The sequence below is a fragment of the Dasypus novemcinctus genome, chromosome 21 (assembly GCF_030445035.2).
Source record: "Dasypus novemcinctus isolate mDasNov1 chromosome 21, mDasNov1.1.hap2, whole genome shotgun sequence".
Taxonomy (NCBI): Eukaryota; Metazoa; Chordata; class Mammalia; order Cingulata; family Dasypodidae; genus Dasypus; species Dasypus novemcinctus.
In genome coordinates this window covers 41,755,744-41,826,506 of record NC_080693.1, presented here as the reverse complement: position 1 = coordinate 41,826,506, position 70,763 = coordinate 41,755,744, and the positions used below count along the sequence as shown (strand labels likewise).

At 47.9% G+C, this 70,763-nt stretch overlaps 1 protein-coding gene and 1 long non-coding RNA gene across 8 annotated transcripts; one reads left to right on the top strand and one right to left on the bottom strand.

Annotated features, from left to right (window-relative positions):
* Positions 1–12,166: 12,166 nt before the first annotated feature.
* On the bottom strand, positions 12,167–62,919 carry HNF1B (HNF1 homeobox B). 7 transcript variants are annotated; one of them, XM_004479993.5, is made up of 9 exons: positions 62,423–62,816; positions 57,663–57,862; positions 52,716–52,980; positions 50,787–51,022; positions 32,165–32,325; positions 27,314–27,449; positions 23,151–23,345; positions 20,373–20,491; positions 12,167–13,122 (listed from the first exon to the last, which is right to left on the bottom strand). In XM_004479993.5, the coding sequence occupies exons 1-9, from the start codon at positions 62,764–62,766 to the stop codon at positions 13,102–13,104; spliced, it is 1,677 nt and encodes a 558-aa protein (XP_004480050.1). In that variant the 5' UTR covers positions 62,767–62,816; the 3' UTR covers positions 12,167–13,101. The 7 variants fall into 7 exon arrangements, with proteins under 7 accessions (XP_004480050.1, XP_071066621.1, XP_023440832.1 ...); XM_004479994.5 differs by having other exon boundaries at positions 12,972–13,122; positions 27,314–27,446; positions 62,423–62,916; XM_004479995.5 differs by having other exon boundaries at positions 12,972–13,122; positions 52,716–52,902; positions 62,423–62,916.
* A 249-nt stretch (positions 62,920–63,168) lies between these two features.
* Positions 63,169–66,584, top strand: LOC101445047 (uncharacterized). Its single transcript, XR_189060.5, has 2 exons — positions 63,169–63,301; positions 63,893–66,584. It is a non-coding gene; the product is annotated as an uncharacterized lncRNA (long non-coding RNA).
* Positions 66,585–70,763: the final 4,179 nt, after the last annotated feature.

Below are 70,763 nucleotides of genomic sequence, written 5' to 3'. Positions count from 1 at the left end.
TTCCCATACAATATTAGCCACGAAAATGTCTTTCACCTAAACCCTCCTATCCACCACATCCAGACGTGCCCATTGCTACTAGATCCTCACCCCACCCCCACCTCTGCTCTGCAGGCTGCCCCTACCTGCCCACTTCCCCCAACCCCTGACATGTCGCAATTGAGAAGGAGCTTGTTTACGATAAGACCTCGAAATCTGGAGTTATAAAACCCGCCCTGGACCGGCCGCGCTATCTCTGTGCTAATGCTTGTGGTGCCTAAAGGAGGCTCACCTGGTGGTGACCCATCCCCACTGACTTGCTGGAGTTGCCCTGCTCCTCCTCTGCAAACACTGGACAATGGGCAAATGGGAGTCACCTGTCTCAACAGGTGTCAGCTGGGCCTCACTTTCATACAGGGTGATGGGGAGGTCACCCTCGGCCCACCCACTCTAGGCATTCCTGTGCTTGTAAAACAGGACCCCCCCCCCCCCACTTACCCCTCCATGTCTTCAGCCACAGAGGCCGAGCCCACCTCAGTGGCCTTAGAAGTCCTCCCCTGGGCTACTGAGTCCACGGTCTAGAGAGCAGGCAGCCCTGCTGCAAGTCTTTTTTTTTTTTTTAATTTTTTATTCATTTTTTAAAAATATTACATTCAAGAAATATGAGGTCCCATTCAACCCCACCGCCCCCACCCCCCTGCTGCAACTCTTTATCCTGAACATGCCTCTGTCGGGATACTTGGACCACATTGCAAATTGGTGTTTTCCACATTAGCCTTTCCTACTAAGCTGTGAGCTCCTTGAGGGAGGATACTGCTTCTTACTCATCACTGAACCCCTCGTGTCCAGCAGACTGCACAGCACATAAATATTTGTTAAATGACTAAGTGAATGCTGTCATATGCATTCCTGCAAATATTCACGGAGGGTCTCTTATGCAGTGACTCTGCTAGGAAGTGGGGCACAAAGATTAATTAGACACCATTCTCACTCTCAGGGGGCTTACCCTGGAGTCAGGGAGACAGAGTGGAGCTTCACTTGCGGGGAGGTGGGAGGAGGGAGCGGGTCCACAGAGAATCTGCTTCGGCAACCAAAGGCCAGCAGTCTTGTCTGCCCCAGGGTAAACTTCCTCCAGATACCCACAGGCTCAGAGAGCCCTTCACCTGCAGTTTCAGGATATGCCACAGTGGAGCTCCCTTGCCAGTGACCGCACATACAGCTGTTCCTACGTGATTTCAGTGTTCTCTTGAAAACATCAATAGAAATGATCTCTAGCGTCTCTTCTAGGAAAGAATGCCTCAACTCCTCGAGGCTGGGAACAAAGGAAAGAAACCCTGCCCCACTGGGCCGGGCCTGGAGCTGCTTGTTAGCTGTGCCCTCGGTGTTTGCTCTGGGCTCCCTGCAGATTTGAGGTCTGAACTGCTCTCGCCCTAAGGAGGACGGAAGGCGGCGATGGAGCGTCTGTCTGGAGCCGAGGTCATCCCCACACACTTTGAGGGCTTCATTTTCGCTGACCACTGTGCTGACCACTGGAAACAGAGAAAATAACCCAGGAGGCGCAGCTCTTCCTCCGAGACAGGGCACACTCACCTCTGAGAGCCTGTGAGAAAGTCAGCGCCGATGACCCGGGGGTCAGAAGCCTCTAGGGCCTAGACCATCGCCTGACCTTCACTGCGTGGAGTGGCAGCTTCCAGGCGAGGACTGTGTGGGGCACAGTTCCTGAGTGACGTTTTCTGCGTGACCCTTTTAAGGCAGTGCTTCTGCACCTTTTCTCCTGAAGTGCTATTCGTGGGAGAGAAGGTGAATTCACGCTTCCCCAGGGATCTGGGGTTTTAGGCTGCAGGAAACAGGAAATTTCTTTAAAGCCCTGTATTTTATTTTAAAAATTCATCTAGAAGGTGAAATGTTTGTTTCTGGAAAAAATAAATAAATCTTGAAAGATTACAAAATTAAAAAGATAATTCGTATACATTTGTATTTCCTACCTATTTGTTTTTATATGAAAAATAGTTATAGTTAAATATATTTAACTTTGAATAAAATAGGTGCTCCAGGAAGATGAGCCGTTGTTTCTGTGACTTTTTTCCCTCCCTGGCTCACTGCCCCATATCCCAGTTTGAGAAGTATGACTTTTAGGATCAAGCCCACACACATGTACCACCTTGCCCTTCGTCCTAAAACACTCTTCTGAACCTGTTCTGTGCGAGCACTCTATGCTCTCCTGTCCACACACTCGTCCTGGTCTGAGCTCCCAAGATCTTCCCTTCACATCTGGGCTTACCCCAGTCTCTCTAGCAGGACTAAGAGATCAGGTGGCCAGGTACTCTAATCCTGAAATGTCTAGGGGCGGCAGCTCTGAATCCCTTTGCAGTCTCTTCCACAGAGAATGGGCAGGACAGTGGCAGCAGTAAGCTTGGGGCCCTGGGACAGGATGGGATTAGGGGACTGAAAATAATGAAAAATTAATATGTATCCTTAATGAAATAATGATCAAAATGGTCCTGGGCTAGAGACTGTCTTTCCAATTTTCTTGGTAGGCTGAAGCCCCATACCCGACCTTGCTTTCCCAGACACAGCTGCTCCATCTTTACAATGAAACTAGTAACCTAGAAAACTACCTGCTTATCTGATGATGTAGAAGTTAGGCAATCTGAAGTCCACAATGGATTTGTTATGGATTCACTGTATCAGTGGTTTCAAATAAGTACAGCCCACACATTCATTCATGTTTACTGAACATCTTTCCAGAGATTCTCACATGCACCAGACACTGCCCGAGGTGCTAGAGATATAGTGGTGAGCAAGATTGATATGCACTCAGCCTCCTTAGAAGTTGCCATCTAGTGTGCAAGACAGAATTAAATAAATGGTCTCCAGGGAAGTGTGAGAAACAAGCTCAGAGAGGGCATCTCCAGGGTCTTCTGCCCCTGCCCCTGAATGTGGGGCCATCAGTTCTGCCCAGTAACATAGCTGGCATGTCCTGGACTAAGTGGATTGCCAGGGGATCATGGTGAATTGTCTACAATACTCCTCACGTGAAGGCAAACCATTCCCCCACCCCAAAAAAGAAACCCATAAAATGAAATTCGCCTCCAAGTCCCCCCCCCCTCCCTTCCCACTGTCCCACACTTAGGTGTGGAAACACGCTCGGGAGGAGAACATCCACCATTTCATTTAATCCTCATACTAGAGCTGTGAAGTTAAGGGCCATGGTTCTCTCTCATTTCACAGCTACAGAACCTGAGAGCTTCAGAGGTGAAGCTGCCGCTGAAGCTCACCCGGCCAGCACGGGACTGAGATAGGGCTTACAAATCAAATAGGGATGATGTAGGGTCCAGAGTGTGACTCTTGATGCTACTAAACTGTGCTGGGACTGGAGGCTTCCAAGTCTGTCTGTCAGGAGACAGACCCCTGCAGTTCCAGACCCTCTGGCTTCTGGCCCCTGCCCCATATCTTTCCTTCCAGGGCTCCCCATGGCAAGTGTAGATTTGATGCCTCAAGGTGGTAAAGACTCTGGACTCTAGAACTCAGCAGTTACAGAGCTGGTGAAACAATGGAGATGTGGGCTTTGGAATGTATTCAAACAACCACAGCTCTGTCCCCTCCTCCCCAAGTCTGACCAATGACCCCTAAACCACTGTTCCTAACAAACCTGGTAGGCTCTGGCAACTGCCTGACAAAGGATTATCCCTCTTTCCCACCCTATGCCTTTGGAGTATCTTAATCTGAGCCAGTACTACCATTTAAAGGAAAATTCAAGTAAGTTTAGAGTGAGTTAGATTGCACAGCTAATCACGTTTAGAGCCACCTTCCTATGACATTACGGCTTCCAGGAAAGTCACTGAAAACTGTGTGAGGTCTGCTAATTCCACTGCAGGTGAGGAATGTGTTTATTCTTCCAAGGGGCAAAGATCCCCCACTCAAAGTGACGCTACCACATTGTGTAACCAGGAACATGGTTGTTGCTGATGTAAACAAATGGCCAGGGGCAGACCTGCCAAGAACCTGGGTCTCCTTTTCCCAGAGGTGTTTCTTATGAATGGTTGTGCCCAGTGAAGCAATTTCCTGCCTTGTAAATTTCTGCCCACCAAACCACATCTCCTATCTATCGCTGCCTGGCTCTGGGTCATAAAACAATTCCTTAGAAACCAATCACAGCCTGATCAGGAGTCCTTGAGTAACAGGAAAATTGCCTTCCACCTGCAGACGTAATGACACTTTGCAAGCTGGTGGCCTCACAGTTTCGGAACGTAAACATCACATGCCCTGCCCCATACCTTATCTCTGCTCATCTGGGATATGGTGCCCACATATTTGATTCTCAGGCCTTAGTTCACTCCATTGACCCATTACCTTGACCCAAGCACCCTGCAAAACATGTTTCACTGTGTCACATCGTGATTCACAAAGCCAGGGCAAGAGTAGTTCAGGCATGGTCCCAGGCCTGCCGAGCATGAGTTGGAGGAATCGTTGAAGACAGACGCAGACGTGGACTGAAACAACACCTGGGACTCATAGAGATAGACCTTCCCTTTGCGTTTTGTGGTCCTTCAGTCTGGAATGTTGCCCACTCCTCTCTGCCTGGTGAACTGTCAGCATTTTTTGCAACAAATTCAAGTGTCTTCCAAGGAAACTTCTCTGATTTCCAGCCAGGCAGAATTTTCTCCATTGTCTTACCACTATACCTTCTAACACCTACGCGCTGTATTGCAATTATGTGCTAACCTGTGGCTATGGACTCCTTCATGGCTTCTTGGAATCCCTAGCTCCTCCCAGAGTGCTTGGCTGAAAACCAGTGTGCAGGAGAGGTTTGTTGAATAAATGAATGAATGGGCACCTACTCTACTATGTTTCTCCTCCCTTCATTTACATGCTTTGCCTGTTGAAAATGTACAAAAAATATACTCAAAGGAATGGAGATCCTGGGTTAGGCCCCATAGCAGATAAAGAGAAGCATAAGAAAGGATCTCTGTCTTTAAGAAATTTGCAATCTGGTCTGTGAATTCTGTGAATGGTAGGAATGTTTGCAGATGGGCTGTAGAGATCAGAAGCAGGGGTAGGTGGAAGTGTTTTATTTTTCCCTCCTTGAGTGCCAGCTCAGAAGCTGGAATGAGTTTGAAAAGTGGCCTGCTTTTTCTTTGGCTCTCTCAATCTTTTCAACTTTCTCTTTTAGGATACTACTGACCTAGCCATAGTGCTAACTAGCCACAGTACTAAGGTAGCCATAAGCTACCATCCAGGACTATTGTTTTTTATCTCTTTTCTTCCTCCTTATTTCCATCTATAAAAACGATAGAAAGGACTTGCTCTTTCCTTTGAATCTTGGGAGGCCTTAGAGCAGGGGTTCTTAACAAGGGGTCCATGAACTTGAACTGATATCCAAAAAAACATTATTCTTGTGGGGATGTGTTGGTGCAGATGTGATATATTTATTAAATAATACTCAGTATAGCGTGGACTTAGTAAGGGATCCGTAGTTTTCACCTGACTGGCAAAGGGGACCGTGGAAGGAAAAAGGTTTCCACCCCTGCCTTAGAGTGGTGGTGATGGTAGTTGATGTGTATTTGGCTTATTTTTCAGACATAACTAGTAAACTCTATGGCATTCATTCATTCATTCAAAAAATATTTACTGAGTGCTTAATAGGTCCCAGTATCAGATGATGGAGACAAAACAACGAACAAAACACAAAGTCCTAGCTTTTGTATAGCTTTCTTTATAGTGAGGAAAGGCATTCTAGAGATGGTAGGGATGTGGCCAATTGTGTTCTTCATTGTTGTATTCCCAGGGGGTCTGGATGCTCATAACTAACATTGACTGAAGCATTTAGTTATGTCCCAGACATAAGTAAATGGCACATAAGTAAATGCTTCAGGGAAACAGATTTGGCTCAATAGATAGAGCGTCCACTTACCATGTGGGAGGCCCAGGGTTCAAACCCAGGGCCTCCTGACCTGTGTGATAAGCTGGCCCATGTGCAGTGCTGATGTGCACAGGGAGTGCCATGCCACACAGGGGTGTCCCTCGTGTAGGGAGGAGCCCCACATGCAAGGAGTGCACCCTGCAAGGAGAGCCGCCCCACACGACAAAAGCGCAGCTGCCCAGGAGTGGCACCACACACATGGAGAGCTGACACAGCAAGATGACGCCACAAAAAGAGACACAGATTTCTGGTGCCGCTGACAAGAATACAAAGGACACAGAAAAATATACAGTGAATGGACACAGAGAGCAGACATTGGTGGGGAGGAGGGAAAGGAAGAGAAATTTTTTTGAAATCTTAAAAAAAAATAAATGCTTCAATCAATGTTCTATACCTTGTATCTCATTTAATTCACTTCTTATGACAACCCCATTTTCAGATAAGGAAACAGTGAGGCTAAGTAATCTTCCCAAGATCACACAGTAAGTGATAGAGCCAGAATTTGAACCCAGATTTGTCTGACTCCCCAGCCCGAGCTCTTAACCACCACGCAATAATGGCAGCAGTAAATGTTTAGTAGATGAATAAATGGAAGGATGAATGGTTAACCATAAGTACAGCGGCAGCTTGTTGTTTTGCCTCCATAATATAAACGTGAGCTACATGTTTAAGTTGTTCAGTTACTTATGATTCAAGCATCTCCAAAGTATGGTTCTTGTTAAAAGTAGATTTTATAAAGGTCAGGAAACAAGTGTATTTCTTGTTACTATTCATGTTTCCTGTTGGGCAAGACAAACTATTTTATAAAAATAATAATGATGAATTATAATTAAAAATGTGGACTTAGGTTTTGTAGAAAAGAAACTGTCACCTTTTCTCTGGCTTTGTGGTAAAGTCTCTGTGTTAGGCTGAATAATGCTCCCCAATGACAGAGTCCTAATCTCTGGAACGTGCAAATGTTACCTTGTAAGGAAAAGAGTCCGTGAAGATATGATTAAGGAAGTTTATCCTAGATAATCTCATGTGCCTAAGCACAGTCACATGTATCCTTACGAGAGGGAGGCAGCAAGAGATTTGACACAGAAGAGGAGAAGGTGATGTGACCACAGAGGCAGAGAATGGAGTGATGCGGCCGCAAGCCAAGGAGTGCCGCCAGCTGCCAGAAGCTAGAGGAGGCAAGGAGCAGATTCTCAGGAGCCTCGGGAAGGAGCACAGTGCAGCTGACACCATGGTGTGGGCCCAGCGATATTGATTTTTTTTTGCCTTCTGGCCTCCAGAATTGTGAGAGAATACATTTCGGGTGTTTTAAGCCACGAGCTTGTGGTCATTTGTTACAGTAGTCATAGGAAACTAATGGCATTTCCCGGAGGAGGAGGCAGCAGGGAGAAGCCCTAAAGTCTTCAATTACCAATAGAGGCGATTCAGAAGTATATGCCCCTGGGTCTTTTTGGTCAGGATACCCAAAAGAAATCCTGGTTTGGAAAGCAAAGAGGTCGCCCCACAAAAAAGGCTTTTTTTGTTTCACTTTTGGCTACCCTCACCAGTCTCTCTCCTTTCTCTGCTTTGTTTTTCTCCCAAGTACTGATTACCACCTGGTATATGGCATATTTGTTTAGTTATTGTTGGCTCTCTCCCAATTGAACATCAGCTCCATGAGAGGAATGACATTTTAAAAAAAAGTGCTTTCCCCCATGCCTAAAAGAGCATGTAACACATAATCAGCACTCAGTTTGTCATATGTATGAATGAATGAACGTCACATTTCTGCTACCTGAAGAGCTCTGCCATTACATTAGGGATAGGCTAATATCAGCCATGACATACTACTGGATGTCTCCTAAGGTGCCACTTAATAAAAATAACTGAGGGAAGCGGATGTGGCTCAAGTGATAGGGCCTCCGCCTACCATATGGGAGGCCCTGGGTTCGATCCCTGGGTCCTCCTGGTGAAAAAGAAGAGAAAACGTGCCTGCATGGCAAGCCAGTGCCTGCGTGAGTCCCCACGTGGTGAGCCAGTGCCCGCATGGCGAGCACAAGTGCCTGCGTGGTGAGCGCAAGTGCTTGTGTGGTGAGCCAATGCCTGCACGAGCGCCCGCATGGTGAGCCAGTGCCCATGCAAGTGAGTCACGCAGCAAGATGAGATGATGACACATCAAAAGGGAGACAAGGGAAGAGTCAGGGTGAAGCACAGCAGAGACCACGAACTGAGGGGGCGCAATTGACAGGGAATCTCTCTCTACATCAAGAGTCTCCAGGATCGAATCCCAGTGAATCCTAGAGGAGAGAAAATGAGAAGAGAAGACAACACAGACAGCAAAAACAGACAGGGCGGGAGGAGGGGAAGGGGCGGGGGGAATAAATAAATAAATCTAAAAAAAAAACCGAGATAGATTCTATGCTTAGATAACGTTTTTCATTTTCTATAACACCAATTTTCATTTTCTACTTTTTTCAGGCCCCAAACCTTGGCATTATCTCCAATGTCTCTTTTTTGCACAGGCCTCATTCAAACCATCAACAAACCCTGCTGCTCTACCTTCAAAACGAGTCCACACCCGATGGCTCTCACACGCTCCACCACCGCCCCCCAGTCTCAGCAGTGTCCTCTCTTGCCCGGATTAGGGCAAGCAGCCTCCTGGCGCTCTCTTGGCAACCTGCGCCCCAAGCTCAGCAGCCAGAGGGATCATTTTAAAGTACAACTCAGATCGTGTTCCTGCTCTGCTTAAAACTCCCTGGTGGCTCCAGGCTCCCGCAGAGGAAAAGCCAAAGTCCCTCCAGCAGCTGGAGGCCAGGCCCCCCGGGGGTTACCGTCGTGGTCCTGTGCCCCGCTCACCTCTCTGACCCCCTCACTGGGCCTCTCACTCACCTAGAGCTACTCTGCCCTGCCAGCTTTTCTGTTCCCGCCTCCGGGTCTTGGCGCTGGTGGTTTCCTCTGCCTGGAACGCTCTCCTCCCAGACATCCCGGGCTGGCTCCTCAGCGAGCTCGGGGCTCTCAAAGGCCACTTTCTCCCTGAGGCCTTCGCGGGTCACCCCAGCATCCCCTTCCCTGCCATATTTTTCATAGGTTTTTCATCTGACACACCCATGGGCCCACACACATCTATCCACATATTTGTTTCTGTCTCTTTCCACCATTAGAAAGTAAGCTCATGGGGCAAGAATTTTTGTCTATTTTGTTCACTGATGTATTCCAATGTCTAGAAGAGTGGTGCTTGGCTCATCAGTAAATATTTCTTCAATAAATGAATGGAAACGATTATTTTGGACTAGGTGTTTTCAAAAGCAAAGGGATACACTGAAAGCCCAGAAAGTTTCCTTATACTGGGATTTTTTGGGTCCTTTTAAAAAACTACTTTCTCTTTTTATCCCTGTCATTAATTGGGAATGAGTTAATAAAATCGATTCATTCAGGGCATAGGAAAGAAACCTGGCTTTTGGAAGTACAATGTATATATCCGATGAGAAAATTAAATGAGAAAATTAAATGAAATGTGGAAATTGCAAAAAAGATCTTGTATTTGTGCCGTACGGCTCTGCTGGTGTAAGTGCACACATACCCACAGATGGAGACCTGCTTTGATGATTCCTACTTTTGACGTATTCCCCTCCTGTTTGCTTTGCTCTTTCTCCCTTAGACGGTATTTCTTCTCTATCTATGGTCATGTCACTTTATTTACGCCAAGGAAAAGTAAATGTTCATCCAGGTGTGTGAAGTCCTGCACATCCCGGAGATTCATTTATAAATAATATGTTGTAAATCTCGACTGACAATCTAGTAGTATTTGCCTGGCAGAAATGACCTCTGCACCTAGAGAGGAGGTGGGGGGTTGCAGTTTCTCATGAATATTCAGTCTGTCTGATGTGGTTGGGATGTGCTCAAAGTATTAAAACCTGAATATGTCATACCCTAACAGCTCAGTCCAATATCGACAGTCTCGTATTTGCAAAGCAAATTTCTATGGCATTTCTTAGAATTAATTCCTAATTCAGAATGGACACATCAGCCCTAATTTTCCTTGGGCAAGAGTTAGCTCCCACCTCTTCCTGACCCATACCCTTTCTTGCTCCCCATCCTTCTCCATGACCTCACCACTCTCTTTGAAGCTGATTTTGGTCCTAGCCTCTCAGCTCATCAGTTTTTTCTTCTTCTTTCCCTAAGGAAGACAAAGGCACTCCCGGGTCCCCTCCCCTCTTATCCTTGGTTCACTGCTTGACTTGCCATATACCTTGGCAATGACCCAAATCATGCTCCTAAGTACCAGTAGTTTTTTTTTTTTTTTAACGAAATCAAATATGGAAATACCAACCTAGAAGACTACATGAGAAAGGCCTGTGATGAGATCATCTAACACTAACATTTACACAGCGCTCACTATATACCAGACACAGTTCTAAGCGTTTAATACATATTAGCTCCTTTACTTTTCAAGCAACCTTATTCAGTAGGTACTATTATTATCCCAACTTTACATAGGAGGACATACTTTACCAAGAAGAGACTGGTAGAGTGGTCAAGTTGAGATTCTAATCAAGGCTTCGAAAAGAATATCAAAGACCTGCCCCCAATTGTGCGCCAAGAGCTCAAATTCCTTGATGGTTCCTATTGTACTCTTATCTACCTGAATTCAGTAGCCAGCACTCCATTACCTGTGTTTTTGGAAGGAATACCCCACGACTGTTTAGCACAGAAATGTTCAGTAAATTTTTAAGGTGGTTTTCATTACTGATTTCATTTCCTGTGTTAAACTTTTAAAATGAATCTGCCTTCCCCAGACCTCACCCTAGAGGATGACGACAGGTTGATATAAATGGAACCATCTGTCTGTCGGCCTGGGCTCAAGGTGCAGAGACCCTGGAAAATTTTGCTCCAGAGGTCCTGGAAGAAGGTATAGGGGTTTTAGTTGCAAATGAATCTGCAGAGTGGGTAATCTCCACTGGGTCCACACTCAGTGAGCCCCCTAGGTCCTCCTAGGGGCCAGTGGAGGTAGGTTGCAGTTTGATTTCCAAGCAGAAAGGTGCTAGCTTCTGCAGAGGACTCTCAGTAGCAGTGTGACTTTCCTACACCCTTACTTCAAATAGGGCTTGGTTGACACCCTAGAGACTGATTCTAGTCCTCCCTCCCCTCCACTACACCTGTGCCCAGATGACCTCTTGGATCAATATGATCTTTCAGGTTCTCAGGTAAAAGATCTAAAATCTACCAAATGCAGATACTTGCTGTTCTAGAAACAAAGTGGGCCCAGATAAAGGGCTGCCTCCTTCTTCCTGCAACTTACAGTTCTTATGGCAGCTGGGCCAATCCATCAGGACATCTTGATTAATGAAAGGAAATCTTTGTCCCTCTTGACACATGGTGCTTGTGTTGCCCCCAGTCCTCAATGGAACCATGAGATTTCTCTTGGCCACATCAGCCCAAATTTCATTATCCCAGGGAGCCAGGAACCAATGGAGGTCAGCATTTCGATATCCATTCATCCCTGCCCTTGGTACACAGTAGGGATCCAGTAAATCTGCCCAGCTCGTTGAGAATCGCATCTTTCACTACAATGGGATTGTGACAAAATCTGTTGCTTGGGGTGTGGTCAACAAGATTCCCTGGCTAACACTTTCCCTGGGAAATTGCTCTGTCCAGAAGTGGAAAACATAGACCAGAGAGTCTGTGCTGTGCAAAAGAAGAGACAGCAACCCTGAATTATCTCTGGCAAAGCCCCCTGCTGGTATTCTCCAGGCCTTTGGCTGCTGCGCTTCACCCTTTGGATCTTCACATTCCAACCAGAGAGCGGATGGTGGGCAGGAGGCAACATCCCCCAGAGCTCCTTTTCTTAATGACTAACAGCCCTCCAGAAGGAAGGGAGGGTGGAGGAAAGGCTTCAAATGAGTTTGAACAGTTACCCACAGGGTTCCCATTCGTCCTGCTTTTTATCTGTTCTTATAACCACAAGTGACCAGAACTTGGCCCTATTGCTTTACTCCTGTGAGTTTTTAGGGGGAAAAATTAAATAAAAAGAGTGTTGGCTCTTGCTCTGGCTGCTCCTCGAGGGACTTGTGGAGTCCAAGGGAATAAGCCCTTCCTTACCTTGATTAGTAGCAAAACCAAGACAAAGACACTGTGAACAGGACAGCAAGTGAAGGCCATCGCTTCTTTCCATCTCCAGACTCGTATCCTAGCAGAGTAAGTGGAAAATTCCAAAGAGACCAGGGGCCAGGGGTTCTTGGTGGACCCATGGCAGGAGAGGTGTCAGAGACAGAAATAGGAGACTCTGGGCAGTGATAAAATAAATTGTTTTAATGGGAGACTTTCTGAAAGGGAAATTTTTCTTTTGCTCAAAACAGCCAGCTTTCCTGCCCCAGGGTTTCTTGGGGGTGCACTGGCTGAAACCCTAACTGCACAGGAAGCAAGGGTACCACTCTGACCCTGTGTTCAAGCCAGGGATCTGGAGGTATGTCTCAACATCGGGAGAGTTGAGTTAGCTGGCAGTCAGTCCAAAACACACAGCCACGCTCTGTGTCCAGGCCTAAGGGAGGGCACAAGGGACTCAGCTTCCGACGGAGGGTATTTCTCCACAGGGGAAGAGAGAGGGGCCAAATCACTTTGAAATTTCAACTCTGACCTTTACAAAGAAAACTAATAAACACTTTAGTATTATATACAGGGCAGAGGGGAGAGGAAATAGAGGGGAAATTGCACTTAATTACAGTAGTTTATAGTTTACACCCATTGGACAAATTTACTTCTTTAAAAGAAATTCTCAAGATCATTTGGGGATGGGGGTGGGGAGAAGGGGTTTGCCGATATTTACAGTGTGTTTGGCTCAGTTCAATAGCACGTGTCCTCCTCTCCTCGCTTCAGTAACAGATTCAAGTTTTCTCATCAGTTTGTTTGATGAAGGAGCATAACATAGACACCACAGCTTTCTTTCTTCCTCGTCCCCAGTTTCTCGTTTCCCACCTCTAGGACAGACGGGACTACTTGACATCTTGGGAGAGGCATCGTGACAATACTGCATGGAAGGAAGGCTGGGCTTCGGGCTGGACCTCCCAAGAACGACTTGTCCCAGGCACCAGCAGGATGTCAGGTGAGCAGGGACCTCTTGCAGGTGCCTGTCAGGTCACTGGGCTTTTCCATGACAGCTGCCGGAGGGTTATGGTGTGGAAAATAGTGTCCCTGTTGCCACGCAAAACGTAAGTGATGTGTGGGCATCACCAAGCTTGGAGAGGACACTGCAGAGAGAGAAGGAAGAGGAGCTCAGCTATGTGCATTTGGCAGGGATATGGGCCATTATTCTGGCTTCTCCAGGAGAGCTAGCACCCCAGTCAACTGGCAAAGAGCTAGAGGCCTGGGGACCTAGTGCATACTTGGTTCTGCAGTGTTGGTCCTGAGGCAGACTCAGAGGACTGAGGGAAGGCCCACGTACTGGAGGCCTCTGAGGTCTCTGAGGCCACACTTCCTGGTGGGCCAGGCACAGAAGACCCCAGAAAGGCAGAAGCAACCCTCTGTGAGGAGCCACATGACCCATCCTGGGCCCTGGGCCTCACTTCTTCAACTGCCATGGAACATCATTGCTCTCCTTTTTCCTCCTGGGGAGTCCCTTTTTGGTTCCCTCTGTCTCCTTCCCTTTTCTTTGGCAGGCATCTAAGGGGAAGGCTCTGCCGTTTGGCCCAGTAGGCTGGTTCACTCAAGGCTCCCCCTCAAACACACACACACACACACACACACCCCTACCACTACTACAGGCCTATAAGGAAATAATATTATCTCATTCCATTATTATCTCATCAATCAGTGCTCCTCAGCATAACCCTCTGTGAAGTTACATTATCCTCATTTTACAGCTTAGGAAAACAAGGCTCAGGAGAGTCTGTGAAGTGTCCAAGGTTTCAAAACTAAGCGGGTCTGGAGCTGGAGATTCAGTCCAGTTCTGGATGACCTCCAAGCACGTGTCCTTTCTCCTGGCTTCGCACTCTTGGTCAGCTTACTCTCTCAGTGCCTCAGTTTCTTCACTTGTAAAATGAGATGAGAGAAGCTACTGCACGGAGGTTGTTGTGGGGATTAGATGCACAGTGCTTGGCGTAATTGTTACTACTAGTATTTTACTGCCCAGTGCTCCACAGTGCATCAGGCTCCTTGAGTCCTCCTAAGAGGGGACTTGAGCTGTGCATTCTTGTGAGAAGGCAGGCTTCTGACCCTTTCAAATTCTTTAGGCCTTGGCAGGGTCCTCTGATACCCTTTGCCTCCTCTTCCTCTCTCCACCCACCCCTTCTCTCAAGTCTCTTTACTTCCCACTGTCAGCCTTTCCCAATTTTCAGATTTCAGGTGGTAGAGAGAGAAAATGGCTTGTGACCTTGCAGGTTTCAATAGAAGCGCAAACAAGAAGGGCAGATAAGGAGACGCCAGTGAGATTCTATGACCTGTCATTAGGGATGGGCTTCCCAGCTATCAAATGTTTGCTCACATAATAAAATGGTGGCAGAGCCCTAAATGTTGTCAAAGGAACTAGAGTTATTTGCTCCCTTCCGAGTCTAAACACAAACATCTGATAAGGGGTACACTGTAGTCCCCCAGAACTGGAGGCCCAGCACACCCAGCTCCACGGAGCCTTTGCCCACAGGATCTTTGAATGACTACGAAGTCCTCCATCTGAAAGACACAGTAGCTGTGGGACTTGCTAAAGATGTCTGAATTCTAAGAGGATTCATTACATAATGGTAATAGCTACCATTTATCCAGGTCCTACTGGGTGCCAGACACCAAGCTCACGCCTTTATACACATCATTGCACTTAATTCCTAGATCAACCCTGTAAGGCAGGCAATCACCATCCATTTATCTAACTAATTTTGGAGTATCTACTATGTGCTTAGCACATTTTATGTGTTGAGGATGCAGTGCTGTAGAAGCCACTGACCATTTTCTCACAGAGCTTATATCCTAATAGGGCTTTTAAGCAATAAACAAGTCAACAAAGGAAAAATATAGCTATAAAATAAAATTCCAGGGAAGAGGTTAGAGTGACTTGGGAGTAAAGGGAATACTTCAGGGAAGGGAATGAGGAGAGGCCTCTTTGAGGTGGTGATGTGTGAGTGGAATGAAATGAAGGAGAAAGCAGGTGAGGATGAGAGCTAAGTGTGTTCCAGGCAGAAGACACCACCGATGAGGAAGCCTGAGGTGGGGATCAGTTCTCGGACAGCAGAGGCAGAGTGAGGGAAGGAGGAGAAGGGGATGAGAATGGAGATGCTGGCAAGATCAGATCACAGAGGGCGTTATAGGTCCTGAATTTTATTTGGGTTGTAATGGGAAGCTATCGGAGGATTTTGACAGGGGAGTGTCATGATTGATTTTCCTTTTTAAGAGATTATTCTGGCTGCTGTGTGGCAAACAGATCACAGTGGAGCAAGACTGGAAGTGGGAAGCAGGGGCCACAGCAGGAGACCAGTAAGAGGTAAGGGTGGTCTGGACAAGGACAGACTGCTGGGGGTGGGGAGAGGTGGCTGATTTAGGATGTATTTTAAAGGACCCCTAGCAGAATTTATTGATGGTCTTAATGTTGAGAGAAACATCAGTGGTTCTTTTAGGTTTCCCACCTGAAAACTGGTACCTTTTTCTCAAATGGAGAGGCTAGAGGAAGAAGTTTTGGTGGGAATGAGATCTCATTAGATAAATTAGGCATGGACATGTCCATGTCAAAGATGCACTGGACTTGTGAATGGGCACTTAGGGAGAGGTCTGTCCTGGAGCCTTCAGTATGCATACTTGATCCAAAGCCATGGGACTGAAGATCACCCAAGAGTGGGGACAGAAGAGCAGAGGCCAAAGAATGAGCCCTGGGGCCCTCCACAGGCACAGGTTGGGTAGATGAGGTGAGCTGAGGAGATTGAGAAGGAGTGGGAACACAGAGTCAGGAATTTGCAATGTCCTAAAATCCAAGTGAGACAAGGAGTGAGTAATCAAAGATCAAGATCGAAAAGTAACCACTGGATTTAGCAACATGGAGATGTTAGAGAGCTGGATAAGAGAGGGTTCTGTGGAGGGATGAGGAAAAAGCCAGTCCAGAGTGGTCTCGAGAGAATCACTGTCTCCACTCACTTCTGTTACATGTGAGAACAACTGTAGCTCTATTAATTGGAAGTATTGATTATAATTCCAGTTTTACAGGTGAGGAAACTGAGGCCTAGAGAGGTTACACGTAACTTGCCCAAGGTCTCACAACAGCAAAGCTTGTTTCCTTAACCACTGTATAAAGCTGGCTCCTTCTACCTTTCGAGTGGGACAAAAAGGGGGAAATAAATGCCCTTTGCCATTTAAAAGTCTTCCAAAGTTCCAGACACACTTAGGGTTGTCAGTAGGGGACGCTGAGTGTGACCCAGCTTCCATATACTGGATGTTTCCTTTGGTCCAACGACCGAGGTAAGTGTTTTCCAAGTTATTATTATCCTTGTTTCACAGGTGAGGAAACTGAGGTTCAGAGAGGCTGAGACACTTCCCTGAGGTCTCACAGGTAGAAAGATGTGGAATCTTGAGCCTGGGTCTGCCTAACTCCAAAGTCAGTGCTCCTAACCATCGCGTACTGCCTCATCACCCAGTGGGAGGGTTGAGAGGGAGGGGGCAGCTGCAGGGGATTTGTGAGAGGCTGTCCACCTTCTTCCTGTCAGCACTCCTGACTAGTGGCTGCTCTGGGAGCCCTCTCTTGACCTCCCTAATAAACAAGGAAGTGAGGCAACATTGGGGGAAGTTGTGGAAACAGGAGTCGGCTCGCAGCCTGCCCACACTTGTTCTAACCAAGGCCACTGCTTGCTGCAGTCTGTGTCTCCAGACTGGCAGGGCTCTGTGCTTTAGGAGTTTGGGCATAGACCCACTTAGATGGCAAGATGCTGACACCCAAGGAGGTGGGGTGGGTGGGTGGAGGGGAGGTGGCATAAACTCTGAGAAGGTCAGATAGAAGTAGCTGCAGAGGACTGGGGGCAAGAAAGTCCCAGCGTGAGGTTCCTGAAAAGTGATCCACAAGGCCCCTGGTCCATGTCTGTCCTGACAATAGAAAGTAATGGGATTAGACAGGTTCAAGTTCAGATCCTGCTTTTAGCCTTATGCCTGCGTAACCTTAGGTTGTTATTATGGTGCTTACAAAGAGTTATCGGAAGATGAGCAGCATTGAAAGGAATGAGTTTAAAATTTGGAGTGAGAAGACAAGATCTGGAGGTTCAACTGCAGAAAATATCATCTGTGACACCTGGGCCAGGACCCTCCCCATCTCAGAAACCTAATTTCCTCCTCTATAAAACAGGCATAAAAATATCTACCTTCAAGATGGGTGGGAGGATTAGCCAGGAAAGGTAAGTTGGAAAAATCCCTGTAGTGCTGCTTGGCAAATGGGTGATTCTCAAAAAGTGCCAGTTCCTCCCTTCCTTCCTTCTTTACTGAACATCTACTACAACCCAGGTATTTGGCTAAGTACAAAGGGTTGGGTGCCTCGAGAGGCCCCTGAACTGTCTGTTCTTTTCCTGGAAGTGGTGAGAGAGAGAATGCGGACCAGGGATCTGGAGCTCGGATATGCCGGCAAGGTGGTCTTAACCTTGAAAAATTTTATTGTCAGAACCTCCTCGACCACAGGTAGACCAAGGGTTGTGTTAAATATTGAAGGAGCGGGTAGAGGAGGTCTCCTGCAGGACCACTGCCAGAAAGGAGGAAGAACTGGGGTACCACTCTGAATATTTTACTATCCACAGGCACTCTGTGCAGCACCTTGACTCTTCTGTAAGGCGTGGAGAGGGTTTTCCTGGTTAACCAGGAGGAAACTGAGTCTCACAGGGCTTAATTCAGTGCTCAAGGTCATAGCACAAGGGCGCAGTACTGGGAGTAGCTCAGGCATGTCTCCTCTTCCAACCATTCTATGATTCCTCTAAAGTAGCATTTCCCAGGATGTAGCCCTTGGAGCTGAGCCTCACCCTGTTGATTGAGCACGTTATCACATGGAAGATTCCGAGAAGCCCTGCCAGGAGGTGTGAAACTTTGTTTAATCCAGCAGTTCTCCCAATATATTGGACCAAGGAATTCTCCTCTCTTCATACTCTATATGCTCCTCATACCTAGCAGTGGTCTTGAAACACTTTGTGGAAAATAATACTTTAAAGCAATGGAAAAGCAGAGCTGTGACTAGATCTCTTCAGGGGCTCACTTCCGACCCTCTGCCTTAGGAACAGTTTCTACAAATTCTCTCTCCCTTGGATCCCTTCTTCTGTCAGGAGGCAGCATCTTTACCCTCATTTTACTTTAGTCTACCCTGCCCATTTCCTCCTTCTCCTTCAGTGTGTAGGAAGAAAGTTTCCTCAGAAGAGTGCAGTATACGGGCTCAGTTTTTGCTGTTGTCCCTGACCATTAAAGACAACAAGAGCAGCGATTACCAAGGATACTTTAAAGATGGGGATTGGCGGACAAATATTGCATTGTGGAAAGAGTCCAGGATTTGGAGTCAAAGACCAAAGTCTGGAGGCTCAGCTCTGGGACTGCTCATCAGTGTGACCTCGGGCTGGTCACTCCCCACTGCTGAGCCTCAGTTGACTTCTCTGTACTTCTTAGAATTTTGCAATAAAGAGAAAATCGATAACGTAATATTCTCGAGAAGTATAAACTCTAGCATGACACATGATATTTTTTGTCCTTATTAAGCATAATCATCATGATCAACATTCCAGAAATGAGTCTATTGCCAGACTCCTGAAAAGTCTGGGGACACGGAGAAAACTTCACTGTGTTCTAGAGGGCTGTTCATGAAGCTTCAGGCTTGGCTGGCCACTCTGTTCAGGGAGGGGAGAAGCCACTCGGGGGGCCAGTGCAGCATCTCAGGGAGCATCTTGAAGTATTTTGATAAAGAGACCATTTCCTGAATTCAGAGGACTTGTTTCAACAAGCAAGCATCAAAGTCAACTTGGGAAAGACAGGAATAATTAATCACAGGCTCGTCTAGGGCTGACTAAGCGGCAGATGGATTGATAAACCTTTCAAAGGAGAAGGTATTCCCAAGGAGGGCTGCTGCGCCTGGCTGCCCCCCTGATTGAGATTTGTGAGCACAGATAAATGTTTTCCCTGCTCACTACAAAGACTGGGAAATGGCACGGGAGTCGGAGGGCAGGGCAATGGGGGTTGTACTTTCATCTTCCCTTGGGTGAGAGAAGAGTGTCAAGGCAGGTCCCACACATCTCTCCCTCTACCCCCAACTCCAGAGCCCACTGCCCAGTCTATGTGTATGTTTTACTATCTAAGATGTGTCAGGTCCTCAATTTGTGCAACCTCACTGAATCCTCAGAACAAGGAGATGTTATGACTTTCATTTCACAGATGAAGGAAAGGAGGCTCAGGGAGGCCCAGGTCACCCAGCCAGTGACTGAACCAGAAATAGAACCCACCTGCTCCACTACAACACAGGACCGGAGGCAGATGGAGGCAAAGGGAAGAACAGAGAACCCCGAGCCTGCAAGAGGACCTGCTCTGACGCTCATGGCAGTGATGAAGTGTGATTTGGAGGGCCCAGCTAGAAGAAAGGCCAAACCCTGCCAAGAGCCTACAACATGAAGTTCAGGGCTGTCGCCTATTTATCTAGCAATCAATAAAGGCCAAACAGTTCCCACACTGCACAGACCCCAGCTACTAAAAGGTCCTATTGTGTTATTCTGGAATTGTCATTAGTGCTCAGATACTTTGTCCTGTTTTCTAACTCTCGGTGTCTCACTGTAGTCCAGTACCCAAGTCGTAGCAGTGGTGAACCTCACCGTTGGTCATCTTTGACACCCCACTGCCTCTTTGTGGAGGTGAGAATTAGTCATCAACTGAAACAGTGATTAAGCCTCTGGGTTCCCCACTGCAGTGAACCAGGAAGTTGATCAGAAGTTTCTTAATGAAAACACCAAGTGAATGCAGCCCCCTGGAAAGGCCAGGCTGTCTCCTGGGGAGTTCCCATAGGTTGGCAGAATTGGATCATTCTCTGGAGCTCACAATGTTTTGGGTCCAGCCTGGGTCATCGAATGGGGTAATCAACTTTAGGACCCTTGACTCACTTTCTCCATTGACTAAGTTGGGTCAATTTGTGGAAAATATTCAGGGATTCCTCGTACAAAGCATGAAAGTCAACAAGGAGGGTCTGACTTCCTGAGCCCTCCTGGCAAATACCTTTTCCAAGGACCATCGACCAATCAATGAGGGAAATAATTGCAATGTCTAAAGGCTCTGCATAACTCAGTCAAACTTTGAATCCTATCAAAGTTCAATAATCCACATTTAGTGTCATGTTGGGGAAGAATGGAGAGCAATAAGCCCCTTTAGGCTCATCTTGTTTGACATGGGACCTCAGGGATTCCTTTAGCAAGTAACAGGAAGCCTCAGAGGGATCACAGTATGACCAAGTGTACACTTGCCATACCCTATGCACATCAGTAGCCTTCATCATAGCCCCCTTTGCCAACTCCCATCCTGCTGGCATTACCTGTTTGCTGGAAGACATGTTGGTGAGTGTACTGATGCTGCTGGTATCTGTTACCACCATCGCAGATGGAAACCGGGAGGTATGGGAATACTGGGGGGGTTCCTGCTTGTGTGTGTACACTGGAGAGACAGAGCGAAGACAAAATCAAGGTGAAGATCACACAGGCGCATGCACAACTCTAGACCCTTCATCCCAAGCCATAGCTTCTGTCTCCCTGGCACAGTAAAGGTAATGGGGCTGGGGGGGCAGTGGTAGTGGGTACGTTTGGCAAGGCTGTATGATATGGTGAAAGGAATGGGCTCCTTAATCAAGTTATTTAACCTCAGTTTCCTAACCTGTAAAATGGGAATGAGATCTGTTGTAAGATTAGAAGAGTCCACATATAAAGTCCTTTGCACCAAATAAATAAACAGCCTTGCCAGTGCCTAGTATGTAGTGGTACTTGGGAACATTCCTTTTCCTCTGCCTTTGAATAAAATGTTAGATACCTGGGCATCAAACAAGGGATCCCTTAGGCAAATGTGGCCCATCTGAAATTTTAAGCCAAAAAGGTTCTAAGTAGCTAGCAAACATGAAGCAGCTAGCCAACACATGCCTACCAATTTTGCCCCGACTCAAATACGAGGTCTCATGCTAGCAGTTACAGAACAATTGGTAAGTATAAAGAGATATAGATATAATTAATTGTATAATTTCCGGGCTGTTCCAGTTTGCACTAAAATGACATGATAGTCTTATGACATCACAGAAATGTGAAGGATGATAGACAAAAGGAACCTAGATTCAATAAGACCTTCAGAAGCATGAGACTCAATTTTTAGTTTTTCCAGTACATATCCAGCAAATCTGGAACCTTTCAGTTATTCATAAAATCCACATAAATTCCAGATCATATGACCACCTAATGACCGCATGTGGCTGCTGGGCCATGAGGGAGGTGAAGGTCACTGCCTGCGCCTCACCTAGCCCTTCCTGTGCAGGGAGGCTATTTATTTCTGGGCCCAGGGCCCCTTAGGCTATCTCCTCACGGCCACCCAGGCCCGCTGGGCCTCAGCGGTCTGCAAGCGGCTGATGACCACTTTTTGACTGTCCCACCCAGGCCTAACCACCAAGGAAGCCTGCCCAGGAGAGGGGATGGGGGCATAGCTAGGCTCTGGGAGGAAGTGGGGCACATGTGGTTGTAGACTCTGCTACAGGCTGTGGCAGATTTTTAGAAGCCACGAAAATGTGATTGGAATGTGAGATGGTGCTCAGAAACCAGCTCCACAGGCCTGGTGGGACTGAGCCCAAAGACAGACAAGGGCTGAATTGGCTTTTCTTCCTCAGATCCATAGCTCTGCCCAAGGTAGCCAGGGAGAAACTCAAACTCCTTCCCTATCCCTGCCTTACAAGTTCCTTAATAATCATTTGCTTTTCCATAACCTTTCATGCTTATAAAGCACAATTCACACCTATTTTTATTTCATCTTCATATGACCCTGTATGTATATTATTTCCATTTTATGGATGAAGAGATTTTGTTTTTAATATTTATTTATTTATTTTATTTCTCTCCCCTTCCCCCCGCCCCGCCCCAGTTTTCTGTTCTCTGTGTCTATTTGCTGCATGTTTTTCTTTGTCCACTTCTGTTGTTATCAGCGGCACAGGAATCTGTGTCTCTTTTTGTTGCGTCATCTTGTTGTGTCAGCTCTCTGTGTGTGCGGCACCATTCCTGGGCAGGCTACACTTTCTTTTGCACTGGGCAGCTCTACTTATGGGGCGCATTCCTTGCGCATGGGGCTCCCCTATGCGGGAGCCACCCCTGTGTAGCACAGCACTCCTTGCGCGCATCAGCACTGCGCGTGGGCCAGCTCCACATGGTCAAGGAGGCCCGGGGTTTGAACTGCAGACCTCCCATGTGGTAGATGGACGCCCTAACCACTGGGCCAAGTCGGCTTCCCTGGATGAAGAGATTGAGGCTCTGAGTGGCTAAGTAACTTGCCAATGGCTATATTACCGTTAAGTGTCAGAGCCAGGATACAATACAGATCTGCCTGACTTCAAGACCAGCATTGCATTTCACAGAACTTTCTGGTATTTCTCTGGGGATGGGCCTAAAGCAGAGGAGGCATCCTTTCCATGATGCTTCCCCAAACGTGGAGATCAGATCTGGCTGGAGGACCCGGGGCCTGGGGCTCAGGATGGGGGGACAAAGATACAGAGACTGGGGATGGACAGGGAATAGGAGGGTTGACAGGTAGACCTAAAAGGCAGGGATAGAAATTGGATGTGGGTAACAGCCTCTGGGACTGGAGGCAGGAACTCTAATCCTCCTGGCCTCGAAGGCGCGTGGGTGGTTTTCAGCCTATGCTCATGGGTTCTTGAGTAAAGATGTTTGGGTTGTGTTCGTTAGGCAATAGCTGCTTGGAATTTTGGACTGAAAGAGATTCTTAGGCCGAGTTGAGGCTCACTGGGGACAGTGCTGTGGCTGATTGGTGATACCTCCATGGGTGCCTGAATGGGACGAACGTGGCACATGTTCTGCACGCACGCTAGCCTGCTGTCTACTGCCAGCTCCCCTTTACATGGGCACTGTCTTCTTCAAACCTTCCCCTTGGGAATCTGGCAGGTAGAGAGGGGGCTAGAAAAGGCACAGCCACACATGTGAGTTATGCTTGAGAAACAGTCTTGGCTGGTAATAGGGAAAAGTGACCGAAGGCAGTTCAGAGCCGGCGGGGAGAAGTCGGACGTGCAGTGCCCTTGGCGCTCCCCTCCCCGCCCAGCCAGCCCGGGCCTTACTGTGGGAGTTCTGCAGCTGAGTCACGGCGGCCATGAAGGGCTGCTGGGCCATGTGGCTGCCCGGGCTCTGCTGCATGAGGGGCTGCTGGTGCGGGCTGTGCAGCTGCTGGGAGAACTGGACGGGCTGCAGGGCAGCCAGGCTGCTGGCCACACTGTTGATGACGGGGACGCTCTGTGCCTGGGAGGTGTTGAGGCCTGTGGCAGCAAGAGAGAAAGATCAGAAATGGCTTCAGGGATGAGGAGAGGCAAAAGGATGGGAACTGTCATAGATGGAGCCTGCTGCTTTGGGCCAGGCACTGGGCTGGGTCTGTTCTGTCAGGAAGTGCATGGGAAGCAACTTTTTAGACCCATTTTACAGACAAGGAAACTAAGGCTTGAAATGAAATGACTTGTCTGAAATCCCAGAGTGATCCCAAAGTCATCCTGTGACCTACCAAACTTTGCCCCCTTGAGGTTACCAGGGCCCTGGGAAAGCTGCCTCTACTTGCCCACTCTATTTCTAAGTCAATGGGAGAGATTTGTCCTAAACTCTCAGGCAGCTAAAGGTGTCCCTTCCAAGATGAGGATTATTGCCCAGATCTGTCTGTCCAGCAGAAGGCAGGGGTGTGTAGGGACCCACACTGTGATCAAAACAACAACAACTACAACCTCCAAAGTCCATTTAGCAGACTGTGCAAAGACCCTGAGGCCAGGTGCTCACTCTCTTGACCGTAGCAGAGATGGAGAGAAGCACTAGAATGCAACCAGCCTCTCTCCTGATGAAATGGGCATACTCTGATCTAGTAGCACAGAGGATGTAGCATCAGAAGGACCAGGCATTAGAAAGAGAGAGTAGTGAGCTCCAGATTGGCCCTGGTCAGTATAGTGGGTACTGCCACCTTTCTGTTCTGGGCCTCTGTCAGGGCCCAAGTGGCTCTGCACTGTCTGCATCCCGAGGCCTCATCAGAACCAGGCCAGCACTTCAAGAACTGGGTCCCCTGGTCCCCATCCTCTCTCTGCTCCCTGGGTGGGACTTTGGGGAAGACAGGTGAGGCAGGGTGGGAGTGGGATCGGGAAGAGTAGGAGGGAGGACAATCCAACCTCTTTCCTGGAGCCAATGCTCCCTTGATTTAGCTTTCTGGGAGGTGGAGGGACAGTAAGGGGTGGAAAGGAAATAAAGGTCTATTTTAGATAAATGTGGAAGGAGAGCCTTCACTGAAGAGGAGAGTGTTGCATAAGCAGATTCGTGGGAAGTCCCCTAGGGAGATAGCCCAAAACCCTCAACAATTGCCTACTCAGAGCTTTAGCTGATAGGGTTATCAGAAACCTAAAAGCTGAGACCCCTGAGCAAAAGTGAAGAGGGAGAATAATCCCCCTTCTGGTTCTCCTGGGCGGGGGCGGGACTAGACCCTCTGATCATCCTCAGAAAGTGCTATCTCCAACTCCACAGGGTACTCAGCTTCTCCCCAAGCCAGTGCCTCACCTGATATGCTGATACTGTTTCCCTTTCCTTCCTCCTTTTTATGATCTCAGGCCCCCAGGAAGAACCCTGGATTTTCCATTTTCCCAGGAGCCCATTGCTACTGCTCCTTTTGAGAAATCTCTACCCGGAAAAGCAAATTATCCTCATCCAGAGTGGATGACATTTGAGGGCACAGTTCGGAAACCTGCCTATGTGTCAACAGGATCACGTAGGGGAGCTCTTTAAGAACTATACATTCCTGGGCCCCACTCAAGGCCTCATGAGCCGGAACCTTTAGAAGTGACGTCCTGGAATCTTATTTTCAACACATTGTGATCCTGATTTGTCTCGGATCCAGGTTTGAAAACTACTGTTGTCATCCTAGCACCCACAGTGTGTGACTCTTTGTCTTTTTAATCTATTTGCCGGGTGCTGGTTCCTGCTTAATGGGCAGGCCATGAAGGAGCACGTCCTTTGTCCAGCAGGTGAGTGGAGAACGGCGAATTGGCTCTGCCAAGTAATTTGCTATCACATTTGCAACGGGCCTCTGCAGTCTCGAGGCCACAGGTACCTGACAGAACATGAGCTGGCTAAATGAGGATGCCTGCAACCAGATTTTCATCCCTCCACTCCAAAGGGTGGGACCCTGTGTCTCGGCAAAGTCTTGTGATCCTCACTCTTCTTCATGCTCTCTTCACCCCAACTACATACACACACACACTAAGGTCAATGTATACTCTGACGTTGCCCATCTATAGTAGGATCCTTGAGAGATGGTAAAGATGCTGGTGAAGGAAATTAGAGGAAAAAAATGGAAAAAGATGGAATAGCCCAGGGGAAATTTTAGTTCAGATAGTGCCTGAAAACATAAATAATTATGTATGTCGACTAAGGCTTCAGGTAGGAGGAAAGAAGATAAGTGAGACAATTTATCTATCATTTTGGTTGTAGAAATAAGGAAGTAGGATATTTTATTCCTGGCCCTTTTTATTCAATCTTCTACAAGACAAGCAAGCTGGTTTCAGGTATCCTATCTCCTTCTCACTCCAAACCTTGGTATTAGCATAATTTGAAATCATATGAAACCCTGGTCTCATACTCCAAGAAAGTCCAGTGGAAAGGCAGTAAATCTAAAATAACTTTTCATTTTGTAAGTCTGCTAATGCCTTCTCCACTCCCATTTTCCCTCTGCAAAAGTAAATGCAGAGCATGTGTCAGTTTCTGAGCAGCCGAGGATAGAGAGCCACACAGACCCATTCAATCAATGTGTATTGAGTGCCTCCTATGGGCCAACCCCTGTTTTATCCTCAAAGGGCACATAAGCCACCTTCGGCAGAAGTGATCAGAGTTCCTACCCTGGCTAGATCTGATTTTGGGAGATGGGAGGGAAGGAAAGGGGAAAGAAAGAAAAAGGAAGAAACAAAACAAAGAGGCTGTCAACATGGGCACAAGGGAGACCAAGGGGACAGCAGGGCATTTCAAGGTTGAAAGAAATGGCCAGTGTGCTCATTGGATCTCTCCTGAGACTCCTCAGGAATACTTCCAAGGATCACAGCAATCATTTCAAGAAACAGTGATCTGGGAAGCGGACTTGGCCCAATGGATAGAACGTCCGCCTACCACATGGGAGGTCCGCGGTTCAAACCCTGGGCCTCCTTGACCTGTGTAGAGCTGGCCCATGTGCAGTGCTGATGCATGCAAGGAGTGCTGTGCCATGCAGGGGTGTCCCCCACGTAGGGGAGCCCCACACGCAAGGAGTGAGCCCCATAAGGAGAGCTGCCCAGGAATGGCGCAGCACACACGGAGAGCTGACACAGTAAGATGACGCAACAAAAAGAAACACAGATTCCAGGTGCTGCTGATAAAGATAGAAGCGGTCACAGAAGAACACACAGTGAATGGACATAGACAACAGACAACTGGGGTAGGGAAGGGGAGATAAATAAATAAAAATAAATCTTAAAAAAAAAAGAAACAATGATCTGTCATTATGAAGCTGAAAATATGCTGAATACTCATCAACACTATAACTCTCTGAGAGGCATCCGCAACCCTTCCCATGCCCTGAGACAGCTCATCTGTGACAGAGCACAGGCTTACTGTGGAATTGGAGCCTTCTGGAGCTGGAAGGGCCTGATCCATCTACCTGTCTCCTTAAAGCTCTCAAGGCTCAGAGATGCTACAGTGGATTGATCTCAAGGTTCCTTCTCAATTGGTCTCCCTTAGGACCATGCAAACTTCTCCATTCAGAAGGAAGCCCATCATGTCTAGCTGCCTCTTCAGGAACACAAAGAATCATCAGCACAACCTCCTGGAAACGCTGTCACATACTTCGGGATAGGAATGAACACTAGTCAGAAGTCTAAGCTTCAATATCATACATACACAGGCTTGATCGGTTTGCAAGCATGTGTGTTGACAGTAATTTGATTACCTCAACTACCCATTTTACAGATGAAGAAGTTGAATCCAAAATAATTTGATCAAGGACACAAAGCTGGTAAGCTGTGACTAGGCTTCAAATCCATTCCAGAGTTTTCTCTTGCTTTAGGCCAAACGATTCAAATATTTTAGGAGAGATAAGAAACTAAAGAAATAAAATCAAATCTACAAATTGCATTTGAGTTTGAAGTTCTACAGTCCTTTTTTTTTTTTTAAATCACATTGACTCACTTCCTGTTCCTCTCTGCCCTCAAGTTTTCTGATCGAGAACAGAACTTACTTTGTGCAATGGCCATGACTCCAGACAGGGGGGTCATGATGAGGTTTTGAGATTGCTGGGGATTGTGGTGGGACAGGCTGTGGATATTCGTCAAGGTGCTGACAGGGGGCAAACCTCCTCCTGAGACTGATATCTGCTGGAGAGAAAACACAGGAGCAGCATGAGCAGATTGGAACTGCAAAGAGCAGTTCCCCAAATGACAAGACAATTTTTTGGCATAGCTACTCAGAGAGCATTTATTGACGCATTCATTTATTCACTCAGTAACAATTATTAAGTACCTACTGTGGGGACAGGGACTATTCTAGGTGCTAAGGAAATAGCAGTAAGTAAAACAGACAATAGACCCTGCCCTCGTGGTGCTTAGATTTGTTGACTGTCATTAAGTTACTAGCCTGCTTCAGAAGTCCTTCTACCATGTGTATTATATGACTCTCACTTGTTTACTTTGGATGTATCCTCTGCCTACTATATTACTGGTAGTAAAGACATGTGATTGCTAAAAATAATAATTGAAGAGATGCTCTGAGATGTGCCAGTGAGAGCAGGTTAGGGACCAGGCAGAAGCACAGGGAAGTGTTTACCAAGTATGACTCTACTAAGCACACTGCGTACATTATCTCACAAACATCACTACCGTCCTAGGAGGCAGACACCACTATCACCCCTATTCCTCCAGTGAGAAAACCAAGGCTCAGTGTAGATATGTCTCTTGCCTAAGAGACTAGTAAACGGTAGAGTTGGTATTCAAACCCAGGTCTATCAGACTCCACAACCCAAGTGCTTACCTGTTATAAGAGGACACCCCTGACCTGCAAGTACTATAGGGGTTAAGGGAGATCCCATAAATCCAGCCGTTTTTGGGTTTCCCTTTTTCCAAATCTTGTCACTATACATTAAAACAAAATTTGTTTTGTCAAGGAGCTGATGGTACAATAAGGCCCCAACCCCTGGGCCCCCAGTTACCCTGTTCTAGTTCACTGTTCTATTTTAAAGAGATTTTAAAAGAAAATTACCTCGTAAGGGGCCACTTCATTGAATTATTTATTCCTAATCGTGTCTTTTCCTCATTGATTCTCTTTATTTTTCTAAGTGTAATTGCATCACAAGCATGTAATGTTAATAGGCCTCTTCCTTGCTAGTCTAGTTCATCTACATGTCCTAGTACATTGGTTGGAACTTTCTGAATAGTATTAAACAATAACAGCAGTCCCTGACGTCCTTGTTTTGATTCTTGATGTTAACAGCAAAACTTTCAATGTTTCCCCATTAATTATAAGGGAGCTATCAGGTTTGGTTTTTTTTTTAATAATAAAGAAGTATTTTACTATTTATGTTTTTCAACTGATTTTAAAAATTTTAATGAAGAAAGGACTGTCCCCCCTCATTCTGAACTGACCCAGACACTCGTGATGGCATCCGGGGCCCCTAGAGGCGCTTTAGGGTTAGGGCATGTTAGCTGTCCCAGGCACTCGGCATGCACCCAGCACACCATTCACACAAGCTAAGACCCTATCTCCTGCCCTGCCCTTCTGGTTAGCCCCATAGCTTCCAAGGTTAATTTGAAAAAGAAAGAAAGAAAAAAAATAGGCTTGTTTGTATTTTTTAAATCAAGAAATGAGTTAGGGGTCACATGACCAAGAAGGAATTCTGACCACATCAAACAAGAGAGAACCAGCCGGACTGCTGGACTTGTTTTTCAAAATGTCAGAGTCATTAGGAAAGAAAAAAAAAAATCAGTAACCTGCCCTGGGATTGAATCCTTTGGGTAATATGGTCCTGTGGAAAAAGTTAAAGAAGTGACAATAATCTCTCTGCCAATTTTGGCTTTGGTTTTGATGGTGACCCTATGAACAATGATAAAAACAATATCTATGTGTACAGTGTTAGGGTTTATAAAGTGCTTTCACTGATTTAGCCTTAATAGATAATGACACAAGCAGGGCAGGAAATATCATTGCCCCTATGTTACAGATTTAAAAAATCGATCCTCAGAAAAGTTGAGAAACCAGCTCTATGTCCCTGGACCAGTAAGGAAAGAAGCCAAATTCAAACCCAGGTCTGCCATGGTTTAAATCCTATACATTTACTATGTTTGGGAGCCAAGTACCCATGGTCTAGTTACTTCCCACTCTAAAATGCAACCATATTTTCTGTTTGCCTCTAGGACTAATAGAAGCCAGGGGGTTGCCAAGGATATTGGTGATGATCCTTACATACTAATAATTGAGAGAGCTTTAAGGCTATAAAAGCTGTCATTTATAGTCCCTTCACTATTCTGCAGGCTCTACATACCTACAACCCATGAGGTTGACATTATCCCTATTTTGCAGACCCAGAAACTGAAGTTCAGAGAAGGTAAGAAATGTGCCCAAGGGGGAGAGATGGGATTAAAAGCAGGATATCTGCCTCCAAGGCCTGGGCTTTTCACCTTTAGGCTATATGTATTAGATACTGCAGAAGGATCTAGTATGTGCTTCTTTTTATTAAATTTTATTACACATCCACACACACACAGACTGCAACCCTAAACCTGACCTGCTTTTTGTCAGTGCATGCCATTTGGGCATGGGGGTGGGGGACAGACAGTGCAACAGAGAGTTCAAATGGATCACCGTTATTTCCAAAACCAATCTCTGGGCGAAGAGTTGAAAGGCATGTCCTACTAAAAGTCAGCACACAGAGGCTGTCATTCCTTTTACAGGGCTTACCCAAATAACAGAGCTACACTCGGTCCTCATCCCAACCCTATGACATAGGCATTAGCATTCCCATTTGACAGATGAGGAAACTGAGGGTCAGTGATTTGTCCATTCTACTGTTGATAAATGACAGAGCCAAGACTTGAACAAAGAACTAAACAGTGCCCTTGCCTTGGTGGTGCCCCCGAATTCCTTTTAAAATATACTTCACTCTTGCCTTGGTGGACCAAGATCTGCAATGGACCTCTTAGAGTTGAACAGAGAACTGACATTTGAATTTGGGCATCCAGGGATGGCCACACAGCATAGGAGCCACGGTGTTAGAGATGAGTGAAAAGGTGGTCCCCACAATCAAGCCTCCAGGAGTTTGCTAATGGGGTGCCCTCTGCCTTGGTCAGTCATCCAGCTAGTAAACATACATCTAGGGCACTGACAGCAGAGCAGGAAGAAAGGAACACATCTGTGGGCTGTGTCGTGTTTGGGGCAGTCCCTGCCTGCGTGAGGCAGCTTGCATCCTAGAAGATGACAGGGGAGCTCAAAGAGAAACCCCAAGGACTGTCAAGCACTAAGAGCTGAGACAGGAAAGATTTTAGCAGCTGAGAAGGCAAGGCTTCCTCCACAAGGCCCCATTCTCCAGGGAAGCCTGGCTAACGCTTAGCCTTAACGGGGCTGGATCTCAGAGTGACTCTTGATAGCAAACCATTCTTTCTAAAGAAAAATCTCTCCTAGGGGATGAGGGAGGGCAAAGGGCCTGTAAAATGCTTCCCACAGAGTGTCCTTTCACTTTGGTTTGCGGAGACCACCTCCACAAGAGCTGTTCAGGTCCTCTGAAACCAGGGCTGGAAGGGCCAGCTCTCCCCTCAGAAACTACACTTTGTTTTTCCTCCAGGCTGCCAGGGACTCGGTCACCTGTGACTCGCCATTCCCGTGTTGCCCACACAGCACACACATCAAGTCTAAGATGGCATCTGTTCCCGCCGCCTCCCCCCTGCGCCCCCACCTGCCTGTTGGGGTCAGACGTCGAGGGAACGTGGGTGGCTCCATCTTCAGCGTGGAGGCCAGGAACCTGAGGCTCCACCCTCCCCAAAACACAGAGCCTGACCCAAAGAAGGAAGTTTTCCATTCCCTACCCTTCTTTGTGCCGTAATGCACCTGTTCTCTCCTAAACCATTCTCCTCTGCGCTTGGGTTGCCGGAGGAGGATTAGGACCTTGAAATTTCAAAATTCAAACAGTCCGTTTTTCAACAGGTCTGCTAAACTCACACCTGGCTGTGGGGGTGTGGTTACAGATATAGAAAACTTGTTTAGAGAGAATAAATTGACATTAACATATAACATCAGCAATACTGCCATTTTCAAATATTTACTATGCCAAACACTGTGCTGAGTAGTTCACATTTATTCCTTCAATGACCCAATTGTTATTACCCTCATTTTATAGACAAGGAAGAGAGACCTGGAGTAGTTCAGTAACATGTCCAAGGCTACACAGCTATTAAGTGCTGGGGCTGGGATCTGAACCCACCTTGTTGTTACGTCAAAGCCGATGTTTCTCACTCACTCATAAGCACTGCCCCGCCCCACCTACCATTTTGTTCTGTGACCTTCACTGACATGGCATCCAGTGTCCTTCAAAATCCCAGTTCAGGAAGCCTCTCCCCGCCTCCTGCCACCCACTAAATCCTGACTTTTTAATGACTCTCCTCGCCAGCACCAAGGAGGTGGTGAAGAGGAAGAGGGGCTTGTTGCAAAGTGGGAAGCTCTCTGGGTTAAAAAAAAAAACCAAACCTGCTTTGGAGGCCTTGGGGTGGGGGTGGGGGGTGACGGGCACATTTTATCAACACAAATGTCATTGGCAGCCCCAAAACAAACAGTGTCCCACCTGGTTTGCTCCTTTATGAGGCATTCAATCAATAAACTGAGAGCAGGGCTCTGTCAGATTTATTGGCTGGGTTCAAACCGAACACCTCTCTTCCCCGCCAAAGGCTGGGTCACCAGCTCTACCTCTCCATTCCAACTCTGGACAGCCCCCATTTTTCCCTGTGGGGCTACAATGGTTCATTGTTTGAGGCAGGCCTTGTGAGAAGTTGTATTTATTTTGCCTCTTATCTTATCAGCTCCAGAGCTACAATGGCCCAGGTGTACTCACCATTTTACCATCAGGTGAGAGGAGATTGTGGCCCGGGTCCAGGCTGGCTGGGGAGACTTGCTGTAAAACCGACTGGCTGGTCACCATGGCACTGTTGCCATGGTGACTGATTGTTGAGGCAGAAGTGACCTCATTGTTTCCCTGCTGGCTGTAGCGCACTCCTGCAAAACAATGCAAACCCAATTGGGAACATTAGTGACACCAGAGCCCTGGAACACTGACTTGGTTCCCCTTGTTTTCAAGGGTGGATAACAGCAAAACAAAATTGCCTTATCCTCCCCCTACCCGCCCACAGGAAATATTGACCATCTTCCTTTAGGGAAAAGGTGGCAGGGCTGCATGGCCTCGATTCTGAGTCAGGAATGTAAGCTCCAAGCAGGCAGGGCATTTGCTTGTTTTGTTTTGTTCATCGCGGCACTTGGTAGCCACTCCATTAATATCTGTTTGAATGAACAAATGAATGAATGCTTGTCGTTGCTTTCGCATGGTTCTTTTAGGGTGTAGGGGCTGAGATTGGCCTTCTCTTCCTGGCTGGGGTATTTCTTTTAATCTTCAAAATGCCTTTTAGAAAAATTTCTCTGGCATCTGTTGGCTCTGTGAGGTGCAAAGTATGAGTAGACCCATTTTACAAAGAAGGAACTCGCCAGTGACCCTTGTAAAAGCCATAGCAAAACGTATCTTTTGGCAGAGCCCAAGAAGCTGGGGGACATGAGCAGAGCAAAAAAGGATGGAGCTCCAGCTGGGAGTCTTTGGCTCTGGAACTCACATTCCTTGCTGGGGTCCCATTTGGCTGACTTCCAGGGCACAGGGAAAGGTGCGTCTGCCAGGAGGTGGTGCAGGCAGCACGCACAGGCGGGGTATGGATGCTTAGTACACCACTGCAGTTTGGTCTGCAAGGGAGGGGAGAACCACAGTCTGTTTACAACCTCACTGCTCTGACCCTCCCACTTGTTCAGGACCAAAACTGAGGTCTGCTCTCAAAAAAAGGGAAAATGATGGAAGTTGAAGAAGGCCAAAGAACACAGGTCAAGTTGTTTACAGAAGCAAAGTCTTGCTTGATGTGCCCATGAAACAGCCAAGGGCAAGGCTGGGGGAGAAATCTCACCCTGACATCAAAGTTTAGAAAGACAATGTTCCCATTTCTTGCTTTGGCTTTGACAACAGAGTTCGGGGGACCCCACTCCTACCTGCAAAGAGAGAGATCAAATGCTCTGTGTGGGGTCACTTGGAGAAGTGGACCAATTATTTGGATGCCCTTCTCCTTTTGCCCAATTTCCCAAGACGAACTGTAACTGTGCCCTCCCCTGCCTCCTGCCCCCTGGGAACCCCACCTTCCAGAGAAGGCCACAATAAACCCCCGCCTACTGCCCCGCCAGGGGCCAGTCAAGCTGCCACAGCCAGCAGCCTCCAATTTTCTAAGATGAAGCTTGTCAAAAAGAGAGACCCAAGCCAGTTTTCCTTGGATCCTGTAAGGCTATTACCTAAGGTTGACATGACCTAGAGATTAAGAGGGCTGGGGAAAAAACAAACAAACCCCAAAGCAGGGTTCTAATCTTCAAGAACAACTTGTTTGACTATGAAGTGGTCTGATGCTTGCTCTGTGAGCTTTTTTCTATTGGTTATTTTCCCATCCTGTGATTCAAGGGGTTGCTAGTGGAGGGGATGTTGACAGTAGGATAGCCCTGGAATTTGGTGGTTATTGGTTTGGGGCACTGCATTTTTTGGGAGCGACAGAAGCCATGAAGTTGAAAGAAAGCAGGGCATCCATGTCTCCAAACCAACACCCCTACCCAGTCCTGTATCTGTCTTCAGCCACTTGGTCTCCTATTTGCTGCCCTCTACTCCAGCCCGTTGGATTAAATTTGCTTCTCTTCTTCACTGACGTTCACCACCAGGTTCCCACAGGCTGCTTCCAACAGCTACAAGTGTTGTTACAAAAAAGAGAGTTGAATCTTCTGAGCTCAGAGGGTGGAACTAGGTCCACTGAAAAGAGGAAGGCAGATTTTTGAATCAATGAAAGGGAAAATTTTCCAATAAGAAGGGGGCAGTGGGAAGACTGTGGGCTCTGGAGCTAGACAAATTCAAGTTCAAATCCCAACTTTGCACTGACTGTGTGATCTGGGTAAAACTACTTCCCCTCTCTATGCCTCCATTTTTTCTTGTAAAATGAAAACAGTACTTCTCTTATAGGGCTATTTTTGGCCCCAAGCATGATGCCAAATAAATGGCAACTATGGGTGAGAATGCTAGAGGGAGGAAGCTGGGTTATGGATGGATCCCAAGACATTTGCCCAAAGATTATAGAATTCTAGACAACGTAGGATGGATTCTAAGTAATGGAAATCCCTTCCTGAAGAGAACAGTTCCCAAAGAACCCTACGCTGGCAGAATCACTGCTGCTTTGAACTGGCAGCAACTTTGGAGAGAGTCCTGGCCTCTGCCCTCTTTTTGAGGAACTGGACTTCACTCTGTTTTTCTTCTGCCTTTCTCTGTCTCCCTGACCAGCTATTTACCTCCCCAAGCTGCTCTGCTCCTGAGAGAGTGGTGATAACGCTGGGAGTCAGGTGTGTTTTCACCTCCCATCCTGTCCCCATCATCGATTCCGTCTCAAGTCAAACAGTCTCTGGAGTTAGCCTATTTAATTTGGCTGACGGGAGAGGGCCAGCCCTCTGACGATCAAATATGGGTCACGGGGAGGCTTCTCCCCTACCACAGGCTACGTAATTATTTATTTAAAAATAATTAACCAAGGATATCCGCAGGAAACAAAAGCCTTCTTTACAAGGGAGCCCGGCAGGAGAAAGTCAAGAACCATTTGTTAGAATCCAGGTGGCATAGCCTGCGGCTGTGGTTTTCAAACTTTTTTCCCCTCCTCCAGCAGAACTTTCAGTATATAAGAAATATAATGGAATATAATGGCAGAGCTGCTCCATTTAAAGCCAGATGGGCCTAGACCTCGGAACATTCCTTTAAAAATGTCTGGCGAAGGGATGAAGTGCTGGCTGGGAATTAGAGGATCCCTGTTTTGATCTCAGCTCTGCCATTGATTTCTAGGGCCATCTCCAGCTTCCTCACTTCTACAAACAAGAGGACTGCTGGTTGCGGGGAGAGAGAGCTGCTGTCACTGTAGGGTGTGGCAGAAGCTAGGCAAAGAGGTTGCGCATCAGCTCCAGGTCACCTGCAGCTTTTCTCACCATTGCTTCTCTGACCAAGAATCTGGCAAACATGCTGGGCTCAGAGCTGCTGCAATCAGCTAGCCCTCTTAAAAGAGGATGGGGTGGGGGGAGTAATGAAAAGGCATCTGCTGACAGCAGGCCCGAAATAGGTGTTCTCATTAGAGGAAGGGGAGGCCAAGTCCTTGTGTATTTCACAAACTTAGAAGAGTGCTTGAATGAGAATGAAAGTGGAGTGCACTCTGGAGCCAAGTGGCCTGGGTGGAAATCCTGCCTCCATCTGCAATAGCTATGTGACCTTGGGAAAGTTACTTAACCTCCCTGAGCTTCAGTTTTCTTACTGTGAACAACAGCCACCCCTTAGGTTGTTGTAAAGACTGAATGGATGTGAAAGCACCCAGCCCTAGCTTGGGACTTCACAGTTGCTCCAGACACATCAGTTCCTCCCACTTTGGGACTGTCTTGGTCTGGAAGACATTATTAGGAAGGTTGAATTCACAATTCTTTAATGAGCACCTACCACATGCCGGACACTGTGTTAAGGATCCTGTGTTCAGAAGTAGTAGCATGGCATCTTCCTTGACCATTGCAAGCACTGAAAATGATTATATGGCTAAGGCTCTGGTTTAATAGTGACTGGCCAAAAGTGCCAGGTTAACATCCACAGAAGGGAGAAAGGACAATGCCAGAAGGTGGGCGGCTGCCCATCTTTATTGACTTCCTGGCTTGGGCCACTAATTCTCCAAGTCCCCATTACTGGTCCTATGAACACAGCAAGTAAACATTTCCAGAAGTAAATGTCTAGATACACCCCTGAGCCCTGGTGAGAAGGTCATCTACACTCACCTGTTCTCAGGTCTCAGCAAATGGACTTTGGGTTATTTCTGAATTCTTGACAGTATATGGGATAGAGATAAATCATTTGGTTTCCATCCAGTAAGACTGGTCCAGAAATGTCAAAGCATGGAAGAAATGAGTTACTCATGGTTTTAAGAAGTCCACATCTCCAGGGCATCCTATGCCGATGCCTGCGATTTCTTGCTAAAACTAAATTTCATCATGTCACTGCCCTGCATGGAAATCTCCGATGGCTCCCCACTATGTTCTAGAAGAGACTCACTCCCTTAGACTGGTAGAATTGGGCCTTTATGACTCTGTTCTACCTTATTTGCACCATTTCCCACTATAGCCCACCCAACGCACCTGCCAGTCCTCAAACAGGCCTCCCATCCTTGCCTCTTTGCCTTTGCTTCCGCTATTCCCTCTGCTTGGAAAGCTCTTCCCCACCTTCACCATTTTATATCTTTTCAGGGAGCTAAATGTCACCTCCTCTGTGAAGCTTCCCTTGATGGAACTGGCAGTTAGGTGCTCCATCCTTCATACTTTACACTCTGTTTAGACTCTGTGACGGCAAGAGCCCCCTGTACTATGATGCCCTGATGATGTGCTTACTACTCTCTCTTCCTCTCAATGGAAGAGATGGCTTTTTATTCACTACTGAGTCTTCAGAGACTGGCAGAGTGCCTGGTACCGTATTTGCTGAATGAAGGCATGAGCCTTCAGCTGCTTTGAGTACCCACGCCCCAGAACGAGGAGCACCCATTCCAACAGAAAGATGACACAGTCAGTTCTGCTGTAACACTTGCATTGAGAATGTGAATCTGCTCTATTTTGATGGCTTTATTAGGAACAACCTGAGCATAACATGAATTTTGCATTTGCTTAAGAGAGATTTCACCCTTGAGAAACAAATGCTAGGTGAGTGCAGAAATCTGCACCCGGCTGAATGGACCCATGAAGGAACGTACTAAACGCATGGGCATGCATACTTGCACACACACAAACACCCCTCACGCACCTGCCCGTTCCCCCCGTTTTGTGTGTTTTATGCACCACCGCCATCCATTTCTGGAGTTACAACTTTCCTTCTGATTTCAGATAGCCATCTGCCCACTACTTCACAATAACTCACAAGCTGCAACTCTTCTGATACCCACAACCACAGGCAAGGGTAAGGACCTTTTCAAGGTAAAGTGCCACGCATTTATGTTTCTTAACCATTTAAAAGGTGTAAAACTGGGAGAAAAGTTTTTTAAAATCAGATTCTCAATTTTTTAATGTGTCACTGACAAAGTTTTTTAGTATATGCCCTTAGCCCCATTTTCTCCATGAACTCTGTGTTTTCTATTGTACAATAAAACATGGTGATTTTTAGACTGCAAATGTCAGGCTGTGGTAGAACTGACCATATACCCATGTTCAAACCCAGGCATGACTACCTCACAAGAAGACCTCAGAGAAGAGCTGTTTAGGGCATCATTACTCGCTGAGACTTTTCAAAATCCCTGTGCTTCAGGGGTTTAGAGCTGTAGTTTATGGAGTCCTGGATAACTAACCCAGTTCCCTAAGATCTCCAAAGACAGCTAAGATCCCAAGTCCACACTTTGAGAGATCAATAGGGCACCCGCCTCCAGGCACTTTAAGCTCTCTGCCCCTCCCTCTTTCTCTTCCTGCCTTAATTCTTGGAGATTCTGAGCCAGTCAACTTCTTGGCATTTTTGGCTGTAAGATGGGCAGACAGATTTCCCTTCCTCAGAAACCAGAATGATGAATGAATAAAATAATGTTAGAGAAGCACTGAGTTCTCCTGGGACAGAAAATGCTGGGTCAACATAAAGGCAATATCTGCCAGAAAGCACGACCAGAATTGCTCCCTCCTTCAGTAAGAAGAGGGAGGGAAGTGGGGGCTCCCGGGCCTGGGCACTGGAGCCTGCGGTGGGGGTGGGGGCCTTCCACTGGGACCTGCGAGCTGCAGCCAGCATCTAGGGGGATGCCTCTCGCCCTTGGCATTCCCAAGCCAACCTCCCATCCCCGATAATGCAGGAATGTTCCTCGGGCTGGTGGCCCTCTGCCAGCGTGAGCGAGCGTCCCAGAGTAAACATTACTCAACTGGCCAGGGCTCTGTCACACACATTCCTCCCCTGTGTTCCTAACCTCATGCAGAGCGCAGCCTGGCCCTGCCCGGCTGAAAACTGGGAGTTTAAACTCACGCTGGAGGGAGGGAGGACAGGAGAAAGCTCTTCCAAAAGGAAACGACCGAGGTCTGTAAATTATGGGAAGACAGAGCCCTCTTTCCTCTGAAGCCAAAAAATAGGGTGGGGAGAGATTAGCGGGGATTAGGCTGCTCTAGACGGCCCAGTCTCGTGTCTTTTTAGCCCCACCCCCTCCTAAAGAAGAGTCATTTTCTTGAGGGCAGAGGCAGAGAGACAAATGATTCAGTCTGGTGAACTTCTGGGAAATTCATTTGGGGTCAAAGAATGTGAAAAATTCCCGGACTTAAAACTGGGAACTCCAAAAAAGAAAGTTTTCAAACGAGCTAGCGTTGCTGCCTCAGTTTCCTCATTGGTAACCCAGAACTACTGCCAGGTCTTATTAATATTTCCCTCCTCTCCGGGGATAAAGATAAATGTTTGCAAAGAGCTCGGGAGATTAAAAAATCTGAAAGCCTGGGAGGAAAAAGCCAATGCAAGATGAAAGCAATTTAAACACTGGGCTGGTTTCAGTTCCAGATCCCTCCCGACCTAAGGTGGCAGAGTTAGGAGCCCAATTCATAAGAGGAGAAACACAGACAGGCTTGCCGGGACGGTAAACATTCTTGACTCAAGGAGTAAAAGTTGAGTGACACTTAAAGGAAGCCCACAAACTGGTTTTCTTATAAGAATCAAAGCAAATGTAACCAAGAAAAGAAAAAAAAAAAGTCTCCCAGGCAGGCATCTTGGCTGAGAACAGAAGCTAGTATGCACCACGTGCCTGGGAAAATTGCACCTTTGGGGAGGTAGAAAAGCAACAGAAACACTCACCCTGCCCTGCCCTCCCCAGAGGATCTCCCCTAGGGCACCACCCCTCGTCCTGACCACAGAGCTGGCTTCTGAGTGCAGGTACTAGGTGGTCTGCAATGAACACTTCATCCTGGAGACTGCTGCTGCAGGCTGAAGAAATCTACCCAGCACTCAGGAACGTGTGAAGACCTCAAATATGCGAGCATTTTACACACGTTGCTTCTCAACGTGGCAGAGATGCCCATTTGACAGAGAGGAAAGCTGAGGTTCAGAGAGGAAGCGGTAGTTTTCATCACCCCTGCCAGGAGTCTCTCAGCAAGCCGGTGGTATTTCTAAGCTGACTCTTCACTCTCCAGCCCATAAGCCCCAAACTGACTCCAGATACGTGAAACCTCCCCATCGTGACCCACTAGTATTTTGAAATGAATTTGTTTGCTTGTTTACTTTTTTCCTTGGCTGGACCCCTCACTAGAATGTAAGCCCCATGAAGGCAGAATCTTGTCTTCTCCGTGTATCCTCAGCACCTTGCACAGAGCCTAGCCTGTGCTAAGCACGCAATGAATGTCTGTGGAGTGAGTACATGCTGAATGAATGACCTACACTTCAGCTCTGACTCAGGTTCCAAACCCCTTTCACCTTTAATCTGTTGCACTGAGCAGTGGAACAGTGCCAGTGGTATACATTCAACCTTAAATCCCAGGTTTTTCTGTGGTTATGGAAGGGCAAGCATTTGTTGAAGGGGAGAATGGGCTCTAAGAGAGAGGGAGAGACAAAAGAGAAAGTAAGATTCAAATAATATCAATGGTCTTGGAAATGGATGGTGGTGATGGTAGCACAACATTGTGAGTGTAATTAATACCACAGAAGTGTACACGTGGTTAAAATGGGAAATTTTGTGTTATATGTGTTACCACAATTAAGTGTGTGTATATATAAATATATATACATATATATATAAAATCAATAGTGAGAGTAGCACAACATTGGAGATGAAATTAATGCCATTGAATTGACATTTAAAATGCAAATTTTAGGTTCTACATGTGCTACCACAATTATACACACACACATAATCAAAGTAGAAGAAACAGTATTGACAGATTGGGCAGAAGGTTTGAGAGGCATGAGATGGATATGCTGGGGATAATATGAGGCAGCAGCCCATCCCTTCCCACACCTGAGACCTTGGATCACCAGACAATGCTTCTTCCTTGTGCAAAAATGGCTAATGGGATGCTTGTGGGGAACCCACCCATTCTCTACTTCTTGAGGCCTAAGCATAACCACCATGACCTCGGGCCCTTTACTGGGGTGGAGTGGGGGCTCCCATTAGCACAGGCTGACCATTTCTAAAGGTTGAAAGGCTGTAGGTAGAAACCCCAAATTCAGACTCACCACTTTAGAAACCGGTTTGGGGACCATTTGGGTTTAATTTGGGGGAAGGAGAAGATCCATTAGTGGGGATTTACTGTGGCAAGGAGTAACTTCAACATCTTTCTCTCCAAAAGAACGAGGGTAAGACTAAGAAGGGTTAACGGTGGACATCATTAGGCCCCAAGCTCTGGGGACAGACAGCACCCTGCTGCAGTCTGGCTCCCGGGGTCTGGTCTTTTCTGAGAGGCGGCCTTTGCGGGCCAGGGTAATGTGGCTGCAACAAAGGCCCCTGAGCTTGGCTGGCGAGGAGAATGATGATGCTCCTAGCAGGTATGGGCAATGGGGAAATGGCTGTAAAGTCATCAGCAGACTGAGCCACTGGGTGTCCACACAAAAGTCAGGTCCTATAAACAGACATCTCTATTGTGACTGAAGGGCTAATAAAATTGCCTTAGAAAAGAGAGGTTTTCCACTGTGGCCTATTCATACGCAGGACCCTACTGGGAGGCGACACTCAGAGAGAAGATCCTTTGGGGCCTGGCAAGAGTCAGAACTGCCTCATAATGGAGGTTTGCCTGGCCAGACCCTAGGCTCTTCATCACCATTGCTGAGGGCAGCTCCATCAGCATCATCATCATCATCATCACCATCATCATCATGACAGCCACTCATCACCCTGCAAGCTCAGGGCTGCTGGGCCCCTGGAGCACTAGGTGCTGGGCACTGAGACCCTGGAAAGTGCATAATTACTGGCCTTCATTCATCTGTGAGAACAGGAGGACCAGTTCAGTGCTCAGGGAACATCCCCAGGAACCAGTGGCTGCCCTAAAGCTAACAGTTTCGCTTCTGTCTCTCTGGATGACTGTGATCTGCAGTATAGCCAAAGCTGACAGTTTCACTTCTGTCTCTCTAGAAGATTGTGATCTGCAGTGTGGCCAATCTCTTTTCTGGACTCTAGTTCATTCAATGGAGAGCCAAGAGGAGGAGTTCTTGTCCTTTTCTTACCTATGAGAATCTGGTAGGAGATCATAAAAGGAACTAAAAAAATTAAACTAGGAGAACATTGAGGAGAAGCAGTAATATGCTCTTTGACAACTTTCTGGTTGCATTTAATGTTGATATTTTTGTGAACTCTATAATTGCATGAAGCAGTGTTAATGGAGGTGAGGCTGGATGACATGGTTTACCAAAAAAGGGATAATATACTTCAAATAATAACAGATATATAATATAAAATGAAACTAATTCCAAGTGCATTTAATGCTAAAACTGAAGAACAAGAGTATAAAATGTTGGGGAAAATGCATTACGCTTTGGGGCAGGAGGCTGTCTATAATAGGTGTCTTCATTCTACAAACATATGGAGGTTCTACTGAGTGCCAGGCATGGGCCATGAGCTGGAAGATAGCGGTGAATTAGTCTAACTCAGGCTTAGGAGATGTTGGCACAGCCCATAGTTGTATCACTTGAAATACAGTAGATAGCAAGTGGGTTTAGAAGCTCAGGGATCTTCTTCACAGTGAGAATAAGGCTAACTTGGTTTCTTTTTCTTTGACAGATGGGGATGCAAACCCTATCTTTTACCTCTGAATCCTGGCAGTAGGATTGTAGAGAAGGAGGAGGGCTGCTCATTTGTTTCCATCTGAAAAATGTCTTAAGATGAATTAAGGCCTAACTTTCTGCCCATCGTGCGATCTTACGCAAGTGGAAGATGTTACTAGGTTTTCCTCCCTCGCTGAGCAAGAACCACCTGGGCTTCTTGGCAACTGAGTCCAACAGGAGCTGACCATAGAGCCACCCTGAAGTGGTAGGCCCAGAGGCATGGGCCTGCAAACTGCCACTCAAAGGCTCGGAAAGTGTTAACCTCCAGCAGTTATAGGTGTCTCCTTTATACCCATTATAAATCTGTTTATTGTGACTGCCCCACCCGATCTGCTGGTGCAGTAAAGCTCTAATGGTCCCTAATAAAGATGGAAGGCTTCTAACAGCACACTGTTCCTAATGTGGGGAAGGAGTGAGCCAGATGATGAGCTTAGCAGCAAACTATCACAATGGCAAATCTCCCACTGCAACTTCAACCACAGGTCCTGGGCCCCCAGACTTGATGCTATACACAATCTCCAAATAATAACAGGTCAGTGCTGAAAGGGCTTGTTCCAACAACCTCATTTGCCACAATCCCCAGGAAGATGATTTGTCCAAGGTCACACAGCTCATTTGTGGCTCAGCTCTTTTGAATTTGGGGATCCTCACCCCAGCTGCCTCGCCTCTCAGCAGTGGGTCAGCAGGATGACCCTTGACCCCTTCAGAACTTTCCTGTGATGTCCAACCCAGGGAGTCAATTGAAACTCCCCCTGGATGACCACCACCCCCATTTAGATTCTAAAGGTGTGGGTGGGTGGAGGAGCTATGTGTATTTTTAATAAGTTCCCCAAGTGACTTGTATATGACCTGGGAAGATTTGAGAACCACAGATCTTGCCATTACATAGGTTTCATTGTTCCTGATGTCCCAAATGCCAAGCAGGGAAACCCTTCCAGGGTGAAAACTGGAAAGCTGCCCCCTCCACAGGGACCCAGGCAGATCCAAAGAATCCTTTCCCTCAGCGCCAGGAGATTCCTGACCCAACCTGGCAACACTGAGCTGGAAGCTAGCCTTTCTTGTCAGGCACTGTGCTTGGCACTGGGTGTGTTTTATCATATCTAAGCCTCACAGTGGTCCTAAGAAGATAGATAGGATGACCCCTTTTCATTGATAAAGACACTGAGGCTCCAAGAGGCTAAGTAACTTGCTTGAGGCCACACCTCCGGACAGTGACTGAACCAGAGCCCACACCTGTTTGGGGTGCCCCCTTGCTACTGAGATAACCCCATCTGCGTCTGATCCTGAGAAGGGACTCCCTGAAATCAGCTCGCCTCTACCTCTGGGGTTGTAGACTTCCCTGGGGGGTGGTGTGGGGGGTTGTCATTAAATGCTGCATTATGTTCCTCTAACTTGTTTGTCCTGAAGACACTTAGGGTCTTGACTTCCAGAAAGTGTTAGGGAGATTAAGTGCTCAAGGGTTGACCGTCAGTGACTGATTGCAGAGAATCACCCCTCCGGGGCCTCTGAGATTTCCCTGGGCTCACAGCTGGGGCTGTCCACTCTCCCTGTCTTACCTTTCTGGTCCTTTGTCAGAAGTTTTGGGGAGCTTCCTTTCCAAGAACAAAGACCATTAAGCTTCTCAGACACACCCCCGCTAATTGGCAGTTGCCCAGGGCTAATTACCAGCAGGCAATACAAGCAAGTTTCCTTTAATTAAAGGAGAACATGCCCTTATTAGGTACAGGAAATTCAAGATCATCTTAAGAACCTGACCTCCTTCTACGTGGTCACCAGCCCCATGCGCTGCCCCCCATCCAAGGCACTTCCCATCTTTCTCTCACCATTTAGCTTATGGTGAGAATGCCTCGTGGCTATCACAGAGCAGTCCTTCTAGGAAGAACGGGAAAATGTACTACAAGAAGCCAGCCTACTGCAAATACCAAGACAAGTGTCTGGAAACAGTCAAATTCTCTAAAACCCAGGATTGAAAGAAAACTCCCGGAGGGACAGAGCAAAAACAGTAAGTCTTCACAAGTCATGGTGATAGCTACCATTAATGAGAGCCTGCTACACCCAAGATGCTTTACATACATTATCTTATTTAATCTTATTAAATCTCATTATCTCAATTCATCCAGCCACCAGGATGAATAGGTGTGTCCACTTTACGAATTGAGAAACTGAGGCTCAAAGATCCCAGAGAGACCTGCCGAGGGTCACACAGCTAACAAATGGCAAGTTGAGATTGAATTCAGGTTCTGACTCCATAGTCCATGATTTTGTTGCTAAAGCTAAACATTATGTGTGGGGAGGCTGGATTCATAAGACCATTTTCTTAGAGCATCTTCAGTACATATTAAATGATGAGTTTGGTGAAGGCCAGGCAAAGGCAAGATGGGAAACAAAGGGAAATTGGTTCCTAATTTTGTAGCTCTAAGGTCCTCACTACTCAAACTGTGGTCTCTGGACCATCATCTTCAGCAGCACCTGGGGACTTGTTAAAGCTGCAGAAACTCAGGCCTCACACCTGCCCTACTACATCAAGCTGCATTCTAATAACATTCCCAGGTGATTAGCAGGCACATCAATGTCTGGGACGCTCGTAGAGCTGGCTCTCAAAACTTGGCTGTACTTTGGGATCACCTGGAAAGTTTAAAAAATTCCCAATGCCTGGCCCCACTCACAGAGATTCTTATTTAATAAGTCTGGGGTCTGTGTGGGCACTGGGATTTTTAAAAAGTTCCCCAACTGCTTCTTAGCTGTGGCAAAGTTTAAGAACCACTATCCTAGAGCAGGGTCAGCACCTTGGTCAGGCGTGCCAGCCCAGCCTGTTTTTGTACGGCTCGTGAGCTAACAATGGCTTTTACACGTTTAAATGGTTGAACAAAAATCAAGAGAGATAGACTATTTCATAATAAATGAACATTAAATGAAATTCAAATTTCAGTCCCCAGAAAGAAAATTTTATTGGCTCACAGCCACGTTTATTTGTTTATATATTATCTCTGGCTGCTCTTGCCCTACAAGGGCAGAGCTGAATAGTTGTGCCTGAGATTGCATGTCCCAAAAAGACTGTGTGTCCCAAAAATATTTACTGTCTTGCCCTGTACTGAAAAAGTTTGCTGACCCTGTTCTAGAGTATTTGTGAACAGCTAGGATGACAATCATGATTAAATGCTTCATTTGACTTTATTTCTGGGCTATGTTCCATACATATATAAGTGTATAAATATATATTTCTTCTTCATGTGCTCCCCTTGAAAAGTGGAGAGGCATAAAGGCCAAATCTCGTGGCTTCCCGTCAAGCCCTTGCACAGCTCTCTGCCTTGCTCTGCAGCTCTGGTGCTTAATTCTCTCCACGTTCCTCTTACTACCCACCAAACCTTCAATGAACAGATCCCAAGGGCACTTCTCTCCATCACCCTGTCACACCCAGGTCGAGGCTATGTTGCTCACAGGCAGCTTCAGTCCCCCTTAGAATCGACTGGAGCAGCAAGGAGTCCTTGAATCCTCTCAGGATCCTTCAGGGGGGATTAGACTTGGCCCAAAGGGCCGCCTCGGTGATATGGGCTCCAGTATCTGCTCAGCCCCTTTGTGCTGCTCCCAGCCCTACTTGTCCGGGGTTTCTTTGTATGCAGACCAGGGTTGGGGCCGCTATCAGGCAAAGGTTGACAGCAGAATGTTCCCAAAGTTAGCTCTCTTAATCTCATTAATATCCTGATTGTTTTACCCAATCTAGTGGCAGCCAAAGGGGTGGTCCCACAAGATAAAATGAACTTCAAATTCAACAGATAAAATGGCAGTCAGATAAAGTCCCTAAGAACTGTAGAGTTCTGTCCACCACAGAACCCCAGGTGAGAAGCAAAACGTTCCCTTCCAACTTTAAAGACGGATCCAGAAACAGCAGACATTTCAAGGTGCGATTTATTTCTCTTCTGAGCTGAAATAATCTGCTGCTTGGGGACAGTTGGGCTTATTTACCATGGGGACCTTTGCTGCTGAGATGAATATTTTTACAACTGCCCTCATAAACCCTCTCCCGTTGTCTGCTGGCCAGGGAGGGGGCGGGCCAGCCAGAGGTGAGCCGAGGTGCCTGCTCTGTCTCAGAAGCCCCATTAAGTTGTTAAGGCATTTAGTGCTCCAGACGGCACAGATTGCAAGGGCAGTTCAAATCCCTGCACAGATGGGGATGGGGGTGTGAAAGAGGGGGCTTTGATTTCTTCCCTGGGCAGGACGGAGAAGTCACCTTGGTCAGGGACAACAGTTGGGGAGGAAGCAGTAAACCAGTCAGTCTGAGAGACCCCCACCGTTACCCTATCTCCTTAGCTATGCTCTTCCAAAGCACCTTTGTCACTGGGAGGGGAGCAGAAGGGACAGTGGGGGATTGTGTGTGTTGGCTCCTATGCTGTCCTGTGTAGAGCAGAAGGAGACAAAGTAACAGCTTAAAACCGTGCTCTGCCACCTGCCAACTACATGAACCTGAGCACAAGTCGCCTTCCTCGACTGTAAGATGGGGCTAACAGAGGTAGTTTCTGCTTCACCAGGATGTTGTGAGGGTTAAATAACACGATACACTCGCAGTTAGGATTAGTAACATTGAGCCACAGCCTTGGCACTAGGCACTTTTGAGATGCCCGTGGGTCCTGCAGATTTCAGCATCAGGGAAAACAACAGGATCAACTCAGGTGCCCTGTCCAGAGTCTGTTTTCCTAAGACGGAGGATTAGGCTCCAGTGGGCAACTTGGGAGGAGGCGTGAAGGGGGTGGGGTAGGGGGCGGCAGGAGGCAGGAGCTTTGCTTTTCAAACTCTGATCTGACCCCACTGGAGTCAAGTCCATTGTGCTTAGAGAGGGAGAGAAGGAGTTTGGAGGGAGAGAGAAGCAGCAGACAGAGAAAGAAATGTCTCCCCAGGTAAAAAGGCTGTGGTTCAGGCTATCCCAAGTTTCCCCTGGCCAGGTCTCTTCCCTGTGCCTCAGTTTCTTTCCATGAGAAGGAGTCCCCACCTCCTTCTCAAAAGGCAATGCAAGAGTGAGGACACTGTGTGGGGGAGACGTGAAGGCACATGAAGACCTTCTGCCCTCCCTCCCTTCCGCCGGGTGTCCGGGTGAGTTTGCTGCAGACTGAGGCAAAGGACACTGAGAGCAAGGCCACCACCTCCGATCATGCAACCGGATAGCATGGCTTGTGCCAAGGCTAGCCCAGCCTCCACCCTGCGCCAACTTCCTCCTCCTGGAGGATCAATACGAGCACCAGTCTCCAACCAGTCCTCTTCCTGGCGGCAGCTCTGGCCTCTGACCTTTTGGGGGCCTTTCTCTTGATTCAGCTCCAGAATGGAGGTAAAGGCCATCACTCCGGGCCTGCTCAAAGGCCTCAGAATGGGCTGTCACGGGGCCTATAACTAGGGACAGCTCCTGCTGGCCAGAGCTGGGATGGGAGGTGTGTGGGGAGGGGCAGATAAAGGCCTTCCAGGCTGAAGATAAATGGCTGCCTGCAGCCTGCTACAGTAACTCCAGGCCCCCAAGAAGACCAAACAAAGAGTGCCCCTGTGACACTCACTGGAAAGATGAAGGCCCATGAGCGGCAGCCAGGCTGGTTCAAAGCCCCAACTTAATTGTCAATTAAGCATGCATAAGGGAGACGCCGCCATGACAACCCCTGGCTGCATGCTGGTGCGGGATTGTAAAGCTGAGGAGGGAAACGCTGAAAACAGCTGATTCTGCTGACAGTGTGTTTGTAGGGCACCTTGTAACCAATCAGCCGCTGACAGAGGCAAAGTGCTCCTCCTGCCACCCCCATTGTGCCGGACATTCCAGGGCCAGGGTCACACCGTGGTCATCATGGGCAAGTGGGCCACAGCGAGTTAAGCGTGGCTGGGAGGCGAGGGGCTTGGCTAGAGAAAATGTTCCAGGGAAAGGCTGGTCTCAAAGGTGCCGCCTGCCCTCCTGGCTCAGGAGAGGGGAGAGGGGAGGGACTGGGGTGGGGGGCCCAGGCCTCGTTCCCACCCAGCTCGGCCCTGGAGACTGCTTGGGCTGGTTCTGGATGTCGGTATCTCCCCAGCCACCACTGACTTCTTTTTTGTATTCGGCATTCAGGAAGCTTTGGGCTTGGTTGGAGACCCTACCTTGGCTACAGGCATGTGATGATGGGAAGCACACTTTCGAGGTTCTGCAGACAAAAGCCTTCCCTGGCTGCTGGGCCTCAGCCTGTGGGTCTGCATTGCCCAGGAGCCCCAACTTGGCTCATGAGAGGGACACAAGGCACCCATCCCAGCATCCTTGCTCCCCAGGGATCAGGGGCCACCTCTGCTTCCAGGGCCAGGGCACATCTCACCACCACCTCTTAGGGATAATGCCCCAAGGCATAAAATTAAAAAGAAAACGGACTTCTGTGGCCTGCCAGTCTCTCCACTGCTGCTACCTTAGCCCTGTGGAATTTTTGCACCTTCTCTCCTTTAATCCTCACATATACTCTGTGGGTAAGGAGTATCACACCCTTTTATAGATGGGAACTTGGACTTTGGGAATTAGCCAAAGTTATAGCCTGGTGGGTTAGAGCCAGGATTCCAGAGACACCTGGGATCAGGACACCTTAATGAAGCCAAGGTGGAGGGGAGGCAGCCCCTGAACTATGCACAGTGTCCTGTAATTGTTGTTCCCTTCCCTAGAAAGACCCACAAATCCTCAAAGATAACTGTTTTCCCAGCAGCTTCCAGGGAGTCCACACTGACGTGGTGTCTTCCATACCAGACTGTGGGCCCCAACAGGGAAGGGCTGTGGGTCTTTCATCCCTCTCACCAAGCTGGATGCCTGGGAAGCTCCCGCTGCCTATTTGTGCCCTGGGAAAGTGTGGATTGAACTCGGCAGACCTGAGTTCTAATCCTTGGTCTGCTGCCATTTCTCTTCATCACTTTGGCAAATCATTACCTCTTTCTGGGCCTCAGTTTCCTTCTCTGAAGTCTCTCCTAGTTCTAACAACTCCACAACTTTTCCAAAGGTCTAAACTTCTGGAGTGCCCCTGAGAATCCGCCTTCCCGTGGGCCATGCTCTTCTCAAACTCTGATGGAGGGAGGTCCGGGCTGTGTTTCACACCCGTCCAGTTCTGTTTCCAACACCTGCTCCTGTCCCTCCAGTTCTAACTCACTCTGTCCCCTGATAGAAGCCAGAAAGCCTAAGCTAACGACCCTATGGTGACCTCCACACAACCCCAGCTTGTCAGAAAGCTGCTGGGCCTTTGTTTGGCTCGCAGGCTCCCTGACTTTGGTGTGGAGATCACAGGTCCCAGCACAATGGCCATTGTCTTCTCGATAATGCCCCTTGCCCCAGCCACGCCCCCCGTGGCGGCTCCCAGCTTCAGCTCTGCGGATCCCTGCAGCAGCAGCAAGCACTGAGTGCTGCCCAGTGCCAGCCACACGCCATCTGCCCTCTGAACCCAGCTATGAATGTCTGTAAAGGAGCTAAGGTGCTCCGCCATCAGGCTTGTATTTGCCTGGGGGCTTCCCTGCCTCTCAAGAGTAACTCAAACTCCCTCCCTGTGTGGCTGAGACCTCCCCTCCTGTGAAAGGGGAACCCAGAGATGCTTCCAGCCCTGGCCCAGGCTACATGCTGGGCAGTGTTAAACTGACAGAGACTCTCAGAAAGGCCATGCTATGGGAAGGCACGGCCATGGAACAAATGCTCGAAGGAGCTGTGCCACTGGTAGTACTGGCACCCAGCCTTGGAGTAGCTCTTAGATGTCAGGCCTCTCCCATCCGAAGGGCAAGGGAAGGAACAGGTGTCAGAAATGGTGCTCAGGTTTTCTTTTGCAAGCCCTTCCCTGCAGCAGGAAGGAGACTGTGCCACACTTTGTCCCCCAATTAGGTACCAGTAAACATACCAATTCTGATAAGCCAAGTTTCCTGGGCAGAGTTAAGCTCCAGGAGGAGAAATGTTGAACCCAAGCCTGTACCTGACATGGCGCTCAGCTTCTAGGGGTGCTTTCCCACCACAAGGATGTAGGATTTCATCCTAACAAGCCCAGACTCCATGCTGATCCAGGCTGGGGTCTGGCACACAGGAACAACAGTAGGTGCTCAACTGGTTTTGGCCAATTTGTCACTGCCAAGATTTCAAGTGGCCGACACCACCCTGACCCTGATGGAGCACAGAAGCCAACAAGCAGAGGCTGATCATAGAAGGACCCTCAAAGACCACTGGGTTTCTCCTGCTGCAGCTAGAGTGCTGTGGGTGAAACAGGGACAGGGATGGAGGGTGACAGCCAGAGCACCATTCTCCATCCCAGCGACTGATGGTGCCCCATCACATCCCCACCTGTGGTTGGGACCTGGCAGCCTTCTTTGTGGATAATCTGATGGCTGTTCTGACCCTCTGAGGCAGCAGACTTACAGGAAGAAGAACAGGGAACAGAGGACAGAGAGAAGGGCTGCCTGGAGGCCCAGCTACCCCTTACACTGTGATGAAAGAAATCTCAGCACTCAGGTCTCCCCAACTCAAGTCACATTCCTTTCTCAAGAGGATAGTCTTGCAATGGCAGGAAGGCCAGCCCTTGTATCATCCCAAAGCATCTGCTCCTCTGAAAATTCTTGGGCCAGTTGAGACCCACAGGGGAGAACCAGGATGGTCCAGTTGCTGAGACAGTGAGTCCCAGACCCTGCTCACCTGACAGCTTGTTTGGAGGAGAAGTGCTGGGCTGGTGGTGGGGGGAGCCGTGGGAGAGCAGAGGGTTCAGGTTGTGCGTCTGGTTGGAGCTATAGGCATCCATGGCCAGCTTCTGCCGGAATGCCTCCTCCTTCCTACGGTTTGCAAACCAGTTGTAGACACGGACCTCCGTGACCAGGTTGGAGCCCAAGCCGTGAGCTTTGGATGGGGAGACGCCTCGCTGCAAACATTCTGCCCTGGGAATGGACAGAGGAGAGATGGTGAGCACAGATGGCTGGGTGGTCTGGGGGGCTGCCAATGCTTGCCCCAAACACATCATAGAGGTCTTGGTAGGAGTAAGGGAGACCAATGGTAGAGTAGGGGGTTGGGAGAAAGCTTGTCCTGATCAAAGACCAATCCATCTAGTTGTCTCATGAAGATGGCTTAAGTGGGGCCTGAACACGGGTGTTCCCAGATAGGCTGGCCTGGAAGTCAGGGGCCTAGGCCCCTGGCATGGCTCCTGGTGAGAAAAGAGAGCAAGGCAGGGCAAGGCAATTAAGGGGAAGACCCAGACTGGGCTTCTTGACGCCTCTTCATCTTGCCCTTCTCCCTACCCCACAGAAGGCAGGGTTCTGCCTCACTCCCTCAAAGTGCTCGGAGAGAAGTGCTGGTCTTTCAGGGTTTCGACACAGATGTGTCAGGGAAGTCAGGTTCCTTACTCCACCCCAGGAATCTCCCTTAAAGGGCTGGCCATGAGAGTGTGAAGGAGGGCACACAGAGGTGCTCTGGGCCTCCTGTTTTTGCACTGCTGATGAAACCCCACGCCCAAGCAGGGAGGACAGAAACACAGGTGAGGACGCCGTGGCTCATGAGGCTGATTCCTCTGCCTTTCTGCTTCCTGGGCTGATTTCCTTGGCTGCATCCTTCTACCCCCAAATCCAACCCAGCCGGGGGCAGGGCGGGGGGGAGCCCACAGGGGCTTGGCCAGAGCCTAAAGCAGACTTTTTAAAAAGTCAGTAGCAGGGTCAGGGAAGACAGAGAAGAAATGAAACAAAAAGATATCCCAAGCATTTCTAACAGTTTTCTTTAAAATTACACGTGGTTCTTAAGATATAAAAAGAACTCCATTGAGCCAGGGTGGACAGGGTGGATGGAATAGACCTAACCAATTCTTACACTCCTGCCAAGTTTCCTTTTGCACTGAGGGGTGTAAGACTGTTGGCAGAGGCCAGGGCTGGACTCTGGGGCTAAGGGATGGTTTTGCCCTGACCTGTAGGAAGTCAAACATGTGATTCTCATCTCACTGGCATCATATTATTCTTAGGCCAGCATTCTCCAGAGTATTTTCCCTAGAAAATTAGTTCCATGGGAATGTGAAGAGGTATTCCAATTGGGAGAGAGTGCAAACTATAATCCATGCTGTGTAGCAGTGCTCCAAAATGTATTCATCAAATGTAATGAATGTGCCACACGACGAAAGAGTTGGTGATGAGGGAGGAGTGGGGGGGGGGGAGTAGGAGTATATGGGATCCTCTTCTATTTCTTAATGTAATATTTTGTACAATCTATGTATCTTTTAAAAAATTTTTTTAAATCTATTTTTTAAAAAAGAATCATTAAATATTTTTTCCAGCAAAAAAAAAAAAAAGGTATTCCACAGATAAAGGAGTCCACGGCTAACAACCAAATCAATAAACAAGTGAGTTTCTTTACAACAGGACTTCTCAGAGACCTTACTACATTAATGTCTGTCACGACTCCCCAAGGGGAGGTGTGAATACGGGGTTTGTCAAACTTATTTACTCAATGACTTGCGATTAGGGTTCTGTGGAATGCACCGTGGGAAGCCCTGGTTAGCCACACTTAGCAGGATGACCAGGGTCTCACTACGCCAGGACCGAGGGCCCATGTGCTCACCCGCCGGCTCGGGTGAGCTCCTGGTGGTGTTACCTGTTGCACTCCTCCACTAAGGCCTCCCTCTCTTCCTTGCTGGGGTTCTTTTGTCGGTCGTAGGCCTGGTACAAGATTTGCTGGGACGCGGGCCCCCATTTGAATCTGTTGCGGCGCATCTTCTTGTTGGTGGGCTCAGAGCAGGCGTCATCGGACTGCCCAGGCCCCTGGCTCTGTTGACTGAACTCTGGAAAGAGAAATAGCAGCTGATCCTGACTGCTTTTGTCTGTCATATTTCCAGAACTCTGGACTGTCTGGTTGAATTCTGAAAAGAGAAAGGAGTAGATTTGATAGGGTCTGTAGCCTTCCCTCCGCAGATAGACAGACAGACAGACGGACAAAGACACCTTTATTCCTCTCCCCTAAGCTCTGTAACCTGCCATTTTTGCATGTGGGACTACGGAGGGGAGGCCCCACAACAGGCCCCTCACTGCCCACCTCAGTTTGTTCCATCGAAGCCAACCCTTTCCTTTCTTTAAAGGCCCTCGAACACAGCCAAACCATTGTGTTAAGGACAATTTATTTTTTCATTGCTTCACTGGCCCTCAGACATGAAGCAACTCTCTAAATCCTGAATCATTTTATTTTGACGTCAAGGTAATGAGCTAAACCAAGTCTCACGTCAAGGGGAAAATTGCTCAAAGGTTCAATTTGCACTTAGACAAAATATTTAGAGACTTTAAACAGCCTCCCCCTCCCCGCTTCACATATCCTGGCTATTTACATTATAACATTGGGTTCTTAAAAATAAATAAACCCAAACCCAAAACCTTTTGAATAGCTGTTTTGGAATTAATACAACTGGAATTTTGTATTAGAAAGAAAAGACGTTCTTCAGATCTCAAATAATTTCAGATGTGGTAGTGGTAGTGGTAGTGGCGTGTGTGTGTTGTCCAGGGGTCAATTTATGAGGGAGACAGCCCAAGAGGGAAAGGTCTTACAGCTCTGCCCACAAATTTGAAAGATGGCAAGTGTGAAAGACTATAAAAACACAGGACCTTTTTAGGAATGGTGTTTAATGAGCTGGAAAGAGAGAAATGTAGATGGAGTGATGCTCCCTGTTTGTCCAAGTCCCAGGGTCCAAGCACATCACAACCCTCCTTGCATTTTTGTTGAATGAATGAAAGACAGCAGCTCAGCCCAGGGGTCAGACCTTAGCTCATATAGTTTAAATGAGAGTCAATATTTACTTATTGCAGAAGAGAGCTTTGCTGTCCTTTTCCTCACATCTGCATGAAGCAGGGCTCATCAGGGGTGATTAGATCCATTTTACAGATGAGCAAGGATACATAACAGCTTCATTTCCTAACTTTATTCTGGACCTTGATATTTTCCTTCCTTGGGGCCTGGATTCACTCTTGTGGGTCTGAGAGTCTTGAAAGCCACAATCTCCAGCCATGCTGAGCCCTGCGGTCATAAGTCTAGATGTACCATCATTGTACATGCTGGCTTTGGATCAAAACCCTCAAGGTTCAAAAATCAGGTCACTATTTAATGCCTGAATTCTCTACAGCACCCCTATCAAGTGGTCCTCCAGTCTACATACCTCAGCAACTGGGAATTTACTGTACCTATCCAAGGATCCATTTCCATTTTGGTCCATCACAAGGAAGCAGCGGGCTCCTAACCAGTCTGAACTTAGGATACCAGCAGCAGGTGGTGTTGGGCTTTTTTAACCAGTTGCTGATTGGCCAAGTTAATGAGCAGTCACCCAGATTGAGCTTGTCAATGGCACTTTGACTTGGGCCCCACTTACTTTAGATGATTCTTGGGCCTCCTTAGGGCTCTGTTTTCATTGGTGCCCAACAACTTCTTGCGATAACCTGAGAGAATTGTTGCCAGATTTACTAGTAGGAAGTCACTGACTTAGTGGGATAATGTAGGGCCCCAGGCAAGTTGCTTAATTCCCTGGTCACTCAGTGTCCCCCCTTATAATGGGACTGGGGCACTAAGTAGTTCTCTAGAACATCTCCCACAATCAGGGTCGTGATGATGACAATGGTGATGATGTTTATTACTGAAATTCCTACGGAAGTTACACTTTTCAAAGTGCTTTCATATTATTTGGCCTTCACAGCAGTTCTGTATGTGCCGTTACTTTAGAAACAATCAAAGGACGACAAAGAAGATTCCTGCTCAGTGGAGTTTGTCTCTCTCCCTGTGGCCTTGGGTGGCACTGTGGAGCCACCACTGGCCAAAGCCAGTGTTGATAATCCCAAGAAGGTGGCATCTGTTTGGGATTTTTTATTTGCTGTCAACAGATATAATAACAGTTAAAAAAAAAAAAAGTTAACAGTTAACATTTATTGAGCCATTCTATGGCTTGGAATTGTGCAAATTCCTTTAAATGTATCTCCATCTAATTCTCTCAACCTCTCCATGTCATAAGTATTGTCATCACCATTTTACAGATTAAGAAACTGAGGTTCAGACTGGCATAACATGCCCAAGGCCTCACGGACTGGGGACTGCAGCTGGGATGTGAATCCAGCCCACAAACTCAAAAGCTCCTGACCACCAGCTTATGTATCATCTCTCACTAAAAACAAACCCAAACAAAATACCTACAAAAACCTCAAAGCTGACTTCTGTGGAGGTAACAAAATCAACTTCTGAAGCTTTGTCTATGGTGGGTATAAGACGCACTCACAGTTGCACCAAGGTGTGGAGCTGCCTCTGGCTCTAGGCTGCCCTTGCAAGAGGCAGAAGCACATGCCAGGATCAGGCTGACTTGCCTGCAGGTGCTCAGAAACATCCAGACTCTACTGACTTCAGGGCTTGGCCCCAGCCTCTCTCAAGTTTTTGAGGAATTAGATGCCCACATACCTTGCAGCCACCACCAATGCCCTCCCACTTCCTTTCAGGTTAATCAGAGAAAATGTTCATTGCCCACAGAAATTAACTTGGAGAAGTTGGCTTCAGCTGCCTCTTAATAGGCTTGGGAGCCAGCTTGGACAAGGAGATTCTGTGTTGTAGAAAGGCCTATGAAATTATTTTTAGTTTTTCAAGAAAATTTATAATCATGTAATATCTTTTTTCCCTTCTCCCCCTGTGTTTCTCCTTCTGCCCTCCCACTCCATTCACTTGTGTTCCTTTTTTATTTCTCTTACTTTCTAATTTTTATTCCATGCTTGTGGGTCTTCTATTCCTCCTTCAAGATTCAGTTCAAATGTCCCGTCCTCTAGGAAGCCTCCCTGATGTCTCCAGGCAGTTTAGCAATTTCTCTTCTGCCCCTTGTGTATATCTCTATAGTCAATCCTAGCAAGTGGTTTCCATGATTTACTTACACATCTCATCTCCCATTAGATTGTAAGTCCTTGGAGAAAAAGGCTCTGTATCCCAAGGCCTAGCACAGTGCTTGGAATATAACATGTGCTCATGTAATATTCATGGAATGAAGGAGTGTTTCTTGAACTTTATGTCTTATGTGATTTAAAAATAATAACAAACAACCTTGCAAAGACTGCCTTAGTTTTTTGGAAAATGTTCCTTCTCAAGCATCTTGAGAAACTTTCTGGAACTTGTCTTTTTAGAAGATTCCAGATGGCCTTTCCTACCTCCTTCTCCCTTGAGCATAGAGAAATGCCTCAGACTGGAGATGCCTTTAAACGAAGTTTGGATTGGGGTGCAGACAGGTCCCAACGGGTCTCTGGCCATTGAGATCCCTGACTCCTGAGAATTTTCTTGGACTTTCCAAGAGTTACTTCATGTCAGGAACACAAATTCTTACAGAGCAGCCACCATGGATGGTGGGTCAACCCTTATTTTAAAAGGGACCTCCCTCCCTGGGCTGCAAACAACTCTCATTTTAATTCTTACTTATGATCTATCCATTTACTGCTTCCAACAACAGAGAAAACAGCCACCATATGAGATGATTGCATAAGACCTTTCCTTCTTTCATGAAGGCTTTTCCAGCCCACGGGCACTGAGACAATAAATACTGAAACAATCACTTCAGAGCAGCATGTAACAGCAAACAAGAGTGATTTAAAAACTGACCATCAAGCGAGAAGGAAAAAAACTCTACCTAGAAAGTGGTGGAAACTAACATCTTGACAGACAAACCCACGAATAGTGTGTAGGGAGAATAAAAACCAACACAAATTTTCCTGGGAAAAGGATTGGATTGAAATAAAGCGTAAAGTGAAACTACACTTTCCTAAAATAAAAACAATGTTATTCATGCTCTCCTCATTCAAATGCAGTTCACACTTGACAGTCTTCAAAACAAAAATCTCTCAATGTTATTGGGCAGGAGAAATCTAGAGACAGAAAGGAAATTTGGGGGTGGGAGTGAGAATGACAGGAATCCATTTGTCAGAATTCTAAATGCAGATATCTTTTCTGTGCCCCTCCTTAGCCAGAAGCAGCTCCTTCATTAGATGGGTGCACCAGCTGAGGTCCCCAAATTCTACCAGTCTTGGTAAATGTGAATAAGTACCTTAAATTCCTTCAGGATTTTAAGCCCCTACTCCACCCCCAAAAGAACAGGTTCAGGGTCTGAATACATCTTTGTATATTTCTTACACTCAGAGGGAAGGAAAGTAGCAGTAATGATCAATATTATTGACTACTACAAAATGTCTTCTTTGGAAACTCTGACCTTTGGTCATGTATCAAGGGGATAAACTTAGCCTATCTTCAGGATCACTCTGTTACTTACTTGGTTTCAAAGAGAAGGATGTGGAAAATTCAAGGTATGTTGCACAGTCTGAGGTTTGTCAAAGCAACTGGCTGGGTGGCTAAGGACTGTCAGAGAAGAAAATATGAGCTAGTCCCATTGTGTAGCAACCACGAAAGCCAGATCTACCTGCCAGCTTCCTCGCATTCACCAAGTGCTCACACCGTCCTTCTTGTTGAAGGCGAAACTGAGGCAGCCCTCAGGGATCAGAGTTAGGGCAAAGGGCACTCCCAGTTGAGGCAGAGGCAGGTAAAAACACTTACGTCGGAGGATCTCCCGCTGCTTTCTGACGTACCAGGTGTACAGGGCTGCACGCTTCTGGGTCTTCATGGGGGTGCCTTTGTTGAGGTGCTGGGAGAGATGCGACTGGTTGAGGCCCGTGACGTCAACCACCTCCCTTTGGGGGATGTTGTGCTGCTGCATGTAGCCCTTGATCATTTTGGCAGCCCTCCAGGGGTCCTCACTAGATAGACAAGCAGATAGTTAGGATCCTGGCAGGAGATGGCTGGGAAGATATAGCCCCTTCCTAGGGGTGTCACTTAAACTCTCTGTAAAACTCTGATCACTTCTTTCTCCATCTCTCCAAGCTACAACCTTGGGAGGGGCACAAGGCCAAAAAGGAACCTCAGTAGAAGAGGAGATGAAGGCTCCTGTACAGGTCACTCTATCCCTTCCTTCTGCAGTTAGAAGGGAAAAGATGAAGATGACTTCCCATCTTCAGGAATGGGGGTACACTGCCAGCAATAGCTCTGTCGTTGAACTGAAAGCAAATCTCTTATTTTATTTTGTTTTCCTTCATTTTCTTGGAATGTGAGAAATTTAAAAGGCAGGAGGCCCACTGGCAAGTGGTGATGCCATTTGCTCTGGGCTGGGCTGACCCTACAATGGGTTTCCCAAGTCACCTCATTTCCTTCTGAATGGGTACCTCCGTCTCTTGTCTATGAATTGGGGGGGAACATATGTGTTCACCTCTAGAGAAGCAAGGAAGACTTCTTAGCCACATATTAAATAATTCAGAGGGCTTTTAAGTTGTAAGAAATCCAATGACCTTCTTCCCTGGACCTGAGGAATCACCTCAGGGTAAGCCAGGTGGAGTTAAAAAAATATATTATCCATAGCCCTCCTTCTCCCATAAAATCCAGTCAGGACAAGCAATTTGAATTTATAAATGTGATAAATCTCAAATGTCTTGCTTTCCTGTATTCTTACATTTCTCCTCATATAGGGTAAGAGTATCTGGAAATCAACATTTCTCATCTATTTTGAACTTGGGACAGGAATTTAGTTACACTTTTAATTTCTCATGAACATATGTATACAAAAAGCTTTTTTAGAGCAATGAATTAGTGTATGATTTGGAATAACCTTTGAAATTCATTTATTTAAAATGTTTTCAACTTTGCCAATATTTTTTGTTGCTTATTGAATAGATGATTAAAAAATGAAAGATGGTTAAAATGAGAAATTATGAAGAGAATGCACAATACAGGACAAAATTATTAAAGAAGTAAAGCACCCACATATACTATATCTTTAATGCAGCTACACATTTAACTTAAAAACTTGAAAGAAAAAAAGAACATTCTTCTACTGTATGTTGATGTCTAAATTAGCCTAAAACATAAAAAAAAAAAACAAAGGGAAAATTAGTTTCAGATAAAACAATAAAAAATGTTAAGCAAATGCCAAAACAGATGCAATGTTGCAATGTCATAACCAATTTATTTCAAATTGGCATCTATAATTTGACAAAATTTAATTTTGTTTAATGAATAAAAAATCTATTAATTAACCTGGGATATTATGTAAGTATTCGAATAATTGTGATTATTTTAGTAAGCCTTTGTCACTGGAGCTTTGATTCAGTTTGTAAGGAGTGAAAATTTTTACATTAACTAAATATAAATTAATAACATATTTCTCAGGTATTCACAAAGGAACTTCCAATAGCACATCATGATGAACTGACAAGAACAAATAAAATGAGAAAATGTGTTACAATTTCAAACTTGAGGAGTTTACCTTGAGAAAGAGAAAAATTTTGGACGTATTTATTTAAACCTGAAAGGTGATTTCTGACAAACATTTCCACAGATATTTTTAGGATAGAAAAACACTCTCAACAGATATGAACAATAGTTTCAAAAGTTAGTAAAAGTTTTCAGATTTAAAAAAGTTAATATTGCTTTAACAGATTCTTTTTCTGTTTTTGTTTTGATTTAAAATTTTTTACCTGTGTTAATTTTGTGGGGTTAAGAAGCCTTGCGAAATAGTGTAATGTTACGTACGAATAGTTCTGTGGAAAGAGTGGTGAATTAGCTCAACAACTGGGTAGGTTTAAGGAAAAAAAGCCCACGAAAATCCTATAAACTATAGCAAATTAAGCCCAAATGAAAGAACTAGGGTCGGGGGGTGGTAATATGGCTGGCGTAGTTATATCTTTATAGCTCTCGGACCCCAGAATTCTCGTGTATTCACCGGCAAAAGCCAGGAGAGCTGGTTACGTTTTTGAATTCGAAAACACGGTTCACTTTCCGGGGTTCTCAGCCGCGATGAGGCACCGATCCCAAGAAGCGCGCGGGCCATTGTGCTCCGAGCGCAGGTGTCACACGCCAGGCCCGGGCGCCCGCGCTGTCCGCCCAGCACGCTCCTTTTCAAACAATGACTTTCCTGCCCACGAGCAGAAAAGCCCTCGGCCCCACCACCATTCGCAGCGCATTGGTTGAGAAGCCTCAACTCCGGCTTCTTTGGAAACAGCCAACTTTCCAAACGCCGTGGGCACCCGAGCCCTGGAGGCGGCTCGCTCGGGGCGGGAGACCGGGAAGTGCCCAGCTTTCCCTGCTGTCCTTTCTCTTCTAGGGCGCGCCACAGAGTGGCTTTTTCTTTTTTTTTTCTTCCCACCTTAGGGCAACGGGGTGAGCAAAACAGGAGTGCCTGGCGCTCGGAAGCTGACTGTGCAGTGACCTGGGAACCGCTAACGATTTCTTGAAAAATTACTTTAATAAAGTCCGACCGCTCCCGGGGTCGGGGGAGGGAGGCAGCACCCGCTTGGGAAAGGGAGAAGAGCCTCGGGATCTGTTCTGCGTCCCCAACCCAGGACGGCTCCCGGGGCCCTCCGACTCCCTCCCTGCCCTGTGTCCCCCGCACCGCCTGGCGGGAGCCGGGGACGTCGAGGAGGAAAGGGGGCTGAGGTCCGAGGCCCCCGCGCCGAGCCTGCATCTCCCTCGGGCCCCGCAGAGCGGCTCGGGCGCTGGGACAACCCGGGTGAGGCGCGCGGGCGGTGGGGCCTCGGCGCCTGGGTGCAGTGCGGGGACCCGACTGCGCTCGCCGGGTAGCCCCGAGCCTGGGCGCTGCGAGCGGCCAGCAGCCCCGCGTCCGGGTTTTACCTTCCTTCCCCCTCTAAGCCGCGTTTACAACTTCACCAATGAATAACCCGCCTCTCTTTTCAACCTAATCACGGCTCTTTGTGTATCTTTCTGTTGATGATTTATAGAAATAAATTAATAACACCCCAACTCCACGTGCTGCAGTTTATGTTACGTCTCTGCTACGTCCAGCCCGGCGCGGGGCTGAATGCAGAGGGGCGCCCTCGGTGCCCTCGGGCTTCCCTGCTCCTCTGAGCTCCCAGCCAGAAAGCGGGGCCTGCGGTTGGGCGGCAGGGCCTAGGCCGGCGGGCTCAGGGTGGAAGGCGGCTGGAGCCAGGCTTGTCCTCCCGGCCCTGGTCAGGACCACGGAGGCCGTGCGGGGGCCCCGGCCGCTGCCAGGGGCTCCTCTTCCGACCGACCTTGGTCTCGGGGACTCACACCTTCCAGCGCCTTAACCCGGGTCGGGGAGAAATAGCCGCCGCATTGGGGAACGGCGAGGGGGAAACCCCAAACTGCCACCAGCAGCAAAAGTACTTTTGAAAACAATTAACCAACCAACCAGTCTTCCCCCAACTCCCCCCAAACATCTGACTATCCAGGTTAGAGAGCAAGCCGCCGGGTCCCCAGAGCGCAAATTCAAATGCAAGGTCATAGCCCACTCCAAATTGCGGCTGCGGGTGTGCGGCGGAGGCCGCCTTCCGGGCGGCGACTTGGGTCCTGGCCCAGGCCTTGAAACCGGGACGCTGCGGCGACTAAGCCCACGCGAGGGGCTCAGTCCTAAAGGCCGCGTGGCCGGGAGCGAGTGCAGTCTAAGGGAATCGCTCGGCTCTTTGGATAATTAGTAACCAGCTGTCAAAGCCCTAGGCCGGCCGCGGAGGCCCGGCAAGCGATTGTGGACAGGAGGACAGACTGCCAGCCTGCTTGAACTCCCCGGGGACCACTGGGGTGTAGGCGGCGAGAAACCGAACCGTCTTCTCTGATTGCGACGAAACGCACTGTGAGCCGGGGTCTTGGCTACAATTAGCCCCCGCAGGCTTAGATGCCTGGTTTCTTTTGCCCGGCGTGGGTCGGGCCCGGCCTTACCTGCAAACATTCCCCTGTGCAAATCTAAACCCGCGTTTAGGATTTCCGATAACCCCGGCGCTTGCACCGGCTCTGCAGCCGCGAGTGCCCACCAGAAAAGACGCCTCTCAGACCCCCGCCCCGGGTGCCGCCCATAACTTGGCAAGAAACCCCAGGAAGATGTGCCGAGGCCGACCCGCGGCTTTCCAGACCCCAGAGGCGATGTCCGGGCAAGTGCTGGACTTGGTGCCCGTGAGGACACCTCTGCTCCTGGAGAAATGGCCGGCGCTTCTCAGCACCCAGCCGCACCCCCAGCGGTGTGGGCGAGCCTGCGGGCCCAGGGCTCCGCAGCTCCGGTTCTCCCTGGCAGAGCCCCAGCCCCGCTGCGAGGGTCTTTCGGGTCTCGGGAAGCCTCGCACCGTCCTGCTAAAGGACTGGGCCGGGTCCAGGGCTCGGGAGGAAAGCGGGGCGCCCCCCGGGGGTCTCCTCCTGTGGGAAACAGGCCGGCGAGAGTGGTCGCGCGCAGCGTCGCTCAGGCGCAGGGCCCGGGGCCCTAGGGGCTTGGGCGCGCATCGCCCGCCTCGCTCGGCGCCTACCTGAGCATCCGGTCCACTTCGGCCCGCTGCTCGGCCGCCTCCTCGGTGTTGAGAGCCTGCAGTTCCTTGAGGATGGGAGGGGTGTCATAGTCGTCCCCGTCTTCGGAGCCCTCGTCCCCAGACAGGCGGCCCTTGGCGTGGCCGTTGGTGAGGGTATGGAAGACCGGCTTGGTGTCCGCCTCGGCCCCACTCCCAGGGGACAGGGGCAGCGTCTCCAGCTTCACCCCGAAGGCAGGTGACGGCAGCAACTCCTCCAAGGCCTGAACCAGCACCTCCTTGGTGACCCCGGAGCTCAGCAGGGCGCTCAGGAGTTCTTGCTGGAGAGAAGTGAGCTTGGACACCATTTTCCAAGGACGGGAAAAGAAGGGGGTGAGGGGGTGGGTGGGTGCCAGAGAGGAGGGTGGAGGGGAGTTTCACAAGCGAACCCCAAATCCAGAGCCCCCCCACCCTTCAGTCTCCAGACACCTGTTACTCCCTGGGTCCTGGAGTCTCCTCCGAGAGGAGTCAGAAAACTTCTAACTTGCCATGATCGCCACCATTAGGCCATATAAGATATGCAAATTAGTGGGAAGGGCTCGGCTTTCGGCAAGATGCAAATGGTAGTGGGGAGGGGGGAAAACCGAAAGAGAGCGAGAGAATGAGCGCAGACGGGGAGCGCGCGAGCCCCGGGCCCGAGCGGGGCTTGCCAGGGTCCATTGTACTCACGCTGGGGGGCTGAAGACCTCCCTTTACTGCTTCTGTTTATCTGCCAAACTTAGCTGACCTTTGGACTTGTGAAGCAAGCGGCTTGCAGCCTAGCAGGGAAGGCGCCGGGACTTTTTCGGCGCCTGCGGGTCCGGCCTTAGTCCCAAGAGAAGTCCCTGAGCTTCGAGGGTTCAGGTGAGAACTGGAGAAAGTTGGGGTGCTCCTGGAGGAAAGAGATGGGGGAGGACGCGAAGAGTAGAGACCTTCCTAGGTGTCCCAACCGTCCACGCGGTGAGCCAGAGAGCCCGCGGGGCGGAGGAGAAGCTGCCCGCTTGGGGATGGGCTCGGGGAGGGTGAGGCGTCGTTAGACGGGGCCAGTGAGAAGCAGGGGATCCGAGGGACCCCATTTTTTTCCACCATGGTCACCGCTCCGCAGGCCTGGGACGCTCACGGTCCTGCCGGGCGGTTTGCATTTACAGAACTGCCTGCACCGGTAGCGTAGGTGAGGGGGAAGGGGCCCGGGAGGACGCCTGCAGGAGGAGCTGACTAATTTACGGCCCGCGGCAGCAGCCGAGGCCGAGCTCCCGCCACCGCGGGGCTGCACCGCTCAGCGGGCCGCTGCGGAGCGGTCGCCTTTAAACCCGGCCTGTCGGTGCGCCTCTGCTGGGCGGGAAACTGCGCCGGTGGGGCCGCCTTCCTAGCAAAGAACGCACAGCTCGACTCGCGGCTGGACGCACGGCTGCAGCCGCGTTTTCCCGGAACCACTGACTCCTGGTTTGTTCGCAGGGGCCGGGCCCGGGGCCGCGCTCTGCGAGCGCAAGGCTCCGCGGCGGTGCCAGGAGGCGCGCACCGCGGGTTGAGCAGACGCCCACAAAGCCGCGGACGGGAAGTTTTTGCCCGTCCCGGCCTAGGCCTGGAAGGGCCATCGTTCAGCACCGTCGGAGTTTCATCCACATCTCGCCGGGACGCGAGGGAAAGGAAGGCAGCCTGAGTCCTGCTGCAGAAGGGCACAGGATGGGGTCTGTTGGGAGGCACCGCCCGCAGACCCTAGCACCTGGGGCCGAGGGCAGAGGACTCCCTAGCCCTCTCCCGGCCTGAGGAGTTTCTTAATCTGTGAAACGGAGATAATACTGATGCCTCCAGTGCGGGGGGGTTGTACACGTTGAAGGAACCCACTTAGGACACGCCTTGGTCTAATAAGAGCATGCTCACGCAGCAGTCTGGAAGGCAGAAAACCCAGATCCCTGTAGTAAAAGCCCTTCATTAGGGTTCTCAGAGGCCGAAGATCCAGCCTTAAAGAGCTAGTGGTAGCCCTGAGGTTGGAGGGGTTGGGAAATTTGCAAAATTTCTGAGTTCTGCTTTTTCCTATCTACGAAAAGATAATAAGGAGGAAGGTGGGGTTGGATCAGGGAGAGAGAGGAATCTCAGCCTAGAGAAGGGCGGGCCCAGCCGCTCTCATCTGCTGGTTTTAGGATCCAATCTCCCAGGTGTGGGAAGGTGGAAACCCGAGATGCAGTTGTGCTGTCTCTTTTAAATAAAGGCCAGCTGTGTGGTGTGTGCATGGAGCTCCTATCTCAGTCTCTCACCTCCTGAGAAAGACATTAATAAACTCCTGGAGAAGAGGGTCCTTCATTTCCCCTTATTGTCTCTAGTTTGTTTTGACATATGGCAGGCCCTTGTCCCTTACAGTTCAGCCCAATGGAAAACTTCCCCTGCCTTCCCAGCTCGCCTCAACCAGGATAATGGAGTGTTCAGAGTTAATGCCCCTGGAGAACAATCTCTTTTTCTGTCACTTGCTCTCATGATAGAAGCAGTCAAGTGTAATGAAGATCAGTTTGTGTTAGGTGGGAAATCCCATTTTAAAAGCAGCAATCGTTTCCCTTTTAACGACAGAGCTTTGATTTGTAGTTGTGAGTGCCATGCACCCACTTTGACTCCCAAGCCTCTTTATCTCCCAAAATTTAGGTGTCAGCAAACCCATTCCTCCCCCAACCCCAGACAACATGTAACTGTATAGGGAGTTTCACAGAGAGTACAGGGTAAATTTCCTCTGGGTGTCCAGGTTTGTCTTCCAGGTAATCTGGCCATTCATATCCAGCAACTTCTTGCAGCTCTTCTACCCTGATCTGCCTTGTACTTGCTACCTGGTGCATTGTGGGCATTCTCCACATAACCACACCTATGGATATGGGAACATGCAACACCCATCCCTTCCTAAGGAAAATTTTAAACAGAAAAGTATAAGTAGACCAGCAGATGGCTCTTCAGGACATGTGTCATAAATGAGTTACCTAATAAAAAATGAGTTTATCTAAAAGTTAAACTTCCCCCAAACAGAAGAAAACACATGGTTGAAATAATCTTTATGCTTCACACAGAATGGACTGTGTGATAGACTGATCTACCTTGCACCATTTTTAAGATGGGGAAAATAAGGCACAGGACAGTTAAAGTTGCCTGGAGCCCCTGGAGTAAATTAGTGGAAGGTCTGAGGGTGGGGCCTTCAAGAAGCACTTTAGGTTGAAAATTCTTACTCTAAGGAAGTTCTCCAGCTTCTGTTTCTTTGGGAGATGGGAAGTTAAAAGAGGGAATTTTAAGAGGTAGAGGGAGAGGAATAATAAGGAGAGAATAGGGGACAGGCGTTGGAGTCAAGCAGACCTGATTTTGGGCCTGAAATCTGCCTAAGCAGCTGTGTGACCTTGGGCATGGTATGCAATCTTTCTAAGCCTATGTCCTTATGTGGGAAATGAGAATAGCTCTCTGCTGTGCTTTGGTGAAGATTTTGAGTTATTATGTGCAGGTTCCTGAAGCACGGCAGGTTCTCACGTGTTTAGAAAGAAGAAAAGCATTACCAAAGGGATGCAAAGAAGTGTGTTAGCTGGTTTCTTTGGGCTCTTATATTCTTAGCTTGTTTTTAAGAGGAACTGAATTTGAAGAGACCATATTAGGTTCTTCTACTTAAATGATGACTGTGAATCATCATTTCTGACTGAAAATCTATAGAATGCCAAGATTTTCTAGGAAAAATACAGTCCCTGCAATCAAATAATTTAAAACTCAAGTTGACTTATCACTCTACAAAGGTTTTCTGAGAACCGTCTTGGTAATATCACAGAACAGCAAATGTGGTTTCTGTGGACTCACTTCCCCTATAACTTAGCAGCATGGATGAGATTCCTTCTCTGCTCTTCCTCCCTGCACCTTTAATCACAGCAACAGGAGACTGTCTTCCCAGTCCCTTGTTGTTCCACTCTTCCAGGGCTTAAATATACCACAGACAGCAAGCTCCACAAGGGTAGGGACCATCTCATGTCTTACTCTCCAGTGCATGGAGCAATATCTGATACATAGTAGATGCTCAATAAAATAACTTGAATGAATGAACAAGTGATCATCTCTTGTTTCCTTATTTGTATTTCTCAGATTTGTCAACAATGAAGTTGTATTTTAAAAATAAAGAACCTTTCCAGACCCTTAAGAGTATAATACTGCATGATTCATTTAAATGAATTTAAAAACAGGGCAAATAAATCAATGGTGACAGAGGTCAGAATGGATGTTACCTTTTGAAAGGGGTGTACTGACTGGGAGGGAGCATGAGGGAGCTTTCTGGGTTGCTAGAAATGTTCTGTATCTTGCTCAGGATGGTGGATTCATCATCAGGCTATCCATTTAGGAGTTGTGCATGTTGTGGTAAGTTATAACTTAGTAAAAAGTAAATTAAAAAACAATCCAATGTGTAAAGTGTAAAATGTAGAGTCACTACCTTACTCCTCCACTGTTTGCAGTTGATGTGTGACCCTCCAGATTCTTTTCTATCTGCCATGTACAGTTTATCACCACTAAAATCTATCGAATAGCATATTCTGGGGGATTGACAAACTTTTTCTGAAAAGGGCCAGATAATAAATATTTTAGGCTTTGTGGGCCATATGGTTTCTGTCACTTGTAAACAATACATAAGTGAATGTGTGTGGCTGTGTTCTAATAAAACTTTATTCATAAAAACAATTGTCCATTTGGATTTTGTCAATTCCTGAATAAATCAGTCTGTATATCTGAAAGGGACTTTAGCGATTATCTCACTTGACTTCCTTTTCGGGATGAGGAAGCAGATTCTGGGAAAAGTAACTTTTCCAAGGGATACAGCTCAGAGCAATAAGGAAACCTGGCTTTGGAGTCAGACAGCTGCTTGCTGTGTGTGTGTGTGCACACACAAGCTACTTAATTTCTTTGAACCTTTATATTATCACCATAGGTACATGGAGATAAGAATGAAATTAACTTCATAGGATTTGGGGGAAGACAAGATGAGGCAACACAGAAGGGGGCTATTCGGGGGCTGATGCAGAATTAAACACTTGGAGGCAGGACTTGGTTTCAAATCCAGTGCTTGCTTAATTACAGCACGGGGCTCAGGGATTTCCTCTCTCCCCTCCCTTCCTCTGAAGTATACAGTTCCTTCTATAAGGTCACTAACAAGCACTCCCAGGTGCTTACTACGTGCAAAGCCCTTTGGGGAGAGCTGTGAGGGAGTAACACGTGGGTACAGGAAGGGCTCAAATTCTGCCAGCAGCTTCCTCTCTAGAAATCCCTTCCAGTTCTGTGCTTTTATTTTCCATACATGCCGCTAGAAGTTCTTTGCCAGGGAAACTACTAAAAGTGTCGAAGGGATTTCTCTCATCTTGATTTGACAACCCCTCCTACTAGGGTCATTTTTAGAAATAAGATCTTTCTAGTAGCTTGTAAAAGATTAAATTAAAAACCAGTGGCCTAGTATGATATTAAACTAATAAATACTACACCTAGCATAGAAAGCCTTCACTCCAGAGCAATAATCTTTTCCTCTTTCTTCTACTACCACACCCATCCGAAAGTGAGATTGGCAGTCTTCAAAAGTGATTATTGAATAAATGATATGGGCCAGGTTATGGTGTTTTGATAAAAGCAATAGCATTTAGTGAAATTGCTTGGAATCTGTTTTCAGATTACTATTCAAGTAAGCGCTGGTGAGGTGCCCTTGCTACACTCTCCCCTTCATTCCTCCTGTGAAGTAGGCGGCACTTTCACCACTTTAATGGTGAGGAAATTGAGGCCCAGAGGGGAAGGATCGGCCCCGGGAGCCACAGGCAGTTCAGGGGTGGGAGCCTGGACTTGGGCCGAGAACCTCTGGGTCCTCCATTAAGTGCCTTCCTCCGGCTCTCCTGCGCCTCCCAGCCCTCTCCTTCCCAGACAGGGGATCACACAGAAGCACTCTGAAGGGGCGCAGCACGGAGAGAAATCCCGGCTGCCTTAGAGAGGGGGAGATCAAAGTCTTTCTTCTCTAAGGAGCTGCCTGGCCTTTAAAGAACTGTAGTGTTTGTACAGTATCTTATGGTGCCAAGAGCTTTCTTACTTCATTTGATCCTCAGAAGAGCCCTGCAAGGAAGGCAAGGCAGGCATTATCCACATTCTACAGATGAAGAGACTGAGGCTCAGAGAGGAAAAGCCAGCTCCTGAAAGCGTCAGAACCAGTGTCTTCTGACCCGAGTCGTCTGAGTCCAGACTCCAATGTTTTCTCCACAGCATCGTGTTTGTGTAGTGACAAGGTTAGGCCAAAGTGCACAAGACTTGGGAATAAGACACAATACTACCCCTGTTTCTACTCCCGATATCACGCCTGAGTGACAGAAAAAGCTCTTTTTCTCTCCCCTGAAGGGTTGCCAGTCTGTGAGGTAGGACCTCCTCCACGTCTCCTCTGCTCCGTCCTAGAGCTGCTGGTGGCACGGCAGGACCAGGCTGTGCCCTGCTCCGCCTGGCTACGTCAGGCCAGGAGCGCTGGCCCGGGACAGGCATCTAGGGCACGACAGTGACCGCTGGCCTCAAGCCATGGGATGGCCTTTCGTACCCTGGTGACTAGAGGACCCTGCCCCAGGCCTGGGGGCGAAGAGCCGGGCAGGACTGCTGAGTCAAGGCAGCGAGCAGTTAGTGAGCACCCAGTATGTGCTGGCCGCTCAGGAGGGTGCCTGGTACTGTTCCTGCCTTCAAGGTTTATTATGTCGTGGAAGAGGTAGACATGCATACACTTACCTCTATTGCTGGGCCAAAAAGAGCAGGCTTTATCATAAGCACTGCACTGGCTCCTTTACATAAAGAATCTAATTTAATTCTCATAGCAGCCCCATGAAGAGGTATTACTATGCTTACTTTCAGTTTTCTCAGAATTGAGATTCAACCCCAGCTTAATCTGACTTCAAATATTTTTCTCTAATATTCAAGAGGCAGGTGCTCTGGGGGAATCAGCTTGGGGCTTGCGTTCAGGCTGATCTGGGTTTGAAACTTGTCTCCGCTGCTTCCTAGGGGTGACCCTGGGCAAGGTGCCATTCTGAACCTCAGTTTCCTCATTTGTAAATAGGGGGCAGTAAATCTTCCTCACTTAGAAATTGATAGGAAAGATTATATATATATAAAACCACCCAGTATAATTAATAAATAGAAGCAAATATTAATACTAGAAGAATCAGTAAGGTTCTGTGGGGGCTCAGATCCCTTGAAGGATAAATAGAATTTGACACTAGGACAAATCAGAAAGCATTTCAGGCTGGAAGAAGAGCTGAGTTAAGGCTTGAAGGCATGAAAGTATCTAGAGGGTGCTGGAGGCAAACTGGGCTGTGGGGACCATGAAGGGATGTTCTAAAGATGAGGTCAGAAAGTAAAGACAGGATGGCTCACGAGCAAACACTGAATTCCGGGCCCAGGGTCTGAACTTCTTTCCTTAGGCCAAGCTTTCAAGGGTGAGTGGATGAGGGGGGAATTTTCCAGGTGGAGGAGGAAGACATGACATCATTTAATTTGATTTTTAGAATGCTCATAACCACAATAGCAGGAATGGTTACTATTTATTGAGCTCCTATATCATGGTGCTAAGTGATTTACACCACTGTTGGATTTAAGCCTCACAATCACTTGAGGTTATTCTCATGATCTCCATTTTACAAATAAGAAATCAAGTGAACTGGTTAAATATGAGGGCCCTGGAGCCAGACTTCCAGGGTTCAGATTTGGATTCACAAGTCTTTCACTGGGTATCCACAAGCAAGTTACTAAACCTCTCTGTGCCTCAGAGTTCCCACCTTTAAAATGGGAATAAGACTGGTACCTACCTGACAGGAGTAAACACATCAATATGTGTAAAGCACTTAGAAAGGACTCTGCCTATCATTCTTGGCCATATTATTACAGTCCCAGGTGACACACCTGGAGAGAAAGTGCCCTGGGCGTTCTCTGGCCAGACCCTTCTGTGAGACTTCTCCATGCAAGAGGTGAGTGAAAGTCTGCTGTGGGGTCTGCACAGAGGGATGGAGAGCAGGGCACGGTCAGGATCGCCCTGGAAGAGGTCTTTGGAGACGCTGGTGGGCGGCCCTTGCTTGCATCCAGCCTCAGGAGGGGAGGCACAGCGCAGCCACAGCCCAGGGTGCAGGAGCAGGCTTAGAAGTGCAGCAACGTCCTAGAGGCCTGCGTGGAACAATGGGAACATTCAGAAACACCTGAGTTCAGCAGCAGGTGGCTGAGACACACCCCCCCTGCCCCCTGTGAACCTTCTCTAGAGTGGGTCCCGCAGCATCCTGTGAATTCCCACTTCTGCACCTGAGGCCTGCCCTTTTCTCCACTGGAAGGG

What these genes read in the sequence shown, in the direction of transcription:
- HNF1B (XM_071210520.1), bottom strand. Translation starts at nt 62,766, where the DNA reads ATGGTGTCCAAGCTCACTTCTCTCCAGCAAGAACTCCTGAGCGCCCTG. An exon ending in GAAGTGGACCGGATGCTCAG is followed by an intron (nt 57,863 to 62,422) that starts GTAGGCGCCGAG and finishes TTGTCTATCTAG; the next exon opens with TGAGGACCCCTGGAGGGCTG. An exon ending in TCAGCTGCAGAACTCCCACA is followed by an intron (nt 13,123 to 23,150) that starts GTAAGGCCCGGG and finishes CTCTCTCTGCAG; the next exon opens with TGTCCTCTCCAAGCTTGGTG.